The sequence below is a fragment of the Dryobates pubescens genome, chromosome 22 (genome assembly GCF_014839835.1).
Source record: "Dryobates pubescens isolate bDryPub1 chromosome 22, bDryPub1.pri, whole genome shotgun sequence".
Taxonomy (NCBI): domain Eukaryota; kingdom Metazoa; phylum Chordata; class Aves; order Piciformes; family Picidae; genus Dryobates; species Dryobates pubescens.
The window spans coordinates 10,022,379-10,076,716 of NC_071633.1; the positions used below are offsets into that span (position 1 = coordinate 10,022,379).

The 54,338-nt window shown below is 39.4% G+C and overlaps 2 protein-coding genes, 1 long non-coding RNA gene and 1 other non-coding gene across 6 annotated transcripts; 3 read left to right on the forward strand and 1 right to left on the reverse strand.

Annotated features, from left to right (window-relative positions):
* Positions 1-9,552: 9,552 nt before the first annotated feature.
* Positions 9,553-20,133, forward strand: EIF4G2 (eukaryotic translation initiation factor 4 gamma 2). 3 transcript variants are annotated; one of them, XM_054171561.1, is made up of 22 exons: positions 9,554-9,643; positions 11,034-11,144; positions 11,292-11,357; positions 11,737-11,862; positions 12,222-12,324; positions 12,968-13,099; positions 13,189-13,255; positions 13,339-13,490; positions 13,907-14,017; positions 14,478-14,561; positions 14,644-14,742; positions 14,977-15,118; positions 15,205-15,365; positions 15,791-15,904; positions 16,675-16,800; positions 16,926-17,030; positions 17,130-17,345; positions 17,630-17,888; positions 18,099-18,303; positions 18,739-18,950; positions 19,088-19,209; positions 19,443-20,133. In XM_054171561.1, the coding sequence occupies exons 1-22, from the start codon at positions 9,573-9,575 to the stop codon at positions 19,506-19,508; spliced, it is 2,850 nt and encodes a 949-aa protein (XP_054027536.1). In that variant the 5' UTR covers positions 9,554-9,572; the 3' UTR covers positions 19,509-20,133. The 3 variants fall into 3 exon arrangements, with proteins under 3 accessions (XP_054027538.1, XP_054027536.1, XP_054027537.1); XM_054171562.1 differs by having other exon boundaries at positions 9,558-9,605; positions 11,080-11,144; XM_054171563.1 differs by lacking the exon at positions 15,791-15,904 and having other exon boundaries at positions 9,553-9,643.
* Positions 15,946-16,109, forward strand: LOC128898385 (small nucleolar RNA SNORD97). Its single transcript, XR_008462825.1, has one exon. It is a non-coding gene; the product is annotated as a small nucleolar RNA SNORD97 (small nucleolar RNA).
* Positions 20,134-30,137: 10,004 nt separating the features above from the next.
* CTR9 (CTR9 homolog, Paf1/RNA polymerase II complex component) lies at positions 30,138-49,472 on the reverse strand. The gene is made up of 25 exons (XM_009905103.2): positions 49,346-49,472; positions 47,523-47,621; positions 46,674-46,913; positions 46,153-46,270; positions 45,489-45,578; positions 44,320-44,468; positions 42,757-42,864; positions 42,420-42,527; positions 42,070-42,306; positions 41,199-41,288; positions 40,967-41,095; positions 40,687-40,870; positions 39,637-39,725; positions 39,224-39,409; positions 38,939-39,026; positions 38,539-38,687; positions 36,484-36,600; positions 36,205-36,350; positions 34,678-34,749; positions 33,537-33,672; positions 32,907-33,053; positions 32,328-32,485; positions 31,954-32,050; positions 31,539-31,651; positions 30,138-31,287 (listed from the first exon to the last, which is right to left on the reverse strand). The coding sequence occupies exons 1-25, from the start codon at positions 49,388-49,390 to the stop codon at positions 30,879-30,881; spliced, it is 3,504 nt and encodes a 1,167-aa protein (XP_009903405.2). The 5' UTR covers positions 49,391-49,472; the 3' UTR covers positions 30,138-30,878.
* A 250-nt stretch (positions 49,473-49,722) lies between these two features.
* On the forward strand, positions 49,723-54,074 carry LOC128898365 (uncharacterized). The gene is made up of 3 exons (XR_008462821.1): positions 49,723-49,781; positions 50,960-51,077; positions 53,974-54,074. It is a non-coding gene; the product is annotated as an uncharacterized LOC128898365 (long non-coding RNA).
* The last annotated feature ends 264 nt before the right edge of the window (positions 54,075-54,338 follow it).

Genomic DNA, 54,338 nt, shown 5'->3' on the forward strand with positions numbered 1-54,338 from the left:
GAACAGGATGGGGCCCAGCACTGATCCCTGGGGGACACCACTAGTGACTGGCCGCCAGCTGGATGTGGCACCATTCACCACCACTCTCTGGGCACATCCCTCCAGCCAGTTCCTAACCTAGTGCAGAGTGCTACTGTCCAAGCCATGGTCTGACAGCTTGGCCAGGAGTTTGCTGTGGGGGACAGTATCAAAGGCCTTGCTGAAATCCAGGTAGACTACATCCACAGCCTTCCCCACATCCACCAGGCGGGTCACTTGATCATAGAAGGAGAACAGGCTGGTCAGGCAGGAACTGCCCTTCCTAAATCCATGCTGGTAACTAAATCCATGGTAACTGCAGGACATTACATGAACTGAAATTAAGAGAAATGGGTTTCTTTAGCAAGTGAAAAAAAGGACTGCAAGGAACCAAAATGCAGTTTTCTACCACCTAGAGGGCAGTTACAGAGAAGACAAAAGCAGGCTCCTTCCAGCGGTGTGCAGGCAGGGTAAGAACCAAAGGCAATTACATCTGTGCATAAGGAAAAAAATCTTCACCATGAGAGTGGCTAAGTGCTGCAGCAAGGCCCTGGAGGGGCTGCACAAACTCCCACTGTGGAGATTTTCAAACCCAAACAGGACAAAAGCCCTGGACCTCTGCAATTAACCATGCCTTGAGCGGGACTATGAACCAGATGACCTTCACACATCCCTTCTGACCTTAATTCCGTGATTCTAAAACTGAGGCTTGTGCATCACACATACAAATATACATGTGAAGAGCATGACATGAACTTGCTGAAAGTCAATATAAAACATTGTTATGGGCTGAGTTGAATCTGCTTCTGATATTCAGTATCATGCTGCCATCATGCCAGCTTCAAAAGGAAAATGCTGGCTGGAGCAAAGTATCATGGGGCCTGAAGTTCAAACTGTGACATGAGAGGCTTCCCATTCCAGATGCAACTTCCAGGTTTGGGGCGTGAAGTGCACTGGCTTCTGCTGCTGCTTCTGCATTTCGCTATGCTTCTCCACAAATAGGCTGAGATAATTGTGCACTGGATTATCTCAGTTCCACTTAATTCCTTATCTCAGACCAGAGGGTTTTTTCTGTTACTTTTGCCTCCCATCTGTGTGTGGGGAGGGGTGCTTGTAAGAGCAGGCTGTGTTAACCCAGAACAAATATTTTATTTTTGAAAGATATACCAATGTGTTCTTCATGGCAGACAGTGACACTCTAGCTACAAATACGCCACTGAAGAAAATAATAAATTCTTAGTAATAAGCCTATGATTCTGTTGAGGACATCTTTTTATTAGAAGATCAATAAAGTAAACTGGATGGCACTGGAAATGCAATCAAGCACCAAGATGGCAGACATGACCTCATTAAAATATTAAATGTACAAGGCTTGTTAAGATTGCAGAAAGACTGCTGTCCATACAATCAGCTGAAGCCTTGCTGTTAAGTATTGCAAATTAACTCATCTTTCTCATAATTCCTTTGGAAAACTTGTAGGCAGAGCATGACAGTAACCAAAATCTTTCAGTGGTGATTAGTAAGAATACAAAAGTACTCTGATTTAAAAAATACAGGGATTGTAATAGTTAATATATAAATAGCTCTTTTTTAATACCCAAAAGACAAAAGTAATTTTCAGCAGCAAGGCTGCCATTAACACTAGTTGTATGTGAGGGAAATATATCTAAAAACGGGGAGGGAAGAAGCTGTGTCTTTTTCCAAGCTGTTTTGGCTACTAACAACTCAGTTTCAAGATAAATTCAATACGCATAATATATGCAGCATGTTTACACTTGGCATTTATAGCTGCACTTAAGTAATTTTATAGATGTACATATAGATAAGAATGGGGTCAGGCATGGATACAGCAAACTGCTTAATACAAAGATGGAGAATTCTTGTTTAGTTGCCTAGCAATAAGATCTGACTCCTGGAAGCTAACAAATACTGATTAGAGAATGAAATAGCATTATTTAAAATATCTAATGTATCATACAAAAAGGAACAGAAGTCTTTTGAAGAAAGGGAAATGCTGGGCCAAAAAATAACCATTTTACCCAGTGACATTCATTCAGGAAATAGGTGATATGAAGAAGCTACAATATCTACATCAAAGAAATATTTTTCAGTTGTCAATATTTTTCATTGTTCTTCTTTCAGCAGAAAGACGTTCTATCATGGCTAATGGATCTGGCTTTAAAATTGCTGTTTAACTTTGTCCAAACCCCTCAACAGTGTTTGGAAACTGGAGAGAAAGGGAGATATTAAAAAGTTTAGCTGAATGAACATGATGGTATTTCTCTCCTTGGAAAACACAGTATGATTCTAGTGGAAGGTCTGAAGACATTTACTACACTGGTGGTGAGACAGAAGTCTGCACTTGTGTTTTATTTGTTATGAAGGATAGGTAGCATACCACAAGTGCAGCACAGACTTCAGTACTTCTTGGAGTAGTACTGAGAGTATCACAGTATCACTAAGGTTGGAAGAGACCTCGAGGATCATCGAGTCCAACCTGTCACCACAGACCTCGTGACTAGACTATGGCACCAAGTGCCACGTCCAGTCTCCCCTTGAACACCTCCAGGGATGGTGACTCCACCACCTCCCTGGGCAGCCCATTCCAATGACGAATGACTCGCTCGGTGAAGAACTTTCTCCTCACCTCGAGCCTAAACTTCCCCTGGTGCAGCTCGAGACTGTGACCCCTTGTTCTGGTGCTGGTTGCCTGGGAGAAGAGACCAACCCCTTCCTGGCTACAACCACCTTTCAGGTAGTTGTAGAGGGCAATGAGGTCACCCCTGAAAATAAAAACTGACATTGATCTTTTCCTCTTATAATCTAAATTGGGAAAACAGAGGCCACCATGTAGCATTCCAGCATTACAAGCTGTGTGGACTCATAATGCACTATTGATGCATTTTTCAACTTGAAAGAAGACATGTAACTCCTCTTTCTGCTACTTCCAACCTTTCTTTAAATCAGTTCTTTCCAAGAGCTGCTCCTGTTGGATCGGTCACTTCGCAGCATTCTGTCTGCTTGAGACAGAAACAATCATACAGTTTCTCTGATCACTTTTGTGGACCTGCATGATATAAAATCATGCCATGTGAATCTAGAAATACCTACTGGATAATAAAAGTTAGCTTCTGAGACAGATTTAGCCTTTTTTAACTTCTGAGAGTGTTTGGGCTGACTTAGGTCACATTCTGCTAGTGGTTTCAGTTCTGTTCACAAAGTAGGTACAAGCAACAATTTGGGCACGAACAGGAAAAAGTCTCCTTTATGGAATATCTTTAGACACCTAATTCATTTCACCAAAATGGGAAGAAAATTGCACGGTTTCAATTAGTAACTGCACTTGCTTTAACTGGATTAAAGAATGCCAATACAAAAATACTCTACAGAAATGCAAAACAAAGTAGATTGGATTTAATAAAGGAAACCATAGGTCAAACAGTGGGATTGCTGTTTATTGTAGCCTAACGGTTCAACGTTCTTGAACCGATTTAAAAATACAGGTTTGTAGTAACATGCCTATAGGTATAAGCAATCATCTTTTTACATCTAGGAAAGGGTTTGAACTTTTCTGATAGTTAACAAGGGAAAACACAAGGGCTTTGCTGACTTCCAAAAGGTTAATCTGAATTTAAAACTATTTGCCTAATTTCCCTGTATTTTTGTTTCCTTTTGATGACTGAAAATGCTGAATAGCTTTTCCTTACCCTTTTAGCTCAAGTGGATCATTGATCCCTAAATAACAGAACATCCAGCCCTTAAAGAAACGTAACAGAGTATTAATGCTGTCCTTTGTCATTAACAGAAATTATACTATATTGGTAATTATGTGAATATTAACTTAAACTGCTCTATTTTTGCCATGGAAAATCAAGGTAAATGGCAAGGAGTAGCTCTCTCCATCCAACAAAAGACTTTTTCTATAAGCAACTAAAAGTATATACAAGTTCTACAGTATACTCCAACTGTTTCCCCCACCACCACAAACTGTGACAACAGCATTTTCTGAAATTAAAAAGACAATACAAAATAACTTGAGGTATACCAAGTGGAGCATTTAAATAATATCATTTTTCTATCCATCATTCTGAGTGCATCAATAATACATTTTTGTAAAGATAAGAGTAATGCAATGCAGCTACAGGACACACTGACGCTCTTCCAACTCAATCAACTATAATTTGTGTTCAGCTCCAGTAGATGTTTATGAATATGACAAGTATTTCATATAGAAGGTGACTGCCACAAAAACACTTAAGCAGGCAGATTGCAATGGAATCAAGCCAATACATTTTAAAATTGATATAAGCATTATTGCTTCTTAAACACCACACAATTAAATCACAGAGCTCTTTAAGATATGATATTGGAGACCCCTAAAAGGTGTCAAAATTACACATTAACACAGAAAACTGAAATACTAATAACTATAAAAATTTAAAATCATAGAAAAGGATTAAGGTAATTCAAACAGGAACTGGCAGTTAGGAGAAAGAAAAGCTCTTCTCTTGTCAAGTAATGAAAGCTATCTTACTTTATTGTAAAGCTGGTACTAATCAATGTCAGAAACCAAACACTGCAATACAGCACACTCATTCTGCTAATGCTAAAGAATATGAACAAATCTCTCATTTTAGAAGTCTTGAGAATGCAAAAATTTTGCACCTTACACATTCCAGAACCAGATCTACTGAGAAGCCAGTCACTGTGGGGTTTGGGTTTGTTGTTTTCTTCTAAACCATTCTGGGAATACATATGCAATCTTCCTCTTTGAAAGTTATGATGATTATGCATTAGTATAATTACATCAGCTAAAAATATTCACTGTTCCAAATAGGACTCTGAAAGCAAAGCAAGCTGTACCCTTTTGGGCATTGCCTCATTTTCTTTAGTTGCCTGTACAAACATTCACTGATGGAATGAATATCAGGGTCTCTGACACTTGAGCATTCTAGGCAGTTTTCACTGGCTAACTATAAAGTCACACCCCAAATACCTTTCCAAATTTCTCACAAAAACAAAACCACCCTAAGAATCCTGTTCAATTGTAACTGCCAGACTAATAGTTGTACTTAGGAAATCTAGCAAGTCTTCATGGCCTTAGAGAATAAGGAGATTTTTAAAAATTGTTTTTTACAACAGCTGAAACAGCATAAAGGACTAGATCTGAACAGCCAGGTGATGTTAACATTCAGGGAACATCATTTCAGAAGACAACTGGATGAAAGCAAAATAATTTGTTTTATTAGATGGAAGACTTACTGACATCTACTGCAAAGGATTTCCGAAGAGAGGGAAAAGATAAGTGACCTCCCAGGTGATTAGAAATGCACCATTCTAGAAGAGCTGGAGTACTCTTGCCTCAGTATTGCTAAATCAGCTTCACTAGAAGCCATCTCCACAGATATTCATAAGTTTAATACCAACATATTGTATATAAATTAAAACCCAGTAGTGAACTTCTGCAACATTTCTGCAACACTTCCACACCACCTGTGCTATATTGTACAGGTCAGACATAACCAATGCATTAGTGCATTTTTAAAAAGACAACACAATCAATTCTTACAATAGTGCATCTTCTCAGAATGAGTTTGCTGTTCAATGCAATCTGCTTCAGTAGAAGTGCCAAAAAAATGTTTAAATCGAAAACAGAGGTGTGTTTTTCAGTTTGGATTTGGTTTGTGTAAAGGTTTTTCCCCCCAGGCCTTTTTTTCTGCAGTACAATTCTCCTTGAGACAGACTTCTGTCATGGGAAAAACTGTATGAGCACACTTGGCTAAATTATTGTGCCAGCTGCTTCATTAATGAGGTGGGTCAGGAACTACATACACATAACTTTGGAGAAAAAATGAGGCTCACTTGAATAAGACAGAAAAACAGTTTGGAAGGTACAGGAGGTGACCATGTTGGAGAAATTAGCATGGAATGAACTAGGATGTACATTTTCAGTGAATTACTTACTCTGCAGCAATTTTATATGTGGATGCTCTGATTCATATTATATGCATGTCTATACAACATTAATGGGACACTTTGCATAAACCCATCCTAGCTAGATCCACAACCAGTACAGTGATGAGATGCAATATTTGCAGGAGATGGTACAGTACTACACTGCTATAGCAACCCTGTCATCAGCACCCTGTCTGGAATCTCCACCCAGCAGGGCTCATCTTCGAAATCACTGCAATGGAATCTACTACAGGGAATAAGTCACCATGATTCCAGCTTGGCAAGAGTCAGGAAAACCTCCCAGTTTTGTAAAGCTCCTTTCCTGCATTTTGAGTGCTGTTCTGGTAGACAACAGCAGCCTGTCCAGGTTCTCAGCTATGCCATATGCACAGCAAAAAGCATTCCTCTTCCTCTCAGACAGATGCTCCATCTGTGGCAGCAGTAACCTGGTCCTGTACCACAGTTAGCAACACGGTAGGTTCTTCACAACACTTCATAGAAAACTCTTCTCCTCCAAACAACTAGTGGAAGTGCACTCAAGTTGGAACTATGTATAGATTCTACAGGTTCAGACTTGCAGAAACAAATCCAGAAGTACCACTATGTCAATTGTACAACAGCTTATTTGAATTAAAGTATCACTAGTGTTCAGGGCAAGTTGAAGAGATGGAAAGGGGGAAATTACAAAGCTCATCAGGGTAGAATTTGTACAGCACACCAAGGTGAGTAATGGGTGCAAGATGATACTGGAACTGATAGCAAACTTCATTTGCTCTTTTTTTAATTGAGTTTTTGTTTGTTACTGAATGATCATATAAACAATTGGGCTGCTACATTCTCAGACCTGAATAACGGTGTCTTCCACATTATGGAATTTAAGAAGTAGGTGAGATGTATAAAATAGTAAGCATTTCACAATCCTATTTTGTGCTCTGTACTACATCGCCTTCGTCAACTGAACTAGTGCAGCTGGTCTATGAGGCTGACAAAGTGTGGCACAGATGTGAAGAGAAGCTATGAGCAGCCAAGCACAGAAACTTCTTAGGTTCCCACCTGCCAAAGCCAGTGTGAGCTATGGAGTAACATATATTCTGCTGCTCTTAATATAATCCAAGATTGAGTCCTGGAAAACCCATCACTGTTTTAAGAAAACAGTGATCCTTTGCTGCTATTCTCTTACCAACCAAATGCTGGGGTTTTTCTTCCGTTGTTATGGCAATAAGTATTTTATAATATGCTTTAAAATAAACAGAAAAGGTGATACTTTAATCTATCAATATGTATCTACCTTGTTTTGCAGGTTTTTCATTCTCTTTTCCTCTTACCTCCCCTTCCCCAAAAATAAAAACTATTCTAATTGTAATTTATGTGGCTCTGCCCTAAACTGTGTTGTAATGCTTATGCTGGTAACACTGATATCCAGTGCAAAATAAAACTCTTCCATTTTTAAAATGTGCAAATGTTTCTATTATTTTCTTTACTCTGAGAACATTCATTGCAGTAATATTACCAGAGTATAATACTGGTTTGTATCTTGTTTAGTTTGCTGTTGCCTTGCACGCTCACTGGCCTCTTTTTCCACACTGATTTCAGCGGCATTTTGCACCATTGTGTTCTTGCAGATTCACGTGTGAAGGCCAAGCTCTTGCAGTAATGCGACTCTTATTAAATGCAGGAAAGTGTTATCATATAAAAAAATCTGGTATGACCAGTACCTGTCACAGTTATGTTCACTCCTATGCAACACTTACATGCTCAAAACTTACTTTCAGGTAATTTATTCAAGATGTTCTGTAACATAATCTGGTAAGTAAACTGTCCTTAATGCTTGTGGCTATGAGGTGGTGAAACCCATCTTGAACAAACTTCATCCCAGATAAGATGAGACATAAGAACACCTATATGACAGCATCCTTTAGGCCTTACATAACCCTTGGAACATTGTGGCACACTCTGTTGAAAGCATTAAGAATGAGGCTGGATTTGGGAAATTGGAAGTTCTGCAATATTTTGTCTGGACTTGCAATCTATATGGTTCAGGAGTTATTACATGTATCACTTTCTCCCAGTCATCCGAACCATGAGTCATACAAACTGAAAGTGGAGGGCGTGTGAACAAAGCAGATGTGTATGTTTGTGGAGTTTGTAGTCAGGTTTGCATAGCTCGTTTTATGTCCTGCCCCATTTGCTTCTACCTCAGCAACAATCTGGGACTGAGACTGGACTGTTAAAGGATAAAACCTCACACTGAGAAGTCTCTGGAAGCCTCCTGTGACTCAAACTTCCACCTACAGCTAGATGTCTGGCCATCTTTGTTTTGTTTAACTGAATAGGAGCAAAAAACCTTACAAGCAGTGTGCTTAGCATGATAAAAACATAGAGATGTCTCTCGAGAATCCTGGTTGTCCAGGGGCTGCTTGCAAGATGCCCCTACCACGGACAAGTCAGTTAATAGCTAAAAGCACATGCAGAGATAGAAATAGTTTCCAAACCCAGAAAGCAAACCTGAAACTGTATCCGTATAGACAGGCTCTTGGAGCTCAAATGGCCAGCCTCCTCCTTCGGATCTGATTGCAAGCTCAGGACTACAATCTGTAATCAGCTGATTTTTTTTACCTCAATCAAATATGAAATGTAGTCTGACCAAAGGGAAACCTAGGCTTAAAGAAATGTATTAAATAAAATTTTAAAAACCCAAACCAATAAAACCTTATGAGAATACCTACATATTAAACCACCTTTCAATTAACGTGACAGAATCAACTGTAACTCACACTCTAGGCCGCTAGAACTGTGGTTCTGTGATGGCTGAAACACAGGAGCGAACACCGAAGAGGCGGCCAAGCCGCCGCCATTAGCCGGTTACGCCATTTGCGCACATTTCCTTTCCCTCCTATGCCCTACCGTCAAACATGTAGCGTAACGGCTTTCACGAATACGGATGCTGCACTGCGGCGATGGCACAGTTCAACCAAACTTCCTCCCTTCTCCGCCTGCTTGGACGTTAAGGCCACCTCCTTTCTGGCTTGTGATTGGCAAGACGGGCGGAGCCCTTCGCAGCGATTGGCGGCTGCTGGAAGGAGGTGGGGTAGGTTGCGTGAAGGGTAATAAAGTTAGTGGGGCTGTCTCGGCGCGCTTTAGACGCGGCGGCGAGTCGGCTCTCTATGGAGGTGGCGGAGGGAAGTGTTGTGCCGTTGCTGCTCCTGCTGTGGTGATCCGGAGACTCGCCCTGTCTCGCGCGCTCCCCCCTTCCCCTCCCCAGCCCCGGTCCCCGGCTCCCTTCCCCTCCCCCTCCCCTTTTCTTGCCTTTTCCCCTGCCCTTGGTAGCCGCCGGGACCCGGGGAAGCTGACAAGGCCTTAGAGAAGGTGAGAAATGTGAAAGCGACCGGAGAGCGAGAGAGAGGGCCGGGGGGGAACGGTTACTGTTACAGCTGCGGCTTAAAATGGCGGCTGTCTGAAGTGGCCGCCATTTTCTCGTCGGCTTCTTCTCTCTTTCTTCTGCACAAAATGGCGGCTCGGGTTTGTGGCTGCTTCTGCTCGCTTTCGGATTACTGTGGATGCTGAACAAAGGGGTAGAGGAGATCGGCAACTCCCGGTAGATGCGGAAGGGGAGCCGAGCAGAAGCATTTGAGGTTAGAGCTACTTGTCTGCATCGAGGAAGGTGTAGACGGTTAGTGCTGGTTCGTGTTTGTGTCTGTTAAGGAATCAGATTGATTACAGGATTCTTATTTCTAGCTACGGTCTCTGGGGGCCCGAGACGTTTGTCTTTGGAGGGGAGTAGGCTTTTGTACACGTAACGGGCTGCGGTCTCGAGATCCTTTAAGATCCGCATAGCTGGGGGAGGGGGGGAGCGGGGAAGTTGTTTGTTCTCAAGGCTGACGAAAGGATTGGTTTCTTCGCTCATTTACTTATCCTTTTGTTCGTCGTAGAAGGGAGAGCCGATTACCGGACTGCCTCGCCCATGTTTCCTGTTCAGGCTTGGGCGAAAGAGCAGAGGCGGCTCACCTCCCTCGTAGAGAACAAAGAGCCGGTCGGGCTCCTGGCGGCGCCTGAGCCTCGAAACGGGCGGCGGCCGGTGGGGGAAGGGGAGGGTGGCTCGGTGCGTCCGGGGCCGCCAGCTCCATGCGGCAGGGTAGCGCCTGCCTCCTGCGGGGGGCGCCCCTCGCGCTCCTGCAGCCCTTTTGTTCGGCGGCGGCCATGTTGAGAGCCGCTCCTCGTGCCCGCACCGGCTGCTCGGCCGGGCAAGCGGCCGCCGCCGGGGCGCGCTGGTAACTGCCGTGCTGTGCATAGAGGTGCGTTTTTGCGGGGCATTCCTCAGGCTGGCTCTCGGAGGAGCTCTGTGCTTAGTACTGTAGTGTCTCAGAGCGGATCTGAGATGGAACCACAAAATAGGTTTCCTTCGGCTTTGTTGCGTTCTGTTTTTTTTTCACCTGGGTCCCCTAGCCTTGCCGCCCTGTGATGAGTTTTCACTTCATGAACAGTGCAGTGGAAGTTTTCGCCTGCTGTTGTCTCGAAAGCCAAAATTTGAGGACACACAGTATTTTTAATTTTCGTTATTTGGTAGCTTAGTTGGCCGTTTGGAGGTGAATGTAGAATACATGATTTTTATTACATTAACAGTGCATTTTTGCGTTCTGGTGTTTAGTACTTGGAAACTTAACTCTCTTTTCATATCAATCGTAGTTTATAAATCGCATCAATAAAGGGTTTGTTTAATTATGCTGATACTAGCCGGAGAAAAAGTTCTGTGTTGGCTTTTTCTCCTGCGAGTGCTTTTTTCGGCGTTGGCAGGGTACATTTGAGGCACTTCTCAGTCCATGATTTCCTTATTTCTCTTCCTTCACCACCACATACAGCCCCCCACGTTGGAAAACATGGCTGTAGTGAAACGGCCTTTCTGTGAGTATCCCGAAAGCTGCATAAATAAGATCTTACTTTCTATTAAGTGTAGTCCTTGAGGGTTCCTCTTCTGTAACAAGTATTTGTACGTTTATTGTAAGTTGGATACTATGGCTTCTAGTGAAACAACTATAATATGAATGCTTGATTTGTCTTTCTAGGTTTTGTTTTTCCCCACCCCGTCAATTTCATTTTATTCTTTTGAAGATTCTTCGTTGTCAAGCCGCCAAAGTGGAGAGTGCGATTGCAGAAGGGGGTGCTTCTCGTTTCAGGTATTTACACTTTTGTTTAATGAAGCTTGCCGGTGGAAATTGTCTTTCGAGGACAGTTCTGATTTGCCTTATGTAACCAAAATTGACTTGTAATTTAAAGAGTTCGTATTTGGAACTTACGCAGGATTACATGGTTGTTTTTAACAGTGCTTCTTCAGGCGGAGGAGGTGGTAGGGGTGCACCTCAGCACTATCCCAAGACTGCCAGCAACAGGTATGTATTATCTTGCTCTTTGTCGTAATGTTAAAGACCAGGAATAATTGATGGTGAACACCGAGTTGAAAATCGAGTATCTTTAAAGCTGTACAAGGAATACCTACTGAGCTTGTGACATGTTGATAGCCTCCTATCTGTGGCAGAATAGCACATACTCTGGTGAAAGTGTGACAAGAGCAGTGTGGTGCACAGTTTTAGAGCGCTTCCTTTGGTGTCTGTTACTATCATTGTTAGTGTCAATAGAATATTAAGCAACAGACATTGCAGCATTGGTGGGAGTAAGTGTATGCTCTTTAGTAGCAGTCTAAGGCAAGGTAGAAATGCAAGTTCTTGAAATTGTTTCCATTTAACAAACATACTCTTAAAACTTCTACAGCGAGTTCCTGGGGAAAACCCCAGGGCAAAACGCTCAGAAATGGATTCCTTCACGAAGCACTAGACGAGATGACGACTCCGCAAATGACAAAGAACGACATGATGCAATCTTCAGGAAAGTAAGAGGGTAAGTTCCTTGTTTTTTCAGCATTAATGTACCTCTAATGAATGGGCTGGAGATAAGGAAAATGTGGGTTTTGAGTTCTGTGGAGCGGGGTGTGTGCTGTCCTTGGGAGGGATGGAGGCAGAAACTGATAGGCTAGCAGCAGCAAACACTTGAGAAATAATTTTTACGGGGTTAGTCTTTGCAATAATATTTTACATTCTAAAGATACTCTAAAATAAAACCCCAAGCTAGTTGGAAAATTGCTGTTTTCCTTTTTTTTTTTAATAGATTTTAGAAGCAAAGAAGTGAGTCTGAAATTACTTGTAGCATGTTTACAATACTTGTAAGCTTGACTCTTACTTTACTTTGTTCTTTTTTAGCATACTAAATAAGCTTACTCCTGAAAAGTTTGACAAGCTATGCCTTGAGCTCCTCAATGTGGGTGTAGAATCTAAGCTTATCCTAAAAGGGGTCATACTGCTGGTAAGATGGCTGCATTTCTTTTAACTACAGTTTTGTTGAATGTTTAACACGTTGCCTGGTTTTCATGGGTTACAAAGTAAGATGGCATATAGAAATATTCCTGGGCTTTGTGTAAAAAGAATACACTGGGAAGAAAGCAGACTAAATGCTTAAACTTTCTCAAGAATCACTAAATGTGGCTAAGATTTGTTGTTTGTGGTGGTGTGTCATGTGTTTGTTTTGATGGTGTTTTAATGATCCATGATACTATTTACCAGTCTCACTTCCCTGGACTTGTTCTGTTTTCCTGACTAATGACCCTTACAGTCTTGTAAAAGCCACCACAGGTGCCTCTTGGTGCACCATTTTCAACTATCACATTACTTTGTTTAATCTGAGATCAGATTAGTGATACTAACTTGGGTGTTCTGTTGATAAACTTCAGATTTGTATGACTGGTTGACTAGGGATTTTAGAAGCTCTCTGGTAGCTTTGTTTCAGCATTAAGACTGGTATTACGATCCGTTGTTTCCATATGCTTGATGGAATGGCAAAAAGTACATCTTCTAGATGACACAGAATGGCAATATTCTGTCTTGTAACTTGCTTTCCTAGTAACACTTGTATCCTACAGTGCTGCCTTACTGAAAATAAATTTACTTAGATCGTAGACAAAGCCCTTGAAGAGCCGAAGTATAGCTCACTGTATGCTCAACTATGTCTGCGACTGGCGGAGGATGCACCCAACTTTGATGGCCCATCAGCAGAGAGTCATCCAGGGCAGAAGCAAAGCACAGTGAGTATATCTTTCTGTCTGGAATAAGTTCTGCTGGCATGTATAGTTGCATTGATTGGCTTATTTGGCTTTTTTGTTCTCTTTTGTAGACATTCAGACGCCTCCTAATATCTAAACTTCAAGATGAATTTGAAAACCGAACCAGAAATGTTGATAGTAAGCTTCAAAACCACTTCAGCACAGAATTTATTTACCTCCTCTTGTCACAGCCTTGTTAAACTGGCTTCTTTGTTTTCCAGTCTATGATAAGCACGATGGTCCCCTCCTCCCTGAGGAGGAGGAACAGAGAGCCATTGCCAAGATCAAGATGCTGGGGAACATCAAATTCATTGGAGAACTTGGCAAGCTTGATCTTATTCATGAATCTATCCTTCATAAGTGCATCAAAACAGTGAGTATTCAAATTAGGTGTAGGCTAAGAGCAAAATAGAACTTCTAAAGTAAATACGCATTTATGTTGCTTAGGGAATCTTGGGAGTGTAAAACGCAACCAAAATATTTCCTGTCAACTGTCTGTCCCCTGCTGTTAAAAAAACAATGTTTTGGTGTGATTAAAATAGGCTTTGTTCAAAGCCATGGCAATATTCTTCTGAGTGAAGATGAAGTTTGACCTAGACAAGTGCTGTAGGTAATTCAGAGTACATGCACTTACAAGGGAGTACTTCAGTTAGCCATTCTTAAAGTAAATTTCAAGTCTATTTGCCTTCAGAGCAAATGGAATGTTTCTGTATGTGCCTGTGTACAAAGTTTTCATTTAATTGTTGTTTATAGTGTCTTAAAATACCTAATTCATCTTTAATATTTCAGCTTTTGGAAAAGAAGAAGAGAGTCCAACTCAAAGATATGGGGGAGGATTTGGAGTGCCTCTGTCAGATAATGAGGACAGTGGGACCTAGATTAGACCATGCAAAAGCCAAGGTATGTGTACATATCCACTGCAGTCACTAAACATTTTAAATTACATGGTGAAGGCTTTTAATTGCCTGAACCTTGTCTTCAGTGTTCTGTTCAGGAGTACTGAATTCTAATGTGTAGCTTAGCAGAGAACAAGCGTGCCAATCTCTTGAAAAGACGTGGTGGGGAACTCCTCTTCTGAGCAGAACTATGTGATCAGGCATGCATTTTGGAGATTCACGTGAACATTATGATGGTAAATCTGAGAAGGTGTCATGGTAGTGAGACAGCAGGTTTTCATCCTCAAATGAGAGGTTTTTATGAATTAAATTTCCTTGAGGTTTGTTGCCATCAAGGAAATTGAGGTGCAGGAAAAGGCAGTTTGTTCTGTTACTTGATTGTAGGAGGGCTGAATGTGGTCAACTATCTTGAAAGACACTGATAGAATTATCCCTCACTTGCAACATCACCTTTGTTCCTCCAGTCCTTAATGGATCAGTACTTTGCCCGTATGCGCTCCTTGATGTCAAGTAAGGAATTGCCAGCAAGGATTCGTTTCCTGCTGCAGGTATGATGAGAAATGGTTTACTGCTTCCTTTTTATTGCCAAGTTGTCTTGAATCCTTTCCTAAGAATTCATTGTCTTTCAAGGATACTGTGGAGTTGAGAGAACACAACTGGGTTCCTCGCAAAGCTTTTCTTGACAATGGACCAAAGACTATCAATCAAATCCGTCAAGATGCAGTAAAAGTAAGTGTTGCATGTAAATTCTTGTGCTTGGCTTTTGCCCAGGTGTTACAAGTGAACACTTCAGCTGTTGAATTCCCTACCACAAAAACTTCAGGTGGTGCATTTAAGTAATTGTCACTTCAAAGTGTGACAGTAAGGGGTTACAGGATTAAATGAGATGGATAGTTCAGGGCTAAAAACATGAGTTTTGGGGACTGTTGCTCCAAACTGATCGAAACTCTTTAATTCCTAAAGGATCTGGGAGTTTTTATTCCTGCTCCTATGTCTCAAGGGATGAGAAGCGACTTCTTTCTGGAGGGACCCTTTATGCCACCCAGGATGAAACTTGACAGGGACCCACTCGGAGGGCTTGCTGATATGTTTGGACAAATGCCAGGTATGCTGAGACTGCGAGGCTGATGTTTGATACAACACAGTCAATCACCACAAGAACTACAGTTACGTTTTATCTCCTTGATACAGGTAGTGGAATTGGTACTGGTCCAGGGGTTATTCAGGATAGATTTTCACCCACCATGGGACGCCATCGTTCAAACCAACTTTTCAATGGCCATGGGGGTCACCTCATGCCTTCTGCTCAATCCCAGTTTGGAGAACTAGGCAAATCTTTTCTGAAAAGTCAGGTAAGGAAGATGTTCACAGGGTGACTTCATCTTGTCTAGAAGCTCTTCTGCAGATGCATATGTTATGGATTATATAGTCTGCTTACAATAAAAGACTTCCTCAGATTTGATTCTGATAAGAACTGATGCTCAGCTGATACAAAAATTCTAAACCATTTAAAATTGTACAAGACATGCAAGGAATACACTTTTTTACTGCAAGGAAAGGTGCATGTGGCTTTGGTGGGTCAGAATGGTGTGTTTTATTTAAAAGATGGCCCTGTTTTTAGGGATAGATACAACTCTCCCACCACCCCTGCTCCTTCTTTCTCCCTTCCTGGCAAATAGAATCTTTGTTCTTCTGGTCCCTCTGGTACTACTTACCATATGATGTACGCCACTCCATCATCTGCACTTCTTTCTCTATATCTCCCTTTCTGAAATAGGGGCAAAGCCAGCTCTACCATAACCAGAATCAGGGACTCTTATCCCAGCAACAAGGACAGTCGAAGGATATGCCACCTCGGTTTTCTAAGAAAGGACAGCTTAATGCAGATGAGGTACATGCCATGCCTACATTACTTAAAGCCTATTCTAAATATTGCCCAATGATTATAGCAAGACGCGTTATTATGAGGACTAATGCTGGAACTCCTTCTCCTTCTCCTCTTTTGTCCCTTCCTCTTTCACCTTACCCCTCCCTCCCCCCCCCACTTTCCTTAGGGTATCCAGCGTCCTATGAGCAAGACTGAGATATGAGGGCAATTTTTCTGGGGGTGTCCCTCCCTTCCCCTACACCTCCCCAGGAACACTACTCTGACATCAGTTCCCATGCATCACTGATAACAATACAGAAAATCCTGAACGCTAGAAACTTTAGAAACCCTGAAGTGCTGGACCAGGCTAACTTTTATTTTTTTTCTTGGGAATTGGTTAATGTGCAAAATACCAAATGCAGACTAAACTGCGTTGTTATTTTGAGTGTTAACCAGACTTGTATCCTGATTTCTGAGCAATTCATAGAGTTTTATCTTGGCTGTACAACACAAATGTGCTGAATACCTTCTTGGGTCTCTAACATACTGCATCTAAAAGGAGCAATTTTTAGGTCTTGATACTAACTGAACTAAATACCAGTGACTTGTAGCAAGCTGTGATTCATGTGCTTTTGGGGGAATTGCAGTACCCATGTGGCATCATTTGAGTGTTAACACTGTTAGAAACAGCAGTCATGCTTCAGTGGGATGAGTTGGTGAGCATCCATGGCTGTGTAGTCTTGGTCAGAATACTGAAACAGTTTGAGTTTTTGTTCTGACTTGACTGTTCACAGATTAGCCTGAGACCTGCTCAGTCTTTTCTAATGAATAAAAACCAAGTGCCAAAGCTTCAGCCCCAGATAACTATGATTCCTCCCAGTGCTCAACCACCACGCACTCAAACTCCACCTTTGGGACAGGTAAACATGAAACATTTCTGTATGTTGTTTGCTAGTGTTAATTTATATTATTTTTTTTATGCTTACAACTACTATGTAAATGTAGGTACCTGTGTTGCGAGTAAATATTCTGGTATATTTTTCAGCCTCCTCAACTTGGTCTTAAAACAAATCCACCACTTATACAAGAGAAGCCTGCAAAGACCACCAAGAAACCACCTCCTTCTAAAGAAGAGCTACTTAAACAAACTGTAAGTTCTGTATATAACAGTGCTTCTTGAAGCTTTGTTATGTGCTCTTAATTTAAAAGTACCTTTGTTTAACTATACTTGTGGTTTTTTTTCCTCCAGGAAGCGGTCGTGACTGAGTATCTGAACAATGGAAATGCAAATGATGCTGTCAATACTGTGAGAGAAATGAGGGCTCCAAAACACTTCATTCCTGAAATGTTGAGCAAAGTAATAATTCAATCTCTAGATAGATCAGATGAAGACAAAGAGAAAGCAAGTACTTTGATCAGCTTGCTCAAACAGGAGGGAATAGCCACAAGTGACAACTTCATGCAGGTACCACAACTTGCTTGGCTGATCATTGTATTTAGCTTGTGTAAAGGAAGCGTGCAAATGTGGTTTACATCCTGTTGCTTGGAGGTAAAAATGTGTAGACCTGTGAGGAGCATAAGAGATTTTAAAAAAATACAGGTATAGGATTTCAGGAATGGGCAATGAGGAGCCTTATGGCAAGTGATTCAGTGCAGAAAAGAAATGTGGCTCCTATGTAGTCAGAATATTGCTGTGCACCAGCACAAAACGGTGTCAGAATTTCAGCTTCTGTGTTCATTGTTTCTTAGGCATTCCTGAATGTATTGGACCAGTGCCCCAAACTGGAGGTGGACATCCCATTGGTGAAATCCTACTTAGCACAGTTTGCAGCCCGTGCCATTATTTCAGAACTGGTGAGCATTTCCGAACTGGCTCAACCGCTGGAAAGTGGCACCCATTTCCCTCTCTTCCTGCTTTGCCTTCAGCAGTTAGCTAAATTACAAGATCGGGAATGGCTAACAGAATTGTTCCAACAAAGCAAAGTGAACATGCAGAAAATGCTACCAGGTAAGAGATGCCACATGGCTCCTAAGGCACCTCATATTGCTGTAGATAATGTTTTTTACAGCAGAGTAAAATAACATATGGGGTGGTTTTAATGCAGTCAACTGTCAGGATTCTTAACAGTGGTGGTTAGATCCAAAAAACAACTGCTTTTAGTTTGTGGTAAGCACATAAGCACTGGACCTTGAATTGTTTTTCTTCTTTACTTGTCAGAAATTGACCAGAACAAGGACCGCATGCTGGAGATCTTGGAAGGGAAGGGGCTTAGCTTCTTGTTCCCACTTCTGAAACTGGAGAAGGAACTGCTAAAGCAAATAAAATCGGATCCATCCCCTCAAGCCATCTATAAATGGATTAAAGATAACATTTCACCCAAACTTCATGTAGATAAGGGATTTGTGAATATATTGATGACCAGGTGAGACACTGTTTTGATCTAATCAAGATACATGAGATGTTAAGATGCCAGTGAGAGTTAACTGGGAAGGCTGAGGTGTAGCTCTGTGCAGAAGCAGCACACAGGGAGTTCAGTCCCATGTGAACCCTCGATGTATTTGACACCATTTGTATTTGAAGAAAAGTCTCTAGTCTTACATCAGTGTGAAGTGTTGCTCTTTGGGCAGTAGTCTGGGCTTGTGTGGTGCTTTTTCCTTTAAATGTCTCAAGTCATACTACAAGCGAAATCAGGATTTTTGTGGTGCACAATCAACCACAATACTAACCCACTGTGCTTTTACCTAACTGTCAGAGGAAGAGGAATGATTTTAGTAACAGACCACTGAACTTGAATGAACTCTAGCTGCTACATACAAAGTTTATGGAACTCAGGTTTTTTGTTGTTTCTTTTGTCTAGTTTCTTGCAGTATATTTCTAGTGAAGTAAACCCACCTAGTGACGAATCGGATTCTTCATCTGCTCCCTCTAAAGAGCAGCTAGAGCAGGAGAAACAACTGCTTCTTTCCTTCAAGCCAGTAATGCAGAAGTTCCTCCATGACCATGTTGATCTGCAAGTGAGTGCTTTATATGCACTCCAGGTGCACTGCTACAACAACAACTTTCCAAAAGGTAGGTGCAGCAAGATCTTGCCTGAAACTTGTCTGCTTATTTGTATCTGTGTATGGCTCTCAGGCTTGCACTGCACTCTAGGAATCATAAGCTGCTCAGAAGATTGTAAAACTAACTGTTTAAATTCCCTTCTGTAGGCATGTTACTGCGCTTCTTTGTTCATTTCTATGACATGGAAATCATTGAAGAAGAAGCTTTCTTGGCATGGAAAGAAGATATTACTCAAGAGTTTCCAGGGAAAGGCAAAGCCTTATTCCAGGTAAATCTGCTTTGGAGGTTGGCCTTCTGTGACTTTTGATCCAAGTGTTAGAGAATACGTCCATGTGCTAAAGTTACCTGTTACTATGTAGAAAGTTAATAGTGTACTGCTAGTGCAGAGTATGGCTGAAAGAAGCGTAATGTGAGGGTGGGGGTGGGGAAGCCCCCAGTCTTCTGCAGAAGTACATAACGGGCAAATTTCTGCTCCCTTAAACCAGTTTTATGTTACTGCAGGTAAACCAATGGCTAACCTGGCTGGAAACTGCTGAAGAAGAAGAATCTGAGGAAGAAGCTGACTAAAGAACCAGCCAAAGCCTTAAATTGTGCAAACATACTGTTGCTATGATGTAACTGCATTTGACCTAACCACTGCGAAATTTCATTCCGCTGTAATGTTTCACAATATTTAAAGCAGAAGTGTGTCAATAGGATATCCTCTGCAAAAGGTTTTTGTAGTATGTCTTAATAGTCTACAATAAAAATATTTTAGAGTATCTTTAATGTTTAGATAACAGTGTATTAGCAGCATGCAATAATACATCATAAGTTCTCGAGCAGGAGCAGTCTGTTGCAGGGGTCTTCTTTGCCACCAGTTATCATAGGCTGTTTTTAAGTTAGAAAACTGAATAGCAACACTGAATACTGTAGAAATGCACTTTGCTCAGTGTAATACTTGAGTTGTTGCAATATTGATTATCCATTTGGTTGTTACAGAGAATCCTTAACTGTAATCGATGGTTGTTGCCGTAATAGTATATTGCCTGTATTTCTACCTCTAGTAATGGGCTTTATGTGCTAGGTTTTAATATCCTTGAGCCTGGGCAAGTGCACAAGTCTTTTTAAAAGAAACCGTTTACTTGCACAAAAACTGATCAGCTGAAGAGATGGTTCAATGCCCTTTGGGAGAGGTTTTTGTGGGTGTGAAACATGGTGAGACATTTGAATTGGTCCCTCTACTCTAGTACTGAAATTAAGTCTACTTAATTTATCAAGACATGTTCATGCCCTGATTTTATATACTTGTATCTATCAATAAACATTGTGATACTTGACTTGTTTCTGAATACTTCCCAGTAGAAGAACTTTGATACAGCTAGTTTACTTTTGAAGGAAACATCAGTGGGAGTTGCCTGAGACTGGGACCATCTCCATTTTTTTTTTTCAGTATAAGTTGTTTTTAACATGCAAATGAGTTCTAAATAAGGTCACAGAGAAGATTAGACACTACAGATCTGCTGTGACAGGAGAAAAATGGAATTCTGCTGAAGAAATGGTAGGAGTTTGCCTGTGGTCTAATGTATGCTTTATCAGTGAGTATGTGTTTCAACTTCCTAATGCTTTGGACTTAGCCCAGGTCACATGCATGTTTTTAATCAAGTGGCTTTGACTATTAGCTGCCTGCTTCTCAAACCAAATTGGCAAAAAAAAAGGAAGAGTTTAATGATTTTGCATTGTACAGGCTTGAAATGTCATCTATTAAATACTCTCAAGTACCTTACTTCTTAGAACCTTGTCCCTAGTGAAATTTCTTTTCTTCTGAGACACTTGGACTTGTAACTATTGAAAGGTGATGTTTAATGGCAAAACACTACTGTCTGACCAAAACTTGGGTTTGCTGGTAATGGAAGTGCTTTACACTCCATACTGTCTTCCGCATCGTGGGGGACAAGGAAGCAGAAGGGCTTGCTTTGAGGGGAAGGAATAGTTTCCACTTAGCACCTTAAGGTGCTGTGACAGAAAGGGTCTTTTTCTCTGGTTTTGATGGCAATTTGCTGTGAAAGCCAAAGCAAGTTTCCTGACCAGTTGGGAAGTATCATCTTGTGTAATTGCAAGTCGGGTGCCTTCAGATGCCTCAGTAACTTACTGTACAATGTGTGGCTCAATAAATCTAAGGTCTGTGCTTCTGTAAACCAAATGTATTACTTTAAACTCCTGGGCAATTGAATGCTGTCTTTGCATTTGTGAAGTGTGGCTTATCTAGCAGTACACAAGAGCAGGATAGTCCTGTGGACTCCTGTTCAATTGAGAAAGCAAAGCATGAACTATAGTCAAATGACTTCAGGTCAGGAGCTGGTAGCTTTTTATATAGCTACAACTCTTGAGTAACAGGTGAGCAGTGACATGAGGTCTCCAAAAGAAAGTTCATAATGGTACAGTGTTCTTCCCTAGTCATGTGGAGTCATCTTTACTCCAGAGATGAAAATGCTTTGTGATATAGTTAGTACTAGGTCTACAGGGGCTGCAGGGCTTACCCTTCCTGCAGCCTTGCTATTCATGCAGGTTCTGCAGTTAAGTACATTTTACTGAGCTAGAGGAACACGAGTATAGCTTGAAGATTAATTCACTCCCAAGAATTCCAAATTGTAGTTTCACTTGAAGCATAGCAAGATGGCACTAGTGAAATTCAGCATTGTTTCAATAAGGTTTGTGGTTCTGTCTGCTGTTGGTTTAATTCCTGTTTAAATTTTCCTGTTACATCTGAGTTCAGTGCTGCAGGCCACTATACTACTACTTTCGTGTACTTCAGTTACAGCTTATTAGCTAAACAATGCACTTACTTGTGCTGCAGAGCTGAAGATGGAGGAACCACAAGTCCTGAACAGTTGTAACTTCCATGAAAATAGACTGTAGAGGTGAGATTAAAAGGCAGCAGTACAAGAAAGGTGCAACTATATAAACTTAATCTGCAAATTTCCTAGTTTTGGAGAAGGCTAAGCTATAGGTATTTGAATAGATTAAGCTGTGTATTCATGCCTGGTCTTGTTTATAACCAGTCATTAAGTTAGTATAAGACTAAAACTCCCACAGGATATAACTGACTAAAGGTGGAATAGAACATAGGGTGCAGAAAATATTCCATTAGGAGATGTGCAAAAACAGTGTGAACAGACCTGATTTTTTGAAATGGACATAAAAAGCTCTATACTGCAGAATGGTTATTTCCATAGGTAAGGAAAGGGAGCATCTTCAACTGGCTCTAGTGCTTGATGGCAGTGCTGGTAGCTTTAGTCAGTTGGGAAAGGGATTGGTGTTCATTTGGTGTGAGTTACGTGGCTGTTCCAAGTTGCGTTGTACTTCAACTGTAAAAGAGAGCATGTTCAGTTTCACATAGTAAAGTCAGTCAAAATTAAACCAACATAACTGATAATGGTAATGGCTTTTATTAGTGTCAATGCTGTTGTCAAATGTTAGGTTTAACATCACTACAGTTAGCTGCATGCTAAACACACATCATACCTCTTGCAATCATGAAGTTTACATTCACCTTCTGAAGGAGGTTGCTGTTACTGCTCAGAACATTTCACCTGCTGCACAGGTCAGAGCTGCCTGCTGTACTTCATAGCAAAGCACTGAAAAGCATGTCCAAGAAGATAACCCAGATGAGATTGAAGGGCTCCTGCAAGGGAAGCTCTGGGTTGGTCATGGAAAATTGTTACCTTTATTATTTCTTGGAAAAGGTGACATTAAGTGCAATAGTGAACTGGTAGGGTTTTGTCACTGTTACAGCAGTAGAAGGCCAGATTTAATTTTCAAGCTGCAGTTGTGCATAGTTACGCTAAATTCAAGTATTTCAGGAATGTTCTGGCCAAAGCTACTGAAGGTGGAGACGCTATTGTAGCATTATTTCTTCTGGGGAAAAGGGTAGTGTCCTGGGCTAACAGCCCCCTCTCACGTCCTCCACACAGAGGGGAAGGAAAGTAATAAAACAGCAGGCTCAGATTATTTCACTGGAAAGGAAAAGCCCAGCAAACATGCAGAAGCCAGTGATAAAATAGTTCCCCAACCCTAAGCATGCAGCCCAGCAGAAAGGATCTCATGCCCCCAAACTTAGAAACTGGAAGAGGCAACTGGAACAGAAAGCCTTTTGTTAAAATCTGAGCTTCACGCTCCATGCTTTGCTCCAGCCAGCTCTTTCATTTAGAAGGTGGCAGCATGATACTGAATACTATCAGCAGATTCAACTCAACCCATGATGTTCTCCACCCTTACACCATCTGTGTTATGCTGAGCAGCAATTAATACCAACATATACACAACCCCTTATCACTCATTTAAAATGAGATCAGTTTGCTCCAACACATGGCAGTGATGTAGGTCTCAGGAACTGTCAGGTGGACAACAGACTTTTTTCCAAACATTTCAGCAGCTTCTCATTCTGAACAACCCCATCTTCTCTGGAACAAAATCAGGCCTTTAAATCTTGATGTTTGGGGACTGAAAAGGTTTCTTTAGGTAGAAGGAGTTCCTTGGAAGGTAACATGATGATGGTAGTGGCATAGGCGCAGCTAGATCCAGGTTATAAAGCCCATACCCTTTTCCTCTTAAAAGATTCCACACAGCTGGTAGTTGGAGGCTAGTGTTTAATGACTTGAAGCAGCCATGACAACAGTTACACTTGGCATCAATACATGCCTGGAGTGAGGAAAGCAACCATTTGAGAGGGATTCTTATCTTCAAATGTTTTAAGTTTGTAACAACACCAATCTAACATTCAATCTATGTTAGCAGTGAAAGTGGCTGAGGGATCTGATGGGTGAACTGCTCCCACAATTTTATTAGCTAAGAAGCTATGCAAAACACTCTTGTGGAAGGAAGAGATTTTAAATGGGTTTGATAAAAGTACATGGAGGATAAAGGAGTTATAGAACACGTCTTGGTAAGGCAAAGTGGAATGCAAGACATGAAGAGTAAGTTAGCAAGAATGTGGGTGTTAAATACAGGTGAAGTCTTCATTTCTGTGGTGGTTTTAACTCATTAAGTGCACTGTGGTAGAGACTTGTTTTGTTTCTGCTGTTAGCCAGGGCAAGTACTGTCCTCTGCCTGGGAGATGGTTTCTTACTATTTTTCTATATATTAGTCAAATGATAAGATCAAAGCCTAATGTTTTGGCAAGTTAAGTTCTGAGGAAATTGATTTTGCAGATTCCTGTGATACTATGCTGCCATTGTGATTCAGTGATAACATGACATCATGCAAATAGAAGGCTGAAGAGACAGTTCACAGCTGTTCCTTCAGAAAACAGTTGCTCTCTACTGCATAATAAACAAGGCATCAAGCATGCACAGTAGGCCATCTCTGTCTTCCTTCTCTGCCAGATGCATAAAGCTGGTACTGTTTTTTTCCTAGATGCATATACACACACATATACAAACCATCCTCTATAACTATGTACATCAAACACTTTATTAATACATATCCCCCCTTATTTATATTCCTTATGTTTCTCATAGATAAATACTATGTGGTTAATTATTTTAAGCTTAACGTTGCTGAGTTCAGATTCCAATTAATAGAAGAAAGTATTAGTCCCCTTTCACAATATTGACACAACAAAGCAACAGGATCTGTACTTATGGTTAGAAAGGCAGCTGTACCCAAATATTCTCAAAACATGTAGTGCATTGAGCCAGTCTGAGAAGTAGAGGACTGTCAATTTCACACCAGGAAACTGTTCTGAAGCAGAACCTCAACCAGAGTTCTGGCAGAAGTGCCAAGCATGACAAAGGAGAGAGGGCTGGGGTTGGTGTACTGTGCTTTATGGAGGATGTAGATTACTGTGATTACTCACTCCCTCAATCCATCAGCTTCATTTCCATGGTGACCTGCAACTCCCCCAGTTTTCCACCTACAGAACTGATGCAATGACAGTACCCACTTGCTTAACTTTCAAGACTGTGAAGTATTCAGATACAATGAGAAGTCATTCATAAATTCAATCAGATAAATAGCTCAGTATAGCCAAAAGTCCCCTACATCTCGCCTCATAGTTTCAATAGTGGAGGCCCACTATAATCAGCCGGAGTATATACTGACTGTAGTAATCCAATGGCTGGAGTATCTGATAAACACAGTGGTAGTAATTAAGCAGTATTAAGGATAGCTGATAGAATAACACATTCTTTATTGAATTCTTGAGAGTGCAAATCCCCATAGTAATCATCATGAAGAAACAAAAACTCAATTTGGGAAGAGAGCTAAGATGCAAATAGTTTAGTATTTTACATGTGCTCCTAGAATTCTCTGCACACTTGATCTAGTTTGTAAGAGGAAATTTCATTGATTCAAACTCTTCCCTTCCTCCTTAACTTTATAAATAGACTGCTCCTCAGCCAAACAACATAAATACAGATCCTCAAATACAGATCATTCAAGACATTAAAAAAAGATTGAGTTGAATCCTGGTAATCTACCAGTCTGTGCAGTAAAATATATAACCAACCACTGAGAAAGTTGCCACTATACCCTGGAAACACTAGAGTAAGTTTAAGCTTTCCACAGCACCTAGTGCAGGCATCAAACAGCCAAAAATCTTACACTAAGTTGCCTTTGCTCGAATTAGAGAAAGCTATGTTTTGTCTTTGAGAGTAATATAAACACCTTGTAACTGAAGGAGAGAAACTGGGCAGAATTTGGTTGGATGTGTTAAAATATTGTTTTGTTATTTTGACCTATTGTACGCCTTAATTACACGTATGCCAGTAGAAAATGACCAACTGAGATGTGACACATGTGCCTTCTGATAGACTATGTAACTTTGCTGTATAACGTAATAAACGTCTTCGCCTGCTTACATCTGTCCTGAAAGCATTGCTCTGGGTGCATAAAACAACTATACTACAACAAGACCTCTGTGGTACCAGTGAGTACACCCACAGAGGAACTCACCCCCTCACTGCAACACTATCTATCTGGCAAGTTACAGACTGTACTGTCTTTGTGTACTTAACATGAAACTTTTGGGAGCTCCACCTCGATTTCTCATTCATTTTTCTCAGATACTTTCACAGATGCACATAAAGCCATTCTTAAGTTTAGCTGAAACTGCAAGAAAAAGGTTGGTGTTGACATTTGCTGAAAGGGCAGACCTAAAATACAAGTTTGGAAAAAGCCCAATGTTAGAAAAGCCAAGCATATCATAAAAGCCAAAATATGAAGGGAACTGGTAGATGGATACCAACTGTTCTTGGAAATCTCCCTTTTAGAGTATGAGTGAGGCTCACAAACTTAATCTCACTTGATCATTCTTGGGGGAGAAAGAGAAGGGATAAATTACATCTAAAATTGGAAACATTCAAATTAACAAGGAGAGTATCCGAGCTACTGTTTTGCTGGGTAGGGTTCCTCTTAGTTACATCAGACTATCCAAATGCTGAGTGTCTAGACATCTGCACACTCCTTAGGCAACAGACAGAAACAGGTTCCTCAGAAAATTATTCACTCCACCTACCTTAGATGATTATCTTAGGATTGAGTATTTTGCCCTCTGAGGATGTCAGTCCAAGGGCCTGTATAAGGTGTCTCGACTGCTAATTTTCAGATGTCTGAAGATAAATTCATCTACATCACCTGGCCATATCACACTGCAATAAAATTTGCCATAATTTAACACATAATTGCACTGTACACCAATTGTGTGCTGTCCCACTGCTCTACCACAAGGAGGCCTATCCATGTTTCCAAGCCTGCTGAAGGCACAGCACAACTGCCCCTGGAAAGAATCAGCCTGTTGATTCATCAAGACTAATTTTTATAAAAATACATTTATCCTCCTCACTGACTGTTTTGGTGTTTGGTTTGGTTTTGGTAGGGTTTTGTGTTTTGTTTGGTTTTTTTAAAAACCACATCACCACAGGAAGCTTCCACAATTAAACACGTGATTATTTGGCACTCTGTGATTGTGCAACTAGAACCATGGCTTATGCTGAAGCTTTACAGAAGATATTAATTGCCTACCAGCTTTGCAGCAGTTTACTTCAGACAGGAACTGAATCAAGGCACAAAACCTAGCTCTTCAATGTGGAGACCAACAATGAAGATTAGCCCTTTAGCAATAAAGATTTAATTCTTCAAGACAATTCCATTCCTAATTTGTTTGCAAGTCATAATCACAGCCAGGACTTCACCCTTTGTAATAGCAAAATTACATGCTTATATTCTTCTCTTTTTAATTAAACCATTCAAAACCAAACCCAGACGATTCTCACTGGACTTTCTACTATGGAGAAGAAAGGCTGTTGTACGGGTTGGACACAGTATCCTATTATTAATCAAGCAACAACGCTTGCCCTTTTATAATCAAGTAAGAAACAATTTGTGCTCATAATTCCTCTTTCCTTTTTAGTGCTAGAAAATAGCTGCTGACAATAATTCTTCCTCTCCAGCTGGTCCAGGACAGCTTCCCAGAAGACAAAAAAAAAAGAAAAGAAAGAAAGAAAGAAAAAAGAGTTGTTACCTTTTGTTTAGACAGAATGCCATGAGAATGAGACATGTGCTTGACAGTACATAGCAGATACATGCAGAGGAGTCAGTTCAGTGCAGTTCCAACTGCACTGAAAGTAGCAACAAAATAGGGTTAGTTATCCTCAAAGCGTGGAGATGGCTGAATGCGATATTTCATAGTCTCTGATGTATCTTCCAAATTGGTAGCAAACTGTCACCAGCGCAAGGAAAATCAAGACTGGTATGTATCAGTATCCTGCCTCAGAAAGAGTCACGCTTAAAGCAGTCTGTTGACTTAGCAGTGCCTGTATAGCCAGAAGGTTCCGGCTATATGCGAAGGTGAGAAGACCCTAAAGACAGTTTTCTCTCAACAGATTTGTGGGAAAAAACAGAGGGAATACAGCATTGCAAGAAATTTTTAAACTACAGCCTCCTTTCTTCTGCTGCCAAGTTCTCCAATACCAGTTCTGTGACCTGAATGACAAGTCACTTACACACTGGAAAATAGGTACTAAGCCAGAATGTTCTGGACTATATCTGTTACTGAGGGTACTGTGTGACCAGCAAACTGCACCTTTGACTGAAGGCCAGTGATCTGAGATCTGAAAACCAGAGAGGACCCATGATACTCCTCAACATATCCAAGACTGCTTTGGCTGTTGCAGTTAGTGTGTGGTATTTGCACAGCTTTAAAGAGAAGCAAGAAAGCAGATTCACCTGCTACTAACTCTGAAGGGTTTGAAAGCATTTAAAGAGTCAGAAAGTCCACACTTCAAGGAATAAACTTTTTTTTTTTTTTTTAAATCAACTCCATGCTCACAGCAAATTCTATACCATCCTTTTCTACTGTATGCTGATATGCAAGGAGAGCAAAATGTTAAGCTGCAGCAGAGCTCAACAGGAAATGTCCTTTCACAGAGCTATGCAACTTGCTAGTGGATGCGTAACAAATTAGAAATGAAATGCCTCTATAGCAAAATGCACTGTTGCACTTCTAACTCCCTGTATTTTATTCTGGAATAGATTACTGCTATAAATAATGAAATTTAATAGCTGCAAGCCAACCACCTACTTCAAAAAGCAAGGAATGCTGCCAAGAGAGAATGACAGCAAAATCATTCCACCACCGCACTTTCAAAATCAACTGTTAGAAAATATGAATTAAGCTAAAACACAGCCCTAACTACAGCAACCGTAATCCTCTCACTAACCCTCCTAATCAAAGAGAACTAAAAAAGAAAAGTTACCCCCTACTTTATGTTTCCTTTTTGCTCAGAAAAAGCAGGGGAGAGAAGCAAAAGCATCCTGTCCCCTGGTCTTCCCTGCTGATTGGCCTCTTGTACATCATGCATTTCAAGCCTTTTCAAGTTATAACCTCCTCTTACACGCCTTCTTTCTGACTATGGAAAGCTCAAAAAATGCACTTACTACTCATCTAACAGATGTCTGGAAATGTCTTTTTTTTTTTTTTTTTTTTTTACACTTCCTGAAAATACTTCTCTCCAGCTAGATGCTAGATCTGAAAACCCACTCAGCACTTTATCTTGACCTAACTTTTACCTGTAGGAAACAGATTTTGCTACATACAGCACCATACCAAATCCTTCAGATCTTTCATAAGCACGATACAACTAATAATATGATGGAGAGGGTTATTACAGTGGAGATATATTTGAGGCAGAAGCTTCTAGATCCCATAGCAAGTGCTATACATTCTATTTTTCCTGCCTATTGTTAAAAGCTGGTTACTGACACTTGCCAGTGCTCCGTTTGCTTCACTTTGCAACATCAGTTATCTAATTGTATCTGTTTCTGTACACTTTTTCATAGTTTCCTAAGTGAAGCAGTGTGACACCAAGAGTACATACCTCATCTATCCACTGCTTCCTGTGATTCTGAAAGAGGTGAGCAGCAGGATCATGATTCTCTTGATAAAAGATTAATTTCCTACAAGGGCCACACATTTTCCTGAAGTGCATGCTTTCAAAGCTATCTAGCTTCCATTCTTGGACTGTTGCAAATCTTCCACCTAGGTGACTATATTAACAAGAAGAATGCATTAAGAATCAGTTTTGCTCTAATCCAATGAGCACTACAGCTGTTCTTCCACTCTGAATGCTACCAAACGTGTAAGTTTTAGGTAAGACCATGTACAGAAACTCAATACCAAACTGAGTTATAAGAAAGAGACATCTCAACTGTTCCACATTCTGCTTTGTCTGCTATGGTTACCAACAGCCCATAAACACATGAGAAAAAACATACACAGTGAGAACAGCTAATGCTCACAGCAAACCAGAAATAGCCGCATGGGAAACTTAACTTCCAGCTGGTACTTGAAGTGAACTATCCGTAGTGACAACCCAGACCTTCTGAAAACAAAGTTTAGGCTATACAATCTATTAAAAACCAGCAGTGATCAATACAGCACAGATCTACACAACCTCCTCTTAACAAGTGCTTAACAGAGGACTCTGTGACCAGTCAAAAAAGTTGTTTTAACGTTTTTTTGGACTGGTGCAAAATACTGATTTTTTCAGAACCTCAAGGAGAAATTAGATTCACTTTAGCCTACAACACAGCAACTTTTCATTACCATTCCTGAACACATTATATGAAGACTTACTCCAAAAAACATGTGCTAAGGATAAAATAATATTAAGACTACTTCCTCAAAACAGATTCCTTCCTCAAATTGAACATTTTCAGGTTTTCTACTTATACTTTTCAAGAGGCAAAATAAATCACTCAAAGCAAATAAGCAGGAATAGTTTATTGTGACACTGGCACCTTTACCTTTATCAAATAATATGGAGTTCTCTAATTTTAATTTTTTTTTTTTACCAGTTTAAATATTTCACCAACATCTGCATCATTACTTTATAAAACTTCATTATTATCTGCATCTTATCACCCCATTTAACACAAAAAGAAAAACAAAAGAACAAACTCTTGGAAACATAAGGAGCTGCATCAAGGCAAATGTATTCTTTAATAGAAAGTAAAATAAACATCCCTACTAACCTTTATTCAGAATGAGGAAAAAGAAATATCCACAGCTCTTTGTTCCATTTGGTAGGATTTTAAGATCTGTCTATGCATGTATAAGCACAGAACACAGAGTTTTAGCCACACTGGCACCACCTAAACAGAGATTTATGCTCCACAGTTTCTACATGCATTCCATCTTGGTGTGCTGATTATAGTACAGGGATTCTGTTCTTCATCTACAGAAGTTTCAATTTAAGAATACACTGTAAGCCAACTTAGAGAAACATCCATTAATTGCTAATAGAATCACAGAAAGGTCTGACAACAGTCTACTAAAATGTGAAGGTTTGGGGGTTTTTTTAAATCACAGTTTTCAAATATAAAAAAACAAAAAGGTTTTTCCCTAGAACTGAAACCTATTTACATGAACATTTAAAAAAGATGGTCTGTAATTTAGATCTAATCACTGTCATCTGAGCCACCTTCAGACCCCTCATCATTTGAGCCTTCTGGTTCAGATTCGTTACCAGATCCTCTTCCAGAACCCTCGTTGTCAGATCCTCTCTCGGAGTCTTTGTCTGAGTCAGCACTGCGAGAAGCTGGGCGAGATTCATTTTCCGAACCACCAGAACGACTTCTCCCTGACTGTACAGACTCATTGTCAGACTGCTCTGACTCTGACCGCCTCCTCTTCCTAGCTGACCTGTCACTGTCAGAATCCTCCTCAGACTGGTGGACACCAGACCTCCTTGGACTACCGGCCTCGCTACCAGATTTGTTTCGGTTATCAGAATCACTATCAGAAACAATGCGTTTACTGTGCTGTCGTTCTCCTTCATCTGAATCACTGTTGCTGTTCCTCGCATGTCTGTAGGGAAAAGAAAAAACCCTCAGTCTTAGAAGATGCTATCCTTAGCTTAAAAGTGAGACACCAGGATCTGAGTAATGCTATCATCATCTGAATGGGAAGAATGAGTGGAATTAATTTGCAATCAAAAGTAATGTTCCGAGTACAATGAAAGGCTTCTCACTATCTTCACGTTATCTCGCTATTAACACTGCAGTTTCTCTTAAAGGCATACACTGAAACTTAAGTACAATGTTAATTAAGATTCTTACCCATCATCGGCAATTTTGAGTTTATCCTCATCAGAAGAATCATCACTTGACGAAATGATGGCTTTTGATTTGATCTTTCCTTTCATTGAAGGAGGCAGACGTTCTGGTTTGGGCTTAAGAGAGGGAAAACAAAGGGTTGTTTGTTAGTACGACTGGTTAAAGCACAGCACCCAAACGCAGAGACACATTCAGAAAATCAGACATGCTTCAGAAAATTTTTCCATTTTCCATTATTTAATCCTAAATGGCTTCAGAAATATCCTTTTCATCCTTGAAGCAGCAATAGGGAAAGAGGATGAAAAGAAGCTCAAAGGCAGTCCGCTATAGGAGAAATGTTACTAAATGTTTTTTGACTAGAGTAACACTGAACTCTGTGTATTTGGAAAGTGATGCTGTTATTCAGGGTTTGACTTACAGCCTTCTTTTTCTCTGCTTTGGGTGGACGTCGTTTCTTAGGCCTTGGGCCATTTTCATGTTCTTCATCATCAGTCCCCTCCTCTGCCTTCTGGGGTCTTCAACAGAAACATATTTTATATGATGTAAAGCATAACACCACAAAACCCCCCAAAATTATCAAAATTATGCAAAATTATCAGTTTTAAGAATGTCCAGTTTACCAAGTGTTACTCATACTTTTCCTGAAGAGCGGCTGTCTTAAAATGTGGATGTGTAAATAAAAATTAATCATGTGGCCTCCTGACTGGTTCATTTTTTAAACTGTTACGCTTCAGAATATACTTAAAAGCCATACAGTCTCTCAGGGAAGTCTAACACTAAAGTATCAGTTACCTCCTCCTCTTCTTCTTCTTTCTCTCACCCTCCTCTTCTTCCCCATCTTGCTCACTGCCACTGCCCTTCCTCTTCTTTTTCTTTCTAGACACAGGCAGATCTTCATCACTGTCATCGTTGACAAATTCATCAAATTCCCCTGCTCCTTTTTTGGACCGCTGTAATAAATAAAACCCCCACAAATATAGCCTTTTATTCATGCTTCAGTTGAAAAGCTTCCAGAAAACAATTCAAAATATAAACTTTATCTGACCATGTTTTTGAAGACATGAAAATACAGATCCTCTTGTACTATCTTTCCCATAATCTTTACAGTGATACTATTCAGGAACTGATTCCAGATTTGTATATAATAAAATACTCTTCTGTTATTTAAACAATTGAACAGAATAGATTCTGGTGGTGCCACTGTGTTTGTATTAGCTTCTAATTTTTGTATTTGAGTATTAAAACCTCTGCAATTTCACTCAGCAAAGGCCAGCATATTTAAAGTAAAAACCTTTGCTGCTGCAAGGGACCATGTATGAAAAAAGGGAAAAAAAAGTGATCACAAAGAAGTATTAAAAAATTCTGTTCTACCCTGCCTCCACCACCACCACGTTTTTTCTCCTTTGATCCTTCTACTTCACCAGTGAACATCAGAATATTCTTCGTCTTCTCCACATATTGAGCTCTTTGTTCCAGAAGTTTTTTCTGTTCTTCTTTTTCTCTTAGGCGCTTCTCTTCCTGAAACAGAGGGAAAACTAACCCTTAGTACTGTATTGGCAGCATTGCAGTGATTATAACTGCTAACAAGAAATGGGAAAGTTGACTTTTAACAGTCTGCCTCATAGCAGAACATCCATGTGACAAAACAAACAAACAAACAAAAAAGTAGTTTTCTACAAGCCTATGCTAGAGTAGCAAAAATCTGAATGAACTGTTGCACCTAGTGCTTCCTCATCCAGCTTGTCAATACAGAAATTTCATCAGACCCTCACCATGGGGAAAAGGGACTATCACCTGTTAGCTATAAAATTTTCTGCTACCACTTACTGTAACTAAGAAAATAGCTACTAGACATTAGCATGCATATATATTATAAACAGCTGCTAGATAATAATACCAGGTACCACCACAGAGCAACAGGAGCATATATATAGGCAAGATGCACACTTCTTAAAAATAGTTTTCTGAAAATATAATACACAGAATGTAACAGAATAAAACCTGTTCTTTAAGTAGTTTTTGGCGAAGCAGCTCCTTTTCTTGCTCTTGCTTTGCACGCAGCTCCCTCTCTTCTTCATCCTGCTTGCGTGCCCGAGCCACATGATACTGGGCTTGACTCAGTAAGTCAGAGCATTGCCTGTAACATACAATATTCTCAAGTAAAGGAAGGTGGCAGACATACTACAAGAAGAAACAGCATTACAAAGGGCGTGGATCATAACACTATGTTCCCATCACCAACAAAGTAAAAAAAGCTACTTGAAATAGCACCACAGAAGGGTAGCCCAAATTTGAGTAAAGTAAAGCACTTTCTAATAAGCGGATTTATCTTGCAATATACAATTTTAGAACCTGTAACTTCAGACTTAAAATTTAGCCAATTCATGTAAAACTAAACACTCCACATGATCATAAAAGGAATCATTCCAACTAACTTGGACAGCTTCAGAAATATGGTTAGGAAGAACTTGGATTTAATCACATGATACTAGCAAACCTAAACAGAAAGGTAGTTTAAAAAAAATACATCATCTATCTTACAAAGATACAGCTGTGGAAGAGTTAAGGTTGCACAAAGTGTTCAAGCCTCATTAAACATTACAGGTGCTTTTAATATTCCCTTAGCCAATGTTAGTACCATTTCTTTTACAATTGAAATTTTCTTCTCTGTAAGAAGTCCTGCGCGTGTTACCTATTTAAGATGTACCATGCACAACAGTCAGCTGCTGTCATTTGTATATGACCAGGAAAAATCTTACAATGTGCAACAAATGAAGCACAGAGCACACCTAAGAAATAAGCTTACAAGTAAACTGATTTGAACAGGCTTTTGTACAAGCTCATTACCCTGAGCAAAAACTAAAGTAGACTATACTCTGCAAAACAAATTTTCCATGTTTTGATGACTAACCTATGGACTACCTCAAGAGTCCTCCATGAGAGGAAACCTGCTGTTAGATTACATTTAAAGATCAAAACAGTGAGAGCTAGAAATATTTAAATAAATATCGCTACACTCTCATCAATGGAAAATTTGCCATTCAGAACCCAGTTTTAGTATGCAAAAACAAGACAAAAATATTCCACTGGGTATGTGAAAGAAGGAGTTGGGGTTTGTTGTTTGTTTGTTTGTTTGTTTTACCTGGCTTCTGTAGCAGCAAGTGCCAAGTCAAATCTCATCTTATCACCTACTTTACTCAAGTAACTGAAGTACCTGGAGGAAAACAACAAGAAAAAATGTTTGCTTTAAAACAAAGAATTTACTCCTGGAGTACAATCCTATAAAACTCAACAGATGAGGAAACCTCTCTATTTTTCTCTCTGTGCAGTCCTTTATAATACACAGTACAAAAATAAATCCAGAGTTCACCAAGTTTACGAGATTCTAAAACTACTCCAGAAAATCTCTAAAGAGAGTTTTAAGATTTCATTTACACCGCTGAATCTAGTGGATTTATTCCTCATCTGCCACAGATAAAGTGCTTGAAACCAGCATAAGAAGAGAAAGGAAAACTTATTTTTTAAAAATCCTTCCAGAGCAGCCTCCCTGAACCTAGCTGACAGGCCCCTGTGAATACAACAAGCCTTCAAGCAGACCGGCAAACAACGATGATCACTGTCTTGAAAACAGTTTCTCCATTTCATTTAACAAAAAAACCCAACTTTCTAACTTTCAAGGTTGCCACAGTTTCTTCCCACATTCCATCAGAGATGTTTTAAATGAAGTGTTTTTCTGCTAGGCTGAACTCAGATCCTTGTACATGTAAAGAAAATCCTTGCTCAATTTTTGGATTGTAGGAAATATTTTCCAAAACATGAAAGACACCTGAATTTTTAGTTTATGGCTATGAATCCAGGATTTCATGCAACTGTCGAGATAATAAATAACAAGCTTCTACCTGAATTCCAGTTAGAATTTGTGTTTGACTGTTTATGTTATGTAAAGCACTAGAATTGTGAAATGCTCTATGATCAGCTTGCTTGACAGAATTGCTGAAAGGCAGCATCTATCCTCAACACAAGAGCAGAAGTATGAATGCATGAAGCATACACTGACTATACCAGCAATACTGAGGAGCAGAATATATGGCTGAAATCTTTGAACAGAAAGAGTGATGGTTTGATTAATCACACTGTTTGCTGCCTGGAATTGGTTTATCTTTTTTTTAAAAATAAGAACTAAAGGATCTCAAGGGCACTTCAGAAATTGCCTTTGCTCTTATGCTGCAAGAGTACTTTGGCTTTACTTGCCAACAGGAGGGTAAAATTAGTTTTCAAGAACTATCAGTCGTTAAACTAGGCTTACATAATACAAATAGATTTGCTTGTGAGCCTTATTAGGTTGTTTTGAAACATATAGCTGAAAAAAAAGTATTACATTCATGAAACAAGTCTCAACTTTTTGTCTTCTACTATGCTCTTCCAGGAAGAAGTGCATCTTGGTCAGAGTAGGACAAAAGCCTTTGAGAAATACATACTGGCCACCTGGCCAAACAAATTTGGCCATGGAGCAAAGTGTGAATACACGGATTTGTCAGGCACAAGTTTTGAAACTCCAGAATTACATGCAGTGTTTCACAGGAGACAATTGCTCTTCTAACCAGATTTGTGACTTAATACCCCAAATTCTGTAAGGAAATAAACCAGATTGAAATTAAATCATCTGTACCTGTGGGCTAGCTCCAGTTCTTTCACAGCATTAAGTACCTCCTTGAGATTGCTTTTTTCATCTTTCAGGACAGAGGTAGCTAGTCTTTGTAGCACTAAAGCCACATTAAACATAAGGACTGTATCACTTGGTGCGACGTGCCTGGCCTGTAAGGAAAAAGCGTTTTTGTAAGACTTACTGCAACATGATACAGAAGTATATTGATGGGATATACAGGGAATAAGCACAGTCCAAAACATGCATCACCTTCTTGTGTGATATGACATCTTATATTTGTACCTTTAACAAAGTTTGCTTGCATTCCTGTAATTTGCCACATTTGAAGAGTGCACGGGCCAAATATAACAATACTTCAGTATTTTGATGCTTATAGAACTTTCTGAGGCAGTTTTCATACTGAAGAAAAAAGAAAAGAAAGCAAGACCAGTCAAATTAAGAGGTGACCATGGTTAGCTACATGGGTTAGCCAACTCAAATAAGTGTTTCTATTCCTAAAAACCATTAGTAATATGCCTTCTGATTTTTAAAGAAGTGTGTCACACTACAATGATGCCTCCTTTACACTGAGCAGAAAATTACTTCTCCAGGAGGCTCTCTAAGTCTTAGAACACAACAGAATAGTTACACTAGATGGCACTTGCAAAATAAGTCCAATAAACACAACTAAATTTAAGAGTCATTTTAATTCCTATACACAGTTATTGGGAGAGGGAATCTGCTTTCTTTATTAACTCAAGACATTGTACAAATTCTAGCATATTTAATGTAGTAATTCCATACATTTGATGTGATTAAATTAAAAATAAATAAATCAATCCACTTTTCAGATAACTCAGTATCAAATTGATTCTGTCCAACTAGCTACGTAACTTGGCCTGCCAAGGGGTCTCTGATTGTACTGAAGTGTGTAAGAACACTTATTACTATAGATTTTGAGTCTAGAATAAAAGCTTCATTTATGAAACGCATCTTTTTCAGTGATGAGTGCCTTTTGTTTGGCATACTCTTTTCTCAAGCAATACTATAAAATACATAATAATCTTTATTTCCCATCACAAACACAGAAGCTGTCCTGAACTGCAGTGCCTGAAGTCACTACTCCCAGATCACTGTGTTGTGAGTGCCAAATTTTCCCTCAGCTTTAGAATAAAAGATTTTATATTCAGCTTAAGTCTGCATTGGATTTGTATGTTTTATGGTAGAGAACTCACTAGAGTAATTGTTGTGGGTGCAGTAAGCTAGGCTATTACATTCAATTTGTTGCCCTCCGAGTCTAATACTATGTATTTCACACTGTGCCTTGTACTGAATGCATAGCAGAACCCAGGTAATAAGAAAACACCTCAGTAAACTAACACACTTCTCACACCTGTGCTTCACTATTGGCAAATGAGAACAATATTATTCTGACAAATGAAAAGGTGAAAATGACACCAGTTTCCCATGTACTTCAGTGCTTAAATAACTGCTAAAATTAGATTTTTATTAGGCCTTTGTGAATAAAAACAGTCAAGGTGTTAAAAAGACAACAGACCCCATTCAAGTGCAATAGAATGAATGTGATCGTGTAACCAGAGCTTTTTAACAACAGTTCACTGAGGTTCTGATCAAGTAAGAAAGGCCTTACAACCATCACAATAAACTTCAGGATAGCTCTAAATTAAGTATTTTTTAGCCTCAAGGTGGACTCAACCTTAATGAAGCAAGTTTGTTCTGAGCTGCTGTCCTGTCAAACATACACTTACTTTTTTCTTTTTAAGCTTATTCATATGCTTTTGATCAACTATTTGAATCACTTAGTTTGAATAGACTGATATGTGGAAGTTAACTTGTTTGAGCAGGTTGACTAAGTAGATAATCCCCATAGTTTTCATCCAACATAAACTATCTTGTGATGCTAACTGTGGTGAACAAAATCATGGCAGTAAGCTTTTCTGACAGCTCTGACTTATTTATGTAATCATTTGAAAGAACAAACATAGGAAGAGTTGCTCTTAAAATCTCACCAGCAAATTGCATTTATTTACTTCAGTAACATGTGAATATGAATCACCTTACTTCACCGGCTGAAACCCCCCGAGTGAAAATGAAATCCAAGACCAAAATTATGTTTTAACTCTGCTACCAAAAAATTAAGTGTAAAGATTGGTGCTTTGTTACCCATATCTGGAAGTCTGTTTTGAAATCTAGATTTGAAAGCCAACGGTATGCTACACACAGACCTATGACTTCTTAAAATACTATTCAGAAACTTTCACAGCTGCTATGACAGCAGAGAAACATCCTGATGTTATCTAATCCAACACATTATGAGATTCAATTTAGAGATGTTACCATCTGCACAGCACTGATGTACTGTTTCTGTTCTACGTAGATATGTGCCAAATTCAGCCACACATCACTGATATCTGCTGTTGCCTCTCTCACTTGGGCAAAAACATCACGAGCTTCACGGAAATATCCTTTATGCGCCAAGACAGCTCCTAAAGGGAAAGTCACATGTACAGCGTAAGCTTCCCAGCTCATGTGCTACATACTCTTCCCAAACAAAACAGAGTACTGACTCAATAAAGTTCCTCACTAAAAGTTAAGTGACATAGCTGACATATGAGAACTATTTTTTTCCTGTGCTCCACTGCACAGAATTGAGGCCCTGCAAAAACAATTCTATATTAAAAGCATGAGACATAAAAGTATCATCACCAATGAAAGAAAATTAGTGTCTAATACTCACCTATGCCATTAGCAGCATACAAGTTCTTTGGATCATTTCTGAGTACTTGCTTGTAGATCGCTAATGCACGGTCTTGATGACGCTTCTCCTGCAAAACGAAGTACCCCAGTTGATTACTCATTTCTGTAACTGGGTATTAAAACACCTACCTAGAAGTTTTATGCCCTATAAGATGCCAAACAGGCATCAAGAAAAGGCTATAAGTAGCTAAGAACATACAAAAAAAACCCCAAACACACAAAAAAACTAAACAAAAACTACACAGGGCAGACAGATGCCCATTACCTTTTCTCGGTCTCTTGTGGGTTGATGTAGAGTCTGCAACCAGACATTGCCAAGAGCCAGCATGGAATAAGTATCATTTTGTGTGGAGGGTTGTTTCAATATTCTTTCGAATTTCTTCTGTCCTGGACCCCACTCTTGTTTAGCCAAATGAAGATTGCCAATCAGAGACCAAGCATCTGGATGATCCTAAACAGAAATCCACCGTAAGTTTCAAGAGCATAATTTTCCCTTTTCAGGTATAAAATGCTATTTTTCTTAAATGGAATCCAGTATTGTACAAAACCAATGAAGAGAAGATTACAGTAGTTCCCTCTTCTTCCCCTAGTAAACAAAGTAAAAACATAAGCAAAGGAAAATAAAATTAAGTTAGTATTGCAAATGTTTTAACTTTAAATACTTAGAGAGTTACAAACCTGATTTATTTGAAGTGCTTCCTTAAACCAGTCAGAAGCCTCATAAAAATTTCCTTTATCCCTAGCCATAGCTCCCAAGCGCAAGTAGCCTAAAAATAAAAGCAGAAAATAAATTAAAAATCAGGAAACAGGCTTAAGACATCTCAAACAAGATTAATATTGGCCATACATAAATTTCAAAAGCAATCTCTTGATCTGCTAAGGATAAGCAAACATGAAGACATCTTTCATACTCTATTCACAGTAAGACACCATATGAAGACCAACATCAATCTACAATAGTGATACAGAAATTGCAGATTTCCAACAGTTAGTATGCAAATATTCTTGTTTCATAAAGATGACTGAAAAACCTCTAAGACAGAAGGATGTATCAGTTACATAATTCTCCTCCCTCTACTTTTAACAGCTCTCCCATCTCCACAAGCTTTGGGAAGAACTATCAGTTAGCAGATGACAGTAGGAAAAAAGCAAGATTAGGCTGGGGCATGCTGTGTGCTGCAGCTTTCTGAGCAAGGGCTACCACCTTGCTGTTGCAGCAAACATCAGCTCAGCTACTTGGGAGCAAGAGGAAGAGCACTGTGATAAAAAAAAAAGCAGCCACAAAGCAGCTTGTGCAGCAGAAGCTGTGCTAATGCTCTTAACAGCTCTGCTTCCCTGGAGGAAGGCCAAGGTCCAAGTGATTCTCCGAAAGGGTCTCTACTTCTACCCACACAGCTAGAGTTGCAGAGTCCAGGCTTATCAAGTGGATGGCCTTGACTGCACCCAAGTGCTGAGGTGCTAAGGCTTTGATGTGGGCAGGGAGCAAGTGAGTGAAGTCATTCAAGTCTAGATAAGATAATTTTGCTAGATTTGAGTGCAGTATGTTTTGCAAATAATTACATGGCTTAAAGCTAGAGATTGGACTATAAGAAAAGGAAAAGAGATCAGTAAGCACTACTAACTACAGAAGTGAAGACAGATATAAAGTAGGTTAGAAGACACTGTAAATGGGAGGATTTTTGGTATTATAAGGAGGACCATGGAACCAAAATACCAAATGTTTCTTACAATCAACGTAATTAGGATGCTCTCTTAAAATGTTTTTATACAGCTTTTCCGCTTCATGAAATTCACACATCGCCTCATATAGTCTGGCAAGGTTATAGGACGTTGTTACCGAGATAGCATTGTAATAATGCTCATCGTGTTCAGCTTCTGCTTTCGCACGATCCAGTGATGCCAAAAAATATTTCTAAAGTATAAAAAGAAAAAAGGAATAAAGAACTCCAGAACACACTTAAAGGAAAACTTCTGAGTGATCAAGAAACTCAGCTGAGTAATTACATACCTTGGCTTCTCCTAGGTTTCCCAGCCTGAAGTGCAGAGCACCCACATTATTCAAAATCTCTGGTGGGACATCAGCCTGTACTTTCTCTTGCAGAATGCGTGTAGCTGTACCATAGGCTGACAGTGCACCCTTTACAAAGGAAGAGAAAATGGATGAAAGAAGCCAGAGAACGAGTTCTATGTGCTCTTATGAAAAGCACACACTTAATTCACCAAGTGTGTATCAGTAATACCTGAATATCAGTCTGTTCTAGAATTTGGGCTAGCTCAATCCACGCCTCTACGTCATCAGGATATTGTTCTGTGACTTTCTTTAGATGTCCCTGAAAAACAGCACAAAATAATTATGCCTCTTTGTGCACACACAAATTGTTTGAAAAAGAAACAAAAATAAAGCCAAAAGAAAGAGTGAAGACATTAACCTTAACACTAGGAAAATGTACCATACTGCAAAAGAAAACATCCTAAACATCTGTGCAATTTGGTTACTAAGAAAGTGCATTTATTTCCTGTCCTCTTTAGTGTATTTCTGTAAAATATAATACCTGCTTGAAGTCTTAGAGAAGCAGAAACTATTACACCAACATGAGAAGCTAGAAAGTGAAGTCTAACATTACCCTGGATTCTATTAAAAAAAACACCTTTAATTTAAAAAAAGAAAAGAAAAAAAGAAAAGGAAAAAAGCTAACACTGTTCTTCCACATAAGCAAATACAAGAGTTTTATGGAAATCACTAGCCAGTTTGCTGTCTTCTGCAAATCACCAGCCAACTTAACGTCTTCAGAGGATTTTAACATACATAAGGAATTCTCCCCTTTTCATAGTACCAAATACAAATGTGAGGCTCAGGCTGTTCTAAAATCCTAGACTGTTTTAGCCAGAGTCACACAGGGGGCTCCTGGAGTAGAAGTCTCAGATCTATCTAGAAGTTATGACTCTCCACAGTTACAAGGATCTCTCATGACAGCCTGTACTAAATACTCTGTACCTACAGCAAACTAACCCTGAGTTTTATGCAACTTAAGGTATAGGCTGATTTCAAGTCTGATTTTCAAGTTATGCACTTGTATATAAAAGTATGATGCTGGCAGAAGCAAAACTGACCTTTGCAATATCCCGTTTCTCCTGGTCTTCTGAAGCCGCATAAAGTGATCCAAGGATTTTCATAGTCTCATAATTGTTAGGATAAGCTTTCAAAACTTTTTCAAAGCATTGTGATGCGTTCTCTTTGTCCCCTCGATAAATGTACATTTGACCCAATCCAAAAAAAGGAAGTACAAAAGAAGATGAGGCAAACTGAGTGGCCTGGTAATAATACTGGAAAGCTTGATCGTAATCTTCCTAATTAAAAAGAAGCAAATAACAGGTAGCATTTTTACAGTTAACCTTGTGTGAATGATTGTAACACATTTTTATGTACAGTCTCAAAGGAGGCTTTTAAAAAAATACCCTACCTGTACATGAAAAGATCTAGCCAGCTGGTAACAACTCTCTGCTTGCATTGCTTCAACTTCTGTGTTATGGAAAGCATGAAGAGCCAAATGTTGCACTTTACCATAATCCTGGAAAGAAAGAACATTTTTTAAAAGTGTACCTCTTTCTTGGCTTTCTTGAGAAAAGTTTATACAAAATTTAAGTAAAAAAACCTGTGCTTGTTCATCTAGATTAATAGTTCTGTATTAGGCACCATTTAGCCTGATAAAACGAGATTGAATCCAACACTACAGACTCTGAACCTTGGTGTTCAGAGGTTATCGAGTATTTAACTGTAAAATTCCACTGAACTCTTACCTTCTTGAAGAAGAAGTGATTAGCCAAGTGATTCAATACCATAGGATTACTGGGATCAATTGTGTAAGCTCTAGAGAGCAGCTGAACACCATTCTTGATGGAATCAGCCTAAATGAAATATTGACAAGTATCAACAGTTGTAACTTACTAACATCTTCAAAACTATTCTTCCTTCTAGGCCACTGCTGGGCTTACAGCAAAAAAAGTACATTCAGCCACTAGCTTTTTTCCCTGCAGCACACAAATGGAAAATGGGAAATGAAGCCACCACAGAGATGTAAAAAAGCAAAACAAGACTTTCTAGGAAAAAAAACAACACAACACTACAAAACTTAAGTCTTGCTGTCCTAACATTTAGAAGAGATACATAGAAGAGATACACAGAATAAACCAGGTTGGAAGAGACCTTCAAGATCATCACGTCCAACCCATCAACCAATCCAACACCACCTAAACAACTAACCCATGGCACCAAGCACCCCATCAAGTCTTCTCGTGAACACCTCCAATGACAGCGACTCCACGACCTCCCCAGGCAGCCCATTCCAATGGGCAATCACTCTTTCTGTATAGAACTTTTTCCTAACATCCAACCTGAACCTCCCCTGGCGCAGCCTGAGACTGTGTCCTCTTCTTCTGGTACTGGCTGCCTGGGAGAAGAGACCAACATCCGTCTGTCTACAACTTCCCTTCAGGTAGTTGTAGAGATAGCTATTCCCCCACTGATAACTTCCTTAGCTAGGATTAACCATCGCAGATGCCAGTTCTGGGCCCCTCAGTTTAAGGACATCGAGACACTTGAATGTGTCCAGAGAAGGGCAACAAGGCTGGTGAGAGGCCTTGAGCACAAGCCCCATGAGGAGAGGCTGAGGGAGCTGGGATTGTTTAGCCTGGAGAAGAGGAGGCTCAGGGGTGACCTCATTGCTCTCTACAACTACCTGAAGGGTGGTTGTAGCCAGGAAGGAGTTGGTCTCTTCTCCCAGGCAACCAGCACCAGAACAAGGGGCCAGAGTCTCAAGCTGCGCCAGGGGAGGTTTATGCTCGAGGTGAGGAGAAAGTTCTTCACCGAGAGAGTCATTCATCATTGGAATGGGCTGCCCAGGGAGGTGTTCAAGAGGGGACTGGACGTGGCACTTGGAGCCATGGTCTAATCATGAGGTCTCTGGTGACAGGTTGGACTCAATGATCTTTGAGGTCTCTTCCAACCTTAGTGATACTGTGAATCCAAAGAGTACATGTATTTTTATAGTGATATAACATCTAGAGAGGCGGGATCAGCCTCTTTGGTTTACCATGTGGCATGCATGCCAAGACAGCTTGGATACAGCTTTAACTCTTATTTGAAAGCTTGTGTTCCTTAAAGCCCAGGAGTAATTGGCCAGGACTACGCCCTTTTAACTTCACCTGTAACATCATTCAGTAAGACACAGACTTAAAATGATTAAACAACAAAAATTACAACTCCTTTTAAAAAGATAGACTACCTTTCAAAGGTTAAAAAGTTTGCTTTTTCAGATAAGAAGAAAGTAAACTGAATATGCATTCTTCTTAAGTCAGACCCACCTCTTTATTATTGAGTTCCAGAACAGCCAGTCCAACCAAAGCCCCTACGCATTTTGAATTTAGTTCCAGAGCCCTGCTGAACGCTAAGCGAGCTTTTTCCAACTTGTTCAGCTTCACGAAGCAGTGGCCCATACCTAATCGAACCTCAGCTAGAGAACAAGATGAAACCATTCAGAATCCCAAAATTTCAACTTTATGACTTTTTTTTCCACATTCTGCACATCAGCTGAAGTGAGAGCAGAATTTTTATCATTTCTTTAAAACCTGTAAAGCCGCCTAATGATTTCCTGTTTTTAGAGGCAGCCTCTCACACATGGCAGCAAAATTAACAGATCGGTAAGATTTTATTTCTTCATACACCACAGAACGTGGGCCTGTACCTCCAAAAGATTCTGATACTAAAATTACTTCTATGAAAATGTATTAAAAATAACAGAGAAAGCCACTAAAAAAATGCCAGTTGAAAAGGCTGGAAATTTCTGAGGCAAGGTAAGTTCACCTTGAGACTAGCAGGCCTTCAGAAAACACAGATGACTAATTTAGGTTGTCATTTCTCCTCAAATGATCAACTGATTCACTGCCAATAAGTTGTTCATCATTCCCTAATGTCCATGACCATGTACAGATGAACAAGTACAGAGAATTCACATCATATTGCCACTTCAGACTGCCTGCAAACCAAGAATATCACAATCTTTACATACAGCATTTCAAATCCCCCTCTGTGAAAAAGGGGAGTGAATGAAGAGGTCCACATAAGGCTTGGATTCCTAAATCCAATTTCACAGGAAAACTCACATCATGTACTGTAGGTAGTACTTTACTTTTCATTGTTTTATTATTAACACTAATACACCATATACATTGCAAGAGCTCGCAGGTTCTGGTATGCTCTTGAATAGCTCCCCTCCTCCCAATACAATTTTCAACTCTTACATGCAACTTCTCATTTTCTAATAGCTTTTTAAAAGGTAATAATTAGAAAAAAATTAAAACATTTCCCTAAACACCACCTCCTTCTCTAACTATGAAGGAACACTTGAAGTCAACAAACACCTGAATTCCTCTATAATGAAGGCAAAAAAGTCCTTAAGCACTTGAATTCAGAAGACTTCAGTTAGTTTGCAAACAGAGCAAGTACTTCCACTAGCAAATTCCTTCTGTCTCACCTGGGCAACCTGGATTGGTACGCAGTGCTTTCTTGTAGTAGGCCAGGGCTCCTCTATAATCTTTCTTGTTGAAAGAAATGCATGCTTTACCTGTTTCAGATAAATCAGATATATAAGCAAAGCAAGTTGTAAATAAGAAGCTCTTCATTATTGTTTGGTAACTTTGTGCTGTGCTGATTTTCAAAAGCTACAGTTTAACAGAAAAAAACAAATCAGACAACCACAACTTACTATTCTTAATTATGTCAAATATATTAAAAAATAACCAAACAAGAGAACATATTACACTTATTTTCATGGTTTTCTGCAGAAATTTAGTTCTTTCTTGGTCCAATTGTTAGGAAACAATTAAAATACAAGTGTTACACCTTACTGACTTCTCACTGCTAGTATCTTCACCTCTGACAGAGCATACAACTTCACTGCCATCATAACGAATTAATAGTAGCAGGCATGGATGTATCCCCATAAGTCTCAGAAGATGCTAGCTAGCCTTATACTTTTCACAAGCTCTTCCACTTAAATATACTTCCCAAGTTTAAAGTAATCTCTCCCACGTGTTTCTGGTGAAAAAGCACATTTCTCGAACAAGCTCTTTCTCTCTATTCACACACGCATCCCTTCTTAAGCATGGATTTTAGTCTAAAACTCAACAAACTCATACCAAGAAGGGCAGGAATATTATTTGGAGACTGGTTGAGCACGAAGTGGAATTGTGCATCAGCTTGATCCATCTTATCACCTTCAAGCAGACAAAAGCAGGCTCTTCCCAACAAGTGATTCTGGATAAGGAAAAAAAACAAAATTGTGATACGTAGCCAGACGAACTGGCTATGCTATAATGCTTTTTACAATTTATTTCTCTCACATCAGAAAGAAAAATGAAACAAAAAGGATCTTCATCACCCTCTTCCATAAGTTTAGGTATTATCAAGCAAGAGAGTAACAACCAATCCTTTCTTCCCAATCCCCAAAAGTTCTCATAGTTCTACCACATGCAACAAGTTAGAGAGAACTATTCCTGGTGGCACTGCAAAGATTTCAAATTCAAGTTTTGCTTAGATGCATTACACTAACAGACTAAAAGCCTGAGCACTTTCTATCTTCCCTTTAGAGAATAAATACTTGTTTTCTTTACAATAAATCATTTACAAATACAGATTTTGAAGCAGATTTTGGATTTACCTGATCATACATGATAATTTTGTCAGCCATAGTATACAGCAAAGTAGCTTGAGTAATGAGCTCCTTCTTGTTATCTTTATTCTTCTCTTTTCGAGCCTGCTGTACATAGTATGCTGCCAGCGTATCCAGACATGTCATCTGATCTTTTTCATGGTCTCTGTAGTCCAAGTTACCATCTATGCGTGCAGCCTCCAACAGCTTCACAAAGTCTTCTGTTTTTCCTTGTTTGTAGTATTCCAGCTACAAAACACAGTTTTAACTGACAACTCCAGGAAGTAAAATAGGTTGATGATTTGGGTGTTACAGAGATTTTTATATTTTTTTCCAGAATGTGGGGATCAATTGGCCATAAATGTAGGGATAATCAGACAAAGGCCTTCTGAGATCATCTAATATTTTTTTGTCCTCATCCCAACTTAGTATTTTTACATTAAAACATAGTCTTACAGCTATTTATAAGTGAAAAAACCCTCTGAACTTCCATTTTTCACACTTTTCACCATACTTTGTATAATCCAGACACTACCCCCTCTCTTTTATGATGCATATAGCCAGAAAACCCACAGATTGTAAAAAAACAAAACACCTTAGAATCAAGTCTCAAGCAGCATTGCTTCATGAAAAAAAGATTAAATTAAAACCTTAATATGCGTATGTCGAAAAATATCTGGCCTTGAATTGGTGATTGAATAACTTCATTAAGTGCCTGTTGAAAATTCATTTATCCCTGGTCATAAAAGTAAGGATATGGAAATTGTTATTTAATTATCTGAATAATGTATTTAATTATCCAATATAGTATTTAAATACAAAACTTGTATATAACTACTATATAACTTGTATACTAACCGCTAAGGCAATCCATATGTGCAGTTGTGTGTGTTCCTGTTTCAGTATACTTATAACTTCATCACCCTCAGGTAACTGATCGAAGTCAAGCTCAATAACCTAGAACCAAACAATACAGATCTTATTTTTACAAAGCATCAACTACGTTATCTGTCATTGAGGTCAAAGGAAGCTGGATGTTTTGGAGCACAACACCAATAATAATTTGTGTTTCAACAAGGTTATGGACACAGAAATGAGTAATAACGTATTGTATTCTGTATAAAAGTGATGGCCTCACAAATATATGAGAAAAAGTTTGAGGTACTAGTCAGGGAGAACAAACAGAGATGCTAACTCATCTTCTGTTAAATCAGCCCAAGCAAATTAAGAGATGATGGGGGTGGCAAACACTATAAAGAACGGACTCAATTTCTGAAAAATAACAACTGTAATCATCATGAGCAAATGACATCAACAATATTTTGTCACACAAGCGTTATTTTGAAGTACTGTTCTCCCAAGTTGATACACTCTTCTGATATGGAAAATGAGATAAAAACAGATACTCCCAAGGTGGCATGTTTGGAAACACAATTTAAACTGCCTGTAAGTTCACCTGCTACTCAATCATACTGCCTTTAGTATCAGTCATTTGTGTTACGACTTAATTTTACAGCAAGGAAGAGTTTTTATACCCAGGTTTGTACCCTAACTGCTCTAATTCTGAAGTGTCAGTAATCTGGTTTATATGGGTTTATAGTTTTGACTACGTAAAATTTCAGGATACCAACAAAAGTGTTGCTGCTATTATTGTTATTCTTAGTTTGAGTTTGTCTTGCACAATAACTCCTGTATGACAGATGATGGTTTTAAGTTTGGGCAAACCTCAACTACAAGCTGAAATAGGTTATTAATAAGAAATAGGTATTACCAACACAGCAAATACAGAAGTAAAAAATAAAATAAAATTATAACATTCTTAGTAACTCAGAACTTCAGAATCCAAGTAGTCTTAACCATAACTTAAACGGCAGCACCAAGATCAATTCATGTTAACACCTCGCAGAGATAAAAAGCCCTCCTCACATAACCTACAGAGAGCAAAGCACCTTTGTGAGAGTAAAAAACTCAATGGCAGTCATGTGGAAACTTGTTAAGAGCATGGATACATACGTTCAGGGAAAAAAAACATTCTTCAACTTATAGGCAGTATGGTTTAATACTAGCTACAATATAATTTAGTATGTGCTATGGAATAATTTAACTTCGTAATATCCTGGAACTGTAATGTTAACTTTAACATGCCTGCAGTTCCTAAATCAGTGCAGTCAGAAAAATCATTGGCTAACGAACTAAGGCGAGAATTTAGCTGCCCGAGGCCACCGTACATTCAGTACAAACTGAAGATTAGATTCAGTTCTTAGCAAAGTCTTCACTCATGAATGTCACATATGCCATAAGTACATATTGTGAGTGAAGAGGCTTCACAGACGTGTGACATCGAAGCACCTCACACACACCGCCTGACCCTTCCCAGCGGCTCTCCTTCACCAGCCAGCAACTAGGCAAGGGGAGGGCCGTTATGGCTAGCAAAAAACAAACATCGTTCACCAAGTGGCACCTGCTAAGGCACGCTCGGGTTTCTTTCCGCAAAGCAATACACCTGAGACCTCAGTAGCCTACTGCACTCAGCGAAAGGAGCGACACTTCCCCTAGAAGCCGGGACCGAACTACTAGAGGAAAAGACAAACGCCCGCGCCCCCACGCGCATCACACAGCGCACCCCCACCCCCCACCCCCAGGATCAGGCCGCGCCGCCGTTTCCCTGTCCCTCAACTCGCCTCATCGGTGTCCCGGAGAGGAATCTCAATAGACCCCCGCGACATGATGGCGACAGCGCTGTCCGGAGAGCTCCCGAACAGCACACCACAACCGCGGCCACACTTCCCCTCACAAACACCGACTGACCCGGACGTGCTCGGGCAAAGGGCGAGGGGCGGACTGGCTCCGCACCCCGGCAGAAACCAGCCAATCCCAACGGCGCGCCAACCTCAAGGACCGCCTGGCGCCCGTGCGTGAGGAGGGATAAACACGGATGGTGGGGAGGGACTGTTGCTGAGGTGACTGCAGCCTCGCGGGCGCCTCTCCGCGAGCGGCGCGGGAACTGGGCAAGCGGCGGGAGCCAGCAGTCCGGTATCCGACCGAGCCCCAGGCTGGCCCGCTGCGTATTGCGCTCTGTGACCTCCTGTGAGACATTTACCTTATGATGAATTTCCAGTATGTTGTCATTTTGCGTTCTATCTCGTTTTTAAATAATCAGTTTTACAAAGGCTTCCATTTAAACAGAACCAAAGTTTTTAAAAGAAAAAAGAAAAGTTCAGGATGGAGAGTACGGTGATTATCCTTTGCCAAAGCATTCTGCTGGCCTTCTGAGTTCTGATACCATGCTCGTTGAAATGAAATTGCTCAACACACAGATCAAAATTACCTAATGTTTTATCAGAGAGATTAGCAGCTAACTCAAGAATATGAAGCTCTAATCTCTCCATCATCCTCTAATCTTTTGGAGAAAATTATTTTTTCCTAAGTTATTATTTTTTTTACATGTAATACGTAAAATAATTGAATACTGACGCTTTTCATAAAATGTTTGCAATAAAATCTGCTTTTCATAATAATAGTTGTGTTCTGAAAATTGAAGGTAAGAAAATATTACAGATTGAGTACAAAAATCAACGTCTTTGGCTAGTATAATTGCACTTTTGAAAGCGTTTTCAAAGTAATAGAGGGACTACATCTATTTAAAATATCTCCTCCTTACTTAGTATCATTGTTAAAGCAATTATTTTCATTCTGAAAGCTGAGCATGCTCTCTAAAACCCAAGTTTTTTACAGAAAGTGTAAGGAAAGGGAAGCTCATTATATAAGCAAGTATGTAAGTGAAAAAGTCAGCTCCAAAAATAACAATGAACACTTGTGTGAAAATTCTCAGGAAGGATGAAGCTTGAGAATCGGCCTGAAGATAAAGGAGATTTTGGGAAATATATCAACAAATCTTTCTCTGTTTCCTGGGGGTGGCTGGTTGTTTTCAATGTTCTTTCATTAATGTGATTTATAATATAAACTATATACACTGACTTCTATACAGAGAAATTAAATAGAAAAAGTAATTAATTTTCATGTCTCTAACATCCTCAATCTCCTCTCTGACAATTTACTTTTCTTCTGTGTCTCGCTTTTTTTTTTTCCTTGTGCAGAACCCTTTCCAATTTCATTTAGGCACTTAAAGTGACAACTTCTAAACAGATCTATACCTTTGCTTTTTGTGGGCAGAGCTCTCTCCTGCCAGATGAGATCTGAACAATCTGTTCAACAGCCTGTCTGCCCCAATGTATTTAAAAAAACCCTAGATATTTAGTTATATACATGTATATATATATGAATCTGTTTTGCAGCATGCAGAATTCTTCTGAAAATGTAAAACCTACTTCCAATGTACTTGAAAACATGGAGAGCAAAATCCCACGCCTGCATGGGGACAAGTTTGAATGTCATGGATGTTGCTGAAGCTGGGTATGATTCATACTTTCATTCGTAAGTGCTTTGGAGTTCCTGCTTCTCTAGATACTCTCAATATGTAGAGTTTGTGATGTAAACAGGAGACCCAAATTTGGAAGTTTAAGTCCTTTGCTGACTTTTGAAACCTGTCTTTTGGGGCTTTTTTTCTGAGTAAATATTTAAAGCTATTAAAAGCTTCTTCCACAACCTTTCAAGATCAATTTATTTTATGAGGAATGTCAAAATAAATAAATATTTGTAATTTGAAATAAAGTGTATGTACAATCACAGAGATAAGTACTTTCTTCTTCCTTACACACACACATACATTATATTTAATGTCCAATATACTGTATACTACACTGTAGAATACATTGTGTGTGCATTTAATATAAAAAACTTTAAGTAGCCTATCTCTCCTGTCTGTCCACTTGTCATGGATTTCATGGCTATTTCCTTTGACCTTAATAGAAACACTGCTAGAATACACAGATGCAGGTTGAACAGTGTTTACTCCTAACCACAGTATTGTCAGAGATGTAGGGACTTTTTAAAGGTTTATTTCATATAACTTTGTGCCCTCCTCCCCTACCTCCATCTCTAATATTTCATTAACATCTTTTTTTTTTTTAATTATATTTTAAATAGAAATAATTTATTTTTGGTTGCCACACTAATAACCTTAGGTCCTGGGAGGAAAAAAAATAATCTTTGTATGGGCAAAACCCCCAGTAACTTTTATTTTTTGTTCCCCTCAAGATGGAAACTATTATTCTACTGGATCTAATTACTAGTTGTAAATTAGATATCTTTCTGCAATTGATTTAATCCCAAGAGGAAAAAGTGAACTTTTAAAACTTGACCTTTATGCCAGTGATTCTGTAGAATGTCTTAACATTACTATTAGTAATGGAAAACATTTTATTTTTTATCATATTACATTTTTTTTTATTAAAACCGTAAATCAGATTGCTTTAAAACTCCAGTAGTAGCATAATGTGTATCTAGCTACTGATTTATTTAAGAAATATCTGTTCTGTTGCTAACACTTGTGTTTATTTCCATGCCTGTCTTAGAAGGTTAGGGACATTTTGTTCAGTTATTTGAGAAGAAATGTGAGTAGATTCCTTACTCCTATCAAAACGTAACTTAAGTTTGCTGTTAACTTGATCCATGCAATTACAGCCATTGATTCCTAACTTGACTAGGCCCATGCCTAGCTTTCTTGAATTAAGGCCTCTGATTGGAAGAGGAGCAGTTACTGTTACCAGCCAGCTATAAATGTTCTTCTAAGATGCAAGGAGGTATTCTAGGCACTGGTTCACTAGTGTGGCAGTTTAGGCTAAACTAGGACACCTAGATAATTTGGAAGCTATTTCCACATATTGCTTTTACTGTCTTGCTCAACTAAAGCCAAGTGACAAGTGAATAATGCTGGTGTGGGAGCAGTGGTGAGTATCCATGTAATTTAGCTGAACAAGTACTTTTCAACTGTAACTTCCCAGAAGCAGGTAACAGCACTTAGAAAGAAAACCAAATGTAGTTATCAGCTTCCAGGCATCACTTTCCCCTTCTGAAGGCTTCTTTTAAAACCAGTATTGTCTGATACATCAGGATGTAACGGGTTGGACTTGATGATCTTTGAGGTCTCTTCCAACCTTGGTGATACTGTGATGGTTATACTGCTAGATACTGGACTTTGTTTTCTCAATTCTCTAAGGCCTCTTACAACCTAAACCGTTCTATGAATGTATGAATACATGTTGTTAATGCAGTTTAGTCTACAGTAGCATGTACCAGGGTACTGAACTGCAAACTGCCTGGAAATTCTTGAGTTTGCATGTTAATCGAACAGTATCAGTCATCCTCAAAGTGAGCAGGATGGAGTAGTGTGAATGAAATTGGCCTCTCAGTGAGCTGCATATGGATGTCTGCCTGGAGTTCAGAACTGATTTCATTTACCAAAGGACAGTACTGGTACTGTTATTGTCTTGTAGTCCTCTGCTGCTGGAATTGCCATCCATGATGCAGTATGTTTATAAATAAAACTGTTTCTATCTGCAATCTTAGCCTGAGATGCAGAGTCAAGTTGTGTTCTTTCTGGCTTCCACATCACCACTAATAAAGTTGCTGCTGGAACTTAGTCAAGAATTCTGTTGATTCAGAGGCCAGTAAAGAAACTCCCAGAACTATGTTGCCTCTGCAAGTATGAGTAGAATTTTATTTATGTCAGTCAAGTGACTATGCATGCATGCAGATCAGATCATTTTAAATGAAAAAAAGATGCAATTCCTTCTGGATATTATCTCATGGGGTAAAGAGGGGCTCCCATTTACACCTCAGCAGATTATTCTGCAATTTCCAGGTGTATATATGGTGATTTATAATATTCTGGGAACACAAAACTTCTAAGAGAAACACTAAGTAGTTAATAACTAAATATTGTTCAGGCATAAATCCTTATTTGCCATTGAAACTGTAGGAATATAAAAGAAAACCGAAACTCATGCATGAATGCAACAATAACATGTTTACAATGAGTGAAACACTTCTGCAGAACACTTCAGTGACTGGGCATTACTATAAGCATTGGAGAAAAGAATAACTTTTCTTAGAAATTAAATGTAAGTAGACTGAAAATCCTGAAGGGATAACTTCAATGTCTTTTTGCAAAGCTTTAGAGCGGGTTGAATAAAATTTAATTTTCATATAACTGAGAAACTAAAATAGCCACTCATGATGCTGGCAAGTGTTTAGACAAGCTAATTGTTTTTTTCACCTATGTCCATTTTATTTGAGTCTTTAATACAGATCCTAAGTAGGACCTGCCAAGAGTCAGTGACCATGAATTACACCAAAATACTTTCTCCATTAGAGATTCTAAGTTTACTGTGTTCTCTTCTCCTTATAGGTTACTATGAAGTACCCTAATCCTTTATGGCATGAGGGAGGAAAGACCTACTTTGACCTTGAATGTATGTACACTTTCCAACCTGACCTGCTAAAGGTATTGATCACTTATGTTATCTGCCATAAACCTAAAGATTCAGCCTGCTGCGCTGATTTGAATGTTAGGGGAGAACATTCTTCAGTTGTTTCCTGCCTTCCTTTGCAGGACAAATTTTAAAACATTCACATGACATCCTCGCAATTTTTCCTCTAAATAATCAAGCACTATAAACATCAGCAGAGGGCAGTATTGAGGTATGAATATAATCATAATAAACTGACATGAAAAAGAAGGGTACTTTGTGCTTTCAGTTTTTCTGAAAGAAT

What these genes read in the sequence shown, in the direction of transcription:
- EIF4G2 (XM_054171561.1), top strand. Translation starts at nt 9,573, where the DNA reads ATGCGGAAGGGGAGCCGAGCAGAAGCATTTGAGGTTAGAGCTACTTGT. An exon ending in TTCATAAGTGCATCAAAACA is followed by an intron (nt 13,491 to 13,906) that starts GTGAGTATTCAA and finishes TTAATATTTCAG; the next exon opens with CTTTTGGAAAAGAAGAAGAG. An exon ending in AATCTTTTCTGAAAAGTCAG is followed by an intron (nt 15,366 to 15,790) that starts GTAAGGAAGATG and finishes TTTCTGAAATAG; the next exon opens with GGGCAAAGCCAGCTCTACCA.
- CTR9 (XM_009905103.2), bottom strand. Translation starts at nt 49,390, where the DNA reads ATGTCGCGGGGGTCTATTGAGATTCCTCTCCGGGACACCGATGAG. An exon ending in AGAAACGGGATATTGCAAAG is followed by an intron (nt 41,289 to 42,069) that starts GTCAGTTTTGCT and finishes GCTGTTTTTCAG; the next exon opens with GGACATCTAAAGAAAGTCAC. An exon ending in AAGCACTTCAAATAAATCAG is followed by an intron (nt 39,410 to 39,636) that starts GTTTGTAACTCT and finishes ATTTCTGTTTAG; the next exon opens with GATCATCCAGATGCTTGGTC.